General features: G+C 42.7%; 2 protein-coding genes and 1 pseudogene across 3 annotated transcripts in view; 1 reads left to right on the forward strand and 2 right to left on the reverse strand.

Moving 5' to 3' along the window:
• Positions 1-9,832: 9,832 nt before the first annotated feature.
• On the forward strand, positions 9,833-21,703 carry LOC306797414 (solute carrier family 41 member 3-like; annotated as a pseudogene). Its single transcript, XR_013773153.1, has 6 exons — positions 9,833-10,060; positions 10,563-10,631; positions 12,613-12,700; positions 18,362-18,496; positions 20,287-20,434; positions 20,513-21,703. The product of XR_013773153.1 is annotated as a solute carrier family 41 member 3-like (transcript).
• A 989-nt stretch (positions 21,704-22,692) lies between these two features.
• On the reverse strand, positions 22,693-57,116 carry LOC306775885 (carbohydrate sulfotransferase 11-like). Its single transcript, XM_079266438.1, has 3 exons — positions 56,746-57,116; positions 46,838-46,917; positions 22,693-25,517 (listed from the first exon to the last, which is right to left on the reverse strand). The coding sequence occupies exons 1-3, from the start codon at positions 56,837-56,839 to the stop codon at positions 24,672-24,674; spliced, it is 1,020 nt and encodes a 339-aa protein (XP_079122564.1). The 5' UTR covers positions 56,840-57,116; the 3' UTR covers positions 22,693-24,671.
• Positions 57,117-62,526: 5,410 nt separating this feature from the next.
• LOC306775889 (thioredoxin reductase 1, cytoplasmic-like) overlaps positions 62,527-72,089 on the reverse strand; it is a 16,093-nt gene continuing 6,530 nt past the window's right edge. Inside the window, 5 exon segments of the mRNA XM_079266442.1 lie at positions 62,527-63,520; positions 69,646-69,780; positions 69,887-69,982; positions 70,311-70,418; positions 70,988-71,144. Of these exon segments, the coding sequence (XP_079122568.1) occupies positions 63,458-63,520; positions 69,646-69,780; positions 69,887-69,982; positions 70,311-70,418; positions 70,988-71,144 (559 nt within the window). The 3' untranslated portion in view covers positions 62,527-63,457.

Genomic DNA, 72,089 nt, shown 5'->3' on the forward strand with positions numbered 1-72,089 from the left:
CAACATGGCCGACAGCTAAACTGTGACGTCACACGAGACCACTCTATAGTTTGCACATAATCTCTGAGTTAGCCCTCCTGCTTCTAAAGTCCAGCTGCTGCGTGGCCAGCCTAACACTGTAAACTATCAATGGATAAATCCCAAGAAGTCACGGAGGAAAAAGTTAAATTCCGCGTGGACGTATTCCTTTGCTTTCACTGCCAACGATGATGGCTTACCTTTATGCTTGATATGTGGCGAGAAATTAGCAAACAACAAAAAATGTGATGAACAAACACACAGCATTTGCTGAAAAGTATCACGCTGGAGATGAGCGAAAAAGAGCGATTTCTCAACTGCTGCAGCAGGGGCGGACTGGCCATCGGGGATACCGGGGGAATCCCCGGTAGGCCGACGGGGTTTGGGCCGGTCTCTGACATCGCCGGCCCCGACTATATTATAAGCTTCACAGAACACGTTCAATTTACTCTAATACCGAAAGTCAATAATCAGTGAAAACTGTATCAACAGTATAAACTGACATTATACTACTCCTCGCGATCCGAGGACGCCATAGCACGGCTGGACACTACGGTGCTTTTCAAAACTTTTCTCCATAACCGCGGTCTGCGCCGTGCGGTCCTGCCGGGCGACGGTCGGGGCGGGGCCGGCGGAGGTGCGAATGGCCGCCGTAGACCAGCGAAATACATGCCGTGTATTGAGTGGGCAGCGCGCCGTGTATTGAGTGGGCCGGTCTGACAGTAACTCCCGGGCCACATTTTTCCCCAGTCCGCCCCTGTGCTGCAGCAAACTGAGCAAAGTAAATATACTTTCACGAAGTGGATCAAGTCTCCAAACTCAACTGCTGCTGCTAGTTGTGTGGCAGCTCCTGAGACAGTAAGGCGTGGAAAGACGTTCACAGATGGAGAATACATGAAAGAATCGTTCATTCAAGTATCTGAGCATCTGTTCTCGGACTTCAAAAACAAAGGTGAAATTGTTCAGAAATTCAGCTGCAGCATTCTCAATCGCCTGTGATGAGTCAAGAGATGTAAACGACATTGAGCAGACAGCACTGTTGTGCAGATATATGAACTCTGATGGGCCGCAGGAAGAAATCATTGAATTAAAAGGGCAAACGGGGGGAAAAATTCAGCGAGTTCTGGGAGGAAAAAAGCACATTATCCTTCCCCGTCACACCCCTGGACATCGACCCATCCCAGCTGAACATGTCCGCATTCCCGGGAGTAAGTCAACCTGATCTGGAAATGGAACTGGCTGATAAAGATGTAATGGTGTCCAAGTTCAAAAGCCTGACAGCTGATCTTGAAGATGTCGTCCGTCAGAAGGCCGTCCTCGCTAGAGAGCACAAATGGAGCGATATTGAAAACCTTCTCATACCCGACAAACTTGTGTTCGAAACATGGAATGCCATTCCTGACACCTACATGAACATGAAGAAGTATGCATTTGGAGTCCTGTCCATCTTTGGATCAAGCATGAACTACATGAAATGAAACAGATGACAGCCTGCAGTCCTGTGTGAAGCTCAAAGTCACATCTTACAGCCCTGATATAGAGAAACTCTGCAGCGATGTTCAGAAACAAAAATCACATCAAACAGGTGAGAACACTATCATTTAATAGGCTATTATTTTGGAGAAAAATATTTATTTTAGATCCTTAACTGATGAAGTTGTGTTTTTTTGTTCAGGCGCGACGGTTGATGGCTGTAAGTGGCTGAGGGAAAAAAAGAAAAGGATGACAGGGCACTGAAATGGACTTTAGTCTTACTTAAATACAAACTGGCCTACTTTTTATGTTTACTCTTTTTAAGATATTAGGCTGCAGCTATGTGTTATATTTATTTCAAAGTAGGCTACTTTTTATTTCATATTTTTTCCACAAACATGGGGAGGACCCAAATAGACCTGCATTGTTCTGTGTTTAATTCACTTCTGCAGCGATATGTTATATTTATTTCAAAGTTATTTTATTTATTTTCCACAAATATGGGGAGGACTCAAGGCCTGCCTAGTTATTTAATTGACCTCAATGTAGACCTACACATGCCAGTTTTGAAGAGTTTGATATTGTCACTGACATGACTTTCCATTTAAAGGAGAATTCTTCCTACAAATTAAAGGCACAGCCATGGGGAAGAAATTGGCTCCTTCATATGCTAATATCTTTATGGCTGAATGAGAAATCTCAGCCCTAACATGTCCAAAGATCCCTTACCATTATTACAGGTTGATGTAGTGTAGCCACACTCGAGAGAGGATTTCGATATCTTCCTTTGCACACTGAACAATCACAATGCCTCAATTAAACTTAAATCCACCAGCAGTTTGACCTCTGTGGGCTTTCTGGATACCACCACTTTCAAAGGCGATGGGTTCCATGAAAGTCACACACTGGACGTAAAAGTATTCTTCAAAGAGACAGACACGTACGCTCTGCTCTATAAGACAAGCTTTCAGCCGAAGCACACTTATGCCGGCTTCGTCAAGTCACAACTGTTGAGATTCCAGAGGATCCGTCCCAAACGGGATGATTTTAATTCTGCTGTCAAGGTGCTATTCCTAGCTTTGGCCAGCATAGGTTACTCTATGACCTTTCTTAGAAAATGTCACAGTGTAGGGGACTAAAGGACAGAATCCACGGGTTCCCTTTAAAGAATCATTTCCATAAACGGTTCTTTAAAGAACCCACAAAGGTGCCTCGAAGAACCTTCAAAAAATGGTTCTTTGAAGCACCATTTCTGGTTCTTTGAAGAACCTAAAGACAAAAAGGTTCTTTAAAGAACCATTTTCAAAAAAGTTCTTTATGGTCCCAAATGGTTCCATAAAGAACCCTTTTCAAATGGTTCTTCAGCTAGAAATGGTTCTTTAAAGAACTGATTTTACATTTAAACAGCATAACAATGGAATCAGGGTTCCTACTCTTTTGTAGACATATTCCAGGATCCTTTCTGTGATGATCTATAAAATCATCATTTACATGCACGGAAATGATGGCAAATAGATTTTTGGATAAAACAAACACCTGTAGATGTACTGCACTTCACTTTATTGTCAGAAATCAACTCTATACAATGTAATCCATGTGCTACATGCAGTGTCCTATCTAAGAAATGTTCGGAGTATTTGCCACTCTCTGCACAGCTACAGGTACCGTGTGTCCAGCTTCAGGATAAATGCCTCCAAAAATGAAAATGTTTTTTTCAGATGATAGAGGGCCAACACAACACCCCGTCAATGAACCGTCTGCGTCTTCATTGTCCACCATCATCTTTTGTCCATCCACTGCTACAAAAACATCTGTGCCGTCACTCAGGGGCTTGCCATCGCTGCTGCTCAGGACAATGGTGGGTGTTGGGCTTAGTAGTTCCTGAAACAAAACATTTGAAATTTAAAGCTGTATTCTGTAATGTTTAAAGATCAAAGCTTTCTGATATGCTTAGTTGCACATAAAATGCTAGTTTGTTGAGATTAGTTGTCATATTTATGAAATTGCACTTCATCCTAATTTTCTGAAAATATGTTTCCCTTTTTTGTTGCCCCCCACAAACACAAATGACGAACCTTATCTATTGCAAAGAGCTGTGATGCATTTTCTTTGAAGACCGATGGGAGGAGGAGTATGGCTGCATTCACCAACTGGCCTGCAAATGACAAATCATTTTTCAATAAATGTCACAATTCTGATTCTGCAAAGTTTTGAGACTGTCATACCAATTTCCTCAGGAGTGTTGATTTGGATAACAGTATCTAGGTAAACGTCAAGTCAACTTTTTAGAGCACTTCTACACAAAACACAGTGTATGGGATATTCTAAAAGGCTTAAAGGGAAAATGGATTAATGAGGCAATTTATTGGTTTGAAATTATTTGTAAACTGGCTACTTATAAAGCCATCTTGTTGTACACAGTCTCACATCTTAAGTTGCTCATCAGACTGTAAACAAACAAACAGCGCACTGAAAAGGAAGTCTGGGCCTGGATATCTGCCGGCTACACTGGAACCACAGAAATACAGCCCCTTTCCCCCGGGGGCATATGCTTTGTCAAACCAATAGCTAATTGTTCCCAAATTGCCCTCTGTCTTAAGTTCTGGTTCAGCTGGTTCACCTGTCCATTTCAGGGTCTGAGGTCCACCCACCACAGTCTCACAAAATCCTGTGGGAAACACTGGACCACGTGTTATATATTAGATAAAACACTCACCAAGATTGGAATAGAGACGCAGGGGAATTCTTTTAAGACCTCTGCAGTAGCGTGTTGTTGAATACAGTGTCTTCTGTACTCTCTGGAGGCATTGGCGAATGATGACCAAGTTGGGCCTCGTCTTTTGGTACTCCTGCTTCATTGTTGCACTATGGTGGCTCGCACTTCTTTCGTCGTCCCCAGCATCCATTGCATCTGTTTGCTAAGTAATAAATAATGACACAATTAGGACTGAGCTGGAGCATGAAGTATGAAGCATAAAATTCAGTTTGTCTCTGTTACTCTTTTAGTCAATGAGAAAATACTTACAAATCCAGATCCATAACTTTCCTTCAGAAAAGGGAAGTTGAGCCGGACAGACTTAAAGAGCTGCACGTACTGAATATGAGACGGATACCTGTACGTTTTCAAAAGGAACAAAACACAAGGTATTATACAAGATTGACATTCCAGATCAGCACAATAAACAGATACTGAACTCAAATGATCAGAGAGAGCAGTTAAAGGTCTGCAAATGTGTAGTTTGTCATCATGATGCATAGTTTTCACTGTGGCATGCAGACCTAAAACTTGATTAATAAGGAAACTTGTTTTACAGGCAGATAACATGTCATTACTGTACATTACGGCTGTCAAAATTGGCCAACAATTATGTTTGAATATTCGTTCTTGAAAAACACACAAGTTCAAACTATTCAAATATCTTTTGTTGTGCATTATGTCCGTGACACCGTGTCCTAAATGGCAGCGAGTGGTACTGCGCTGTGCACCGTTTAGAGCTGAACTTTTGTCGGACACCGTTTTATATTACTGTCACATGCTTTGAAAATGCCAGATAGCAAGTACTACTTAGACATTTTGTTTTTTGAGGTTACGGCTCCATTCTGATCTGGAGCTCACAGTTGATAGGTATATGGTTTGCTTACATGATGTAACGCATCACACGTGTTGGTGTCTGTCGCTTACATTGTGTCTTGGCTCAAATGGTCAAACAGAGCTGCATCCTTGTTGGTCAGTGCCGTGAAGACTGTGGGAGGAAACCGGACTTGGCAGTTGATCATTGGTTGGGCTGCTAGGGCTCTCTGACTCACAGGGGCTTCACTTTCACCGCTAAAGGGGAGGAAAATCTGATTTTAATTTAAGCCAACAAGTAAAAAAACTACCAAAAACAAGACAAGTAAATCTTTCGAATTTTAACTGAAATGACATGGCTCCACTGTATAACGTAACTCACACTTTCAGCTGCGCTAAAGCAGACAGGAACTTCACTTGGTCTTTCATTTTTGGAATGATTCGCTCACTTTCTTTCAGTCATCTGGAGAAGTGTAGGCCCATCTGCTTCATTATCTACGGCAGAGAGAAACATTATTGGACCAAAATCATGTTCGAAGTCGGTATGTGTTGCCATGGCTCATGTCCATGTTTCGGAATTAACATTCTTGCCTTGCTTAATGCTGAACATCCTTTAATGAGGTCTTCACCATCACAATGACTACATATGTCCACATTATTCATGAGTGACTGTGTGATAAAAGTATACTATTATCAAAAATTGTCGACAGCTATCTCTTTGCACTTGTTTGTACTACAGCACATCAACATGTTTATTTGCCTTCAAACTGACAAATCATAGACGATACAAGCACCAACATTTTAAGGTCAACTCACATTAAATCCATTATTTTGACCTGCTGGAACACAAGTGTCTGCTGTATAAGTTACATGTCCTGTGCTCTCCTTGAGAAACAATCTTATTCAAACAGTGTCCTGCTTCATCCTCCACAGCTGGTTACAAATCATACATTTAAGATCGTTTGTGGCACTACAATCAATAATGTGTATTTACACAACATTCAGGAATTTCTTTAAGGTCCACATAATTTATATAATCACAAAATGTGGCTCATAGTACACAGCTTCCTTCCCAAGTGCCACATTCACTTACTGGGCCTAATACAGTTAAGAATGACTTCCCATCCAAATACATCCCTTCATTACGTACTCAACACTAAATGACCCACCCTGAATAACAGTTTGATCTAGATTGAAGTGAGATGGGACACACTGGTTTTCTGAGAGGAAAGTAAAGATCATGTCTTTCTCTCTCTCCACTTCTTCTGGCGTCCTCCTTCCTGTATCTAACTGCAGATCAGAGTTGGTGTCTCCGTGGTGACTTGACAGTAAGTTCACACATGTGAATCAACACTTTTACTTAAAACACTTAATACTGCAGGTTTTTAAACACACTGTAAAGTTGTAGTTAGTGGAAATGTGAGACTTCTAAACCAGCCTTAATCTGTGCAGTATTACCTGTTATACTGTCATGATGTGTTTACCGTATGGTCATGTGAGCAGACACCTTCACTGATCTTTTAGCTTAGGGTAGAAGTTACTTAGTTTGTTTTTCAGACCGCTGTCTAATGTGTGTCTTTATTCTGTCTCAGGTGTCCTGCTGTCTCCCCTCTCTATCACATTGGCTCTCTGTCTTTCCTATAACTTGTATCCACTCTGTCTAAACATTGGTGCCTCTAGCTTTCCTGTCAAATCTACCACTCTGTCTTTGAATTTGGGCATTCCACCTTTGTATCCCTCTTCTATCCCACTCTGATCTATAGTTGGAATTTTGGTGAACTTGGTGAAACATTGGTTGAACATCTTGGTTGAACATTTTGGTTGAAACAAACTTTGGTGAAATTAACTTTGGTTGACCGACTGTTGGTCTCAGGTGTATGGTTACCTGGTCTGTCTTTCTCAATGGAATCTCCTCTCTCATGCTCTCTCTCTCTCTCTCTCTCTCTCTCTCTCTCTCTCTCTCTCTCTCTCTCTCTCTCTCTCATGCTCTCGCTCTCGCTCGCTCTCTCTCTCTCTCTCTCTAAGTACACAAACATTTATAATTCACTATTTGTAAGAAAAGGACATCTCCAATTATTGAAACTGTTCCAAAACTGGTACAAAACCGCTACATACATTATATTCATTATTATTTAAATTATTTTCCATATAAACATCCATTGTTTGAATTATTCAGTGTATATAAGTGTTTTGTTGTTAAACCTGTTCCTACTGAAATAAAATACAGACATCTATCAGGAGGAACTGCATTTATTTGGAGCGGCTGCTTCCTGTCTGCAGACCCAACGTTCTTCGGAAGCATTCATCTACTCATCTACATTCATCTACTCATCAACATAGTGTTGTTAAGTTATTCTCTGCTGGTGTAAGTGCAAACAGTTTAGGATCAGAACAGATCATAGCTGATATTGGACAACTGGTTGTGTGTTAAATATTTAAATTATGTATTCTGTGTTCTATTTAAATCTTTACATATTACACAAAGCTTTGAAATTAACTGAATTTATTCTTTGTAGTGCGTCAGCCTTAAATTGTTCATACATTCTGGTTCTTACAATATTAATACTGTTACCTTAGTAAGTAGCTATACATTTAGGCATTTTGAAATCTGACTGAAGTCTTTACAGTTTAAATTAACCAGTTCAAGTGTACTGTGTTACTACAATAAAGATTTATTGAGATTTAGGTTGCTTGCAATCATAAATAGTATTGGAAGTAGCATTTCCACAGATTTCTTTGAGACGCATCTTTAACATATTAAATACAATCTGTTCCTTTAGTACACAGTCCCTTATTGACGTATACAGACCAAATATAGACCTGATCACACTATTGAAATCAGTGTGTAGAAAGGCTTTGTACACACTGGATCTAAATGGATTCTTTGATTTTGTTTTTAAACAACTTCCTGACAGAACAACGTCGTTGCAGCAGCCTGTCTATCACAAGATATCCACCCCTAAAGCATACCCTGCTTTATGGTTTATTTGAATATTTTTTAAATGGGACCATATTTTATTAAATGAAAATCATGCTGTTTGGAAGAACACTTGAAACTAGTGATTGAGACCATAAACTCATGTTTACAATATTTACTGAGGGAATAAATCAAGTTTTCCATCTATACAATCAGAATTATTTCTTCAACCAGAGGAGTCGCCCCCTGATTGCTATTGGAAAGAATGCAGCCTGAACGCACTTCCACATTGGCTTCACCATTGAGAGGTTCAAAGCTCGATGCCCCTCCCCCCACCATACAACTTATTCCGTGAAAAGTCTAACTAACATGTGCTAAATGGCTAAATCTGGTAGCAGTTATTTAGCTTGCTGGCTTAAGAGGTCTTAAAAAGTGACATCGTGAAATTAAAGCACAGTCATAGGGGAAAACTGATTTGGGGAGAAAAGGGGATTTCTTTTTAGCTTAAAAATAAAAGTGATGAAATAACATTTCGCAATGAGTAGAGTAATTATATTTTCTTAAATGATTTCACAATTATTATTATTTTTCGGATATATTTTGCACAATTTCTCCTTTAAGTTTATTCATAACTATTTTTGGGGCTCCATTATGTCCGATGAAAAAAGCAAGGAAGGCAGAATGGAAGGAACTTAAATCAAAAGGTAATTCCCACTTTCTTTCTTGTAATGCCTAATCCACTAAGGTTGAGCTGCAGTGAATCCTCATTAACATTGAGACGTGTTGACAGAATCTGTAGCTTCTACGGCGTTTGGATCTATTTTACACAGTCTCCTTTGGACGGAGGCCAATACAAGCATTATATGAAAAGTACTGAGGTTCAGGAATTAGTAGAGGCTTTTAGGGTTGCCTCACTAACTGTGTTGGCCTGAGTTCTAAGAGGTGGGGGGGGCTCTTGAAGAAGATTATTCACGTTAAGTGATTTGACTCCTTAATTTTGTATAGAAACCCCATAAACCTCCAGTTACTACTCAATATGTTGCTTCACAATTCAAACTACAGCCAGGAGTCAGAAGGGGGAGCTGCAGTGAGTGGAGCACCCGTTCCCAGTCATGTCTCAAGGACACTTTTCAGCTGAGTCACTGTCCTTGTGTGTGCGTGTGTGAGGACATGGTCGCAATAAGTATTCTGCGCAGGCTTATGTGACATCATATCGTGAGAACCAATGAGTACGGTGAAGCCAAAGACATGTTTGACCTTCTATCTATTCCTGTGCCGGTACTTGGCAAATAGGAAAGACAAAAACAGACACATGAGTGACGTATTGAACTCGGACAGACTGAAGAAGTCCATCGGCCGACAGTTAGTGGCAGAGGTGAGCGTTTCCTCCCATCAAGGGTCATAAACTTCCAGGCAGCAGCAGCACCACGTGCTGGTGACAGGTGCAGCACCTGCTGCTGCTCAGAGTGCGTCACCCACTTACAGTGAGGACATCGCGAGCAGGGGAAAGGAGGAGCTATCAAAGAGGCGGAGAGCACAACCGCATTCTCCTCTGAACTGATCCCAAAAAAAAGAAACGGGGAGAAAGAGGGGAAACTGTATCAGACTCTTCTTTCTTCAGTCTGACCACCTTGCTTGCACACAAAAACACACACGTCTCCAGCATCGTCCCACACACTGTCCTCCGTCTTGTCCCCCCCTCCACTACGGAGCACCGTCACGACTCATCTCTCCGTCTGGAATCAGAGGGCAACCTTGGCGACAGTTGCCCTATCGCTGCTGACAAGCCTTTGACATCACACTGTCCACTGGCGTTAACTCAGCACAGCTGGCCCCGGCCCGGACCAACGGTCAAAATGAGGAAGGGGTTCCAGAGTGGTGAAGCTTACACGGGGCATCAGCCCGGTGGCGAGGAGAGAGGGAGGGAGGTGTGCGGGGAGAAGGAGCAGCGGCACAGGAGGGCCGAGAAGAAGCTGCTGGCCTTCTGGATGTCCTTGTCCCACAGGACCTGGACACTCTTCAGGCCCCGCGAGAGACCGGGCTTCCAGCGCTCCGCCTCGGCCGCTCGGCTGCTGAAGAGTGAGGCATGAGGAGGGAAAGAGTGTGTGTGTGTATGTGTGTCTGTGTGTGTGGAGGTCTGTCAGTAGCAGAGTGTCAGAAGAGGCCTCACAGACCTGCTGTCAAGTGGACCCGTGTGTGTGTGTGTCTGTCTTAATATGTGTGTGTGATCCATTTAAGTGGAGGAGAGCAGCTTCCTCCACTAATTCTACCATTTATGTTGCTGCCCCGCCAGAGCTGGAGTCACAGATGAAGGGCAAAACAAGCTTGTCCTCACATTTATTGAGAACCACCAGCTGTGACGTTTTGAAGACAACTAGGGAAGAATCTTCCTCTCCGCCTCGATAGTGTTCCCTATGTCAAAATGGATTGACAATCTCAAATCAGCTTGACGGATTCACCAAAAACAAAGGCTTGGGGGCTGATTTTGGCGGCGGGGATCGGCCATGGTGGTGACCCATCTCGCTCTGGAGCTGCGTTTCCAAGGGAAGAAGCTGAGGGGCTTCACGTGCAGACTGACCCGCTCAGATCCTGCTGCCGTTCCTGGTGTCCGGCCTGGGCATGGTGGTGGCCGAGATAGTCATGGATGCAGTGCAAGTATGTGGGGAGAAAAGAAAAGTGTGTCTGTGCATGTGAGTTTACATGGTTGTACCAACATTAGTTTTCGGTTTTCTTTGTTCGATGCATGACCGGTATATTTGATTCTGAACAATGAATATGATAGGTGTTGGTTTATGATCACCCCTTCCCATAGGTACAGTCTTTCAGTTACCCTCCAGGCAGGGGCAGGCGAAGGGTGAATGTGATGCTGTCTAATGTGATGTTGTCTAATAGTAGGGGTGTAACGGTTCACAAAATCCACGGTTGGGTTCGGTACGATACAGTGGAGCCACGGTTCGGTACGTTTCGGTACAGTAGAAAACTATAAATGCCAGAGAAATGTACTTGATTTAAAAATATATTTATTCATTACAACTAACATCATAAAGTTATTCTTTGACTTTGAACAATGATGGAACTATACCTGAGTGACCCATCTTCTGGGGTGTCTTCTTAGCAACACAAGCATAAAAAACAAAAACTGCTCCTTAATGTTATGTAGTATTGTTACTTACATCTTGTATTATTACTTACATCTTGTATTATTACTTACATCTTGTATTGTTACTTACATCTTGTATTGTTACTTACATCTTGTATTGTTACTTACATCTTGTATTGTTACTTACATCTTGCAAAAGAGATTTTTAATCTCAATGGGACTACCTGGTTAAATAAAGGTTTTAAAATAATTATTTTCTTTTCTTTTTTTCTTTATTCAAAGGTATTGTTCGGTTCGTCATGCGTACCGAACTGTGAGCCTCGTACCGAACGGTTCAATACGAATACACGTATTGTTACACCCCTATCTAATAGTTATGGAAGATTCTTACCAAAAAAATACAAAACAGGCGCTTGAGAAATAAAAGAGAAGTCACAAAAGTACGGATATAAAGATGAGAGGATATGTATCTTTTGAGTTTCCTAGCCTTTGGCTAAAAACTATGAAATTGAAGTCTGATCATCTCTGGCCTTTTCATTCACAGAGAAGACATGACTGAAACAACAGAGCCTACAGGACGCAGCCGGGCACACAGCAGTATCAGAAAGAGTGTCAGATCAGATAGATCAGAGCCACCTCGTAGCTCTCTCCCTGTTTAACCTCTTGTAAATACCTCACCAGCATGACATGACTGACGGTGAATTATGCAGCGGGTCAGCCAGTCGCTAGTCAAAGCATAGAGAGCTGTCAGCTTGAGTTCCATGGGTGGAAGTACGGGCACTTATCAAATCAATCGGCACGCACATGGTCAAACAACTTACAAATACTCTGCTGCATGTGAGAGGCGGCGTGAAACGTGATTAGCCATTTGGAGCATGTTTCAATTCATAGGCACCTACTATATATAACATTAATACTGTCATTTCTCATAAATAAACAACAATCAAAGTCAAAGTTTTTTAAATATAACAACCGTAGCTGTTATTTTTTCATGTGTGACAGATGTGATTGGGTAAACTCAAGCAAACAACCGGGTAAAAGGTACTTTTAGATAGCAAATGACAATGTTACAATGCTTTTTTCATATTTTTGTGAAGTCAGGAGAAAAGTATAACTAAATGCGTATTGTTCATAAACTATAAAGAATATAAATAAACTATAAAAAATGAATAATTTCTTATTTTCTTTGGTATTGTTGTCATGTACAGATATGCAATGATGATTGCTGGATAACATGTATGTTGATGTTGGCCAATGTCAAGTCTCTATTTGATCACGTAAAGAGACGATATGACATGGTAGCTCGTCCTGATAGCTCTCTACCCAATACAATAGCCGAAGGAACTCATTCAACTGTAAAATCCTATATATATATATATACACAGTATATATACATATATATACAGTATATATACATTTTGTTTTTTCTTTGTCTTGGATTTTACATATATATATTTGCCCCAGTGTGTGTGTGTGTGTGTGTGTGTGTGTGTGGGAACAGAAGGTGCATTAAAAGACCGCTGTGGTGTCTTTCAGGTGTTCAAGGAGATCTCAGAGGTGTTTATTTTGGTGCCGGCCCTGGTGGAATCTGGAGATGACATTGGCATCCAGACTGTCAACAGCAGTGAGTGGAAACTCACGCACACATGCACAGAACACACACACACACATGTGCAGAACACACACTCTCACACATGTACAGAACACACAGTCACACACACACCATCAGGCAGAAAATATATTGAATATTGAACTGAGTCACTGAGTGAATATTTACTCAAGTGGCAGCCAGTCAGAATCCATTTTTTTATTTTTTGCTAAATTCCACTTCCCAGTTAATTATGAAAATATAATAATTTTGCTTACATTTAGTCTGCATTTCTTTTTTTATTTAAATTATTATTATTTTTAGCCCAGACCAAGGTGTCCCAGCCGTCCCCACTGTCCTAACCGTCCTAGGTAGGCCGACTTTTTTGCACACATAGCAAAATTGTGCCTTTTACGTTTGGGTTTTGCTTTTAAAACAATGGATAAATTGTTAACAGACACCTGTATCTGTTCAGTGATTAAATTATTTTCATTACTATTTAAGTATTCTGTAAGTAATAGAAGATCACTGTGTCCCAACCAACTCCACTCACAATTAGTGACTCGTCCTTGATAATGCGGTGCTACCATTCTGTCTCCCAGATTTTAACACCAGTTCCACACAAAACACGAAGAACCATAAGCTTAACGAAGCAAGAGAGAGATGTAACTTCAGCATCCGTCGATAATGATTCATTATCGGTAGCACAGCGAGCAACCTCCTGACTGCAGCCCGAGAGGTAATTGCTCATTAGCTGTGCACCCTGTCGACCAATCAGAGCATTTGTCAGGGTTACTCTGATGTGATGTTGACAAGCGGTGGGAAATACATTTGCACAGTGACACTTGAAAACAACTACCCGTTTCCGTCCACGGGCCAGATGCATGAGGCTCAGCAGCAGTGGAGGATGGTGCTCTGTAATCTGGCTCTGATTCAGGTGACTCTCCATCCTGTTGATAACTCACTCCATCACGGCTTCAAGACAATTCAATTCAATCCAAGAAGCTTTGCTGGCATGATAAGATCATCCTCTCACTTCATCAATGCATCTCAGCCAATTAAACACACTAGATGACAGTTGGAGATGGTGTCCAAATGGTAGCTATGATAAGTTAATGGAGCACAAAGAAAAAACATAATTAGGCCGATTCTTCCATTGCCAGCTAGAATTTCAAGCAAATTACTGTAGTTAGCTAAAACACATGCAAATATAATAGCCGACTGCGTAACATTCTGATATATAAACCACTATAACACATGTTGCATACTGTCAAAATGCTTTAGTTAAGCAATTAAGTTAGCTTGAAACGGACATTTGGACCAAATACTTGCTGTATCATTCGGCATATTAGGTGTCTGTATTCCCCCCCCCCCCCCATATTCCATATGTCACATTCCTCCTGTCTGTAGCCTCAGTTTTTATGGGTTCAGCAGCTTATAAAAACTTAGTTCTGGGTGCTTTACCCTGTTGGTTGTGCATCCCACCACACAACAGCTTTTAGGCACCTTTCTGTTGTCTGAAAAGTGACAAGGAGGCACCTTCACGCAATACAAAGTCACTGGAGAACAGTGGCGAGCCGTGCATTTTATACCTGGGCCTTCAGTGCTGTCCGACTACAGTTCCATCTCCTAATAACCTCATTATGGCGCCACAGCTACGGTTATTATTTGTACCGTTCGTACAAATCCTTTTCCATGCTGGTTCAGGGCTGCTAGCTGTGCGGTTGACCGACCCTGTCCAGCTTTTCCTGAAATTCCTTCGCCAGAAATCCGTTTCTCCTCCTTCAGCCATTGAGTGTTAAAAAAACAAAGCTGGGTAAAAACAAACAACACTAAAAATGTCATGCCAATGTCATAACTTCTTACATATCTTTCAACTTCAACTGTTACTACTAATACGAACTTCTGCAAGCTGCTTCAGCTTCAGCACAGTCACGCTAGCCCACTGACCAATCACGGCGCACGTTAATGCTGAGCCAGCTGCATGTTAATGCTGACGTACTTGTAGGCCAGCTAGCAGGCTCTGGCACGTCAAAGAATACGCCCAGCATGTCAAACTAAAGATCTGATTGGTTGAAGACAATGACAATCAACAATATCGTCCCCATTCACTTAATAAATATCCAATAAAATATAAGTGTAAGTTCATGAACTTAATTTTATATTAAGTAGGCCAGGGATTCCCAAAGTGGGGTGCGCGAGCTGCCTCTAGGGGGTGCGCGAGAGGAAAAGTGTAATGGCGGTCTGATGGTGTAATAATATTAAATATAAAACAAAAATGTAATTTTAATTTTAAAACTGTCAGGTGGGACATCTGAAGCTATCAGTCGTAAAAGAGGAGAGGGACAGAGAGAGAGAGAGGAATCGGAGGCGAGGGGAACGGAGAGGTGCATTGGGGAGAGACCGGGAGAAGAAATCGAGCCAGAGTCAGAGGAAGATGAGACGGCGCAGACTGGGAAAAAAAGAGGAAATATGATGAAAAGTATCTGTGTCTGGGCTTCACTTGGATTGGCAACGCAGATTGCCCAAAGCCACAGTGTGTGGTGTGCAGTGAGGTTCTGGCTAACAGTCTGAAGCTCTTATTTACGTCGCCACCTGAACACCAAGCATGCCAGTGCAAGTCAAAAGCCCCTTACATTGTTTATATCGAAATTGGAGGAGTTACAAAACAGCCAAAAACAACTGCAGTCTCATTCATGTGTTGGGTCTATAAATGACGCACTACGGGCTTCATATCTGGTTACAGAATAGCGAGAAAGGGGCTACCGCACACAATCGCCGAAGACGTGAGCTTGCCAGCTGCCAGAGAGATGGTAGAATGTATGATTGGGGAGAAAGAAGCAAAAAAGTTGGACATGATCCCGGTGTCCAACAACACTGTGTCGCGCCGCATCGATGCTTTGTCCGAAGACATCCTGGCTACATTAGTCGGTCATTAATTGTAAATTAAATGTGATAATCTGCCTCTGAGCCTGTGCGTGTGTGCTCGCATCCGTATTGCTCTTTAAAAGTGACGCCTTGTGTCACTGAAAGTTATTGAAACTTTGTTGCAGTGTTTCAGGGCGTTTTCACACCTTCAGTTTGTTTGCTTTGTTCTGATTCAGGGATTAATATGATACAATGTTGCAGTTGCTCCTTTGTTCGGTTTGTGTTCACACTGCAACATTTAACAGCGGACTAAATCTTGTAAACAAATGCCACGCGCGAGCAAACTGTTCTCTCATTGGTCCGATTTCAACAGAGGCTCTGTTGCTTCTTTTTTTTAAAATTATTATTAAGGGCCAGTGTTTACATTGTTTGACAGTGATTGGTACGCTAGCCGGTTAAAAGGAAGCAGGAAGAGATTGTGTGCCCTTGTTTTATGTAACATTTTAGGGTTATGGTGGCTGAGCCAAGTTTCCTCTTTCTTTCAGTCACTTCTAAAACAAATGCACACGCTAGCCAGATCAAGACTTTTACACTACAAGGCGTTGGTGCTCATGGGAAATGTGGTCTTCATTTGTGAAAAAAAGGACTACCACCTTTGTCCACAAGGGGTCGCCAAAATCAACACAAAAGGAGAATTCCTTGGAGTTGCTCTAAACTCTCTATTTATCATATATAAGCAGTGCATAAAAAGCAATGGAGGACTACTTAAATACAAGTTGCATACTGTCAAAGTGCTTCAGCCTATCTTTCAGAAATATAGTTTGTTACCATCCATCCATCCATTTTCCTCCGCTTATCTGGGGTCGGGTCGCGGTGGCAGCAGGCCAAGCAGGCTGACCCAGGCTTCCCTCTCCCCCGCACATTTTCCAGCTCATACTGGGGGATCCCGAGGCCTTCCCAGGCCAGCTGGGACCGTTAAATAACAATATAAAACTGACAGAGTCCACTCAGCACAATCAGTCATTTTAGTTTAAGTATTTTTTATTATTTATTTTTACTTGAATACTATTTTAAATGCAGGACTTTTACTTGTTATCGTATTTTGGAATAGTATTTTTCAATTGTGATATTACTATTTTTACCTGTACTCAGTTGAGAACTTACTCAGACATGATCCTTATTTTAGAGGCCTCGAGTGATGAAATTAGGACGATAGCTCTGATTAATTTTGCCTCAAGTAAATATTATTGTGGATATAATCCCCTTAATTAAAGGGGAAACAATTTGTGAAATTTTTCTGCATGCTTTGAGCAAAGAAATAAACGCGGACATGTTTTCCTGAAGGAGTAAGCAGAGCTGGGATTTGGGGTTGTGGTTTCAACCGCCTTAATCTTTTGAAGAATGACATTTAAGCTTCATAATTAGCTTAATTATCAGTAATGTCAACTGGAAATTGTCGGAGCATGCGGACGCCCGGCAGCTAATCCCATTAGTATTTAAAAGGGCCTCAATTTGAGCTATTAATCAATCATGAAGTATTAAAGTGCTGCTGAAGTTGAGCAGTCCCCCCCATCAGAGGAAGCTCAGAGAGGTGTATAGGGCCAGATCTTTACTGACAGAAGTTAGCTGCCCACAAAGCAGCATACTAAGTAGAGAGCAATAACAATGGTCTTTACATCAACCACAAGCCTGATCAGAATGCCAACTATGCATTCACTGGCTCCCGTTGCATCTCTGCCAGCCCCAGTTCTACCCAAACACTCCTGCATGGATTTGCCACCCCAGTACAGGAAGCGCATTTGCATTCCAATTCAGCGCTCTTCCCTCTTGGCCTGTTGACCAGAAACCACTAGTGGAAGAAGAATTCACATCCTTTGCCGAAGTAAAAGTAGAAGAAACATCGTCTGAAAATACTCCCTTACAAGTATAACAATACACGTTTGCTGTATTTACTCAGAATGTCTTCTTATATATGTTATATTGTTATAGTACGTTCTATTATACCGTTCTTATGACGAACAAATACATAGCATTTTAGTGTTGTAGTTCGTCAATCGGGAACCATTTTTACATACCTGATATACTACTGAGTAGATTGTAGTATGGCATCATATCATGTAAGTGTATCATATGTTTTTCTTCATATAAAATGTTAGCAAAGTGACTTAGTAGCTCCAGCTGCCGGATAAATGTAGTACAGTAAAAAGTACACTATTTCCCTCTGAAATGTAGTTGTGTAGATGTATGAAGTAGCAGAACGTGGGAATGCTAAAGTAAATTGCTTCAGTTCCTTTCTACTGTAGAACAATACTTAAGTACATGTACTTTCCTGCACTGCTAGAAGCACTGGTTTTGTCTAAATGATCCATGTGCTTCAAGTTTCTGCGAGCCAAGAGGTTTTGTTCTGCTCCTAATGAAACCAGCCTGAGGGGCGAGCACAACATCCAGACTGCTTTTTCCAAGCCTTCAGAGGACAAATAGAAAAGTCCCCTGGGACGCTGTGGTTAGGGATAGCTGCTGAATAGATATCAAGCTAAATTGCTGTTTGGACAGTGAATCATTTTTCCAAGACTGTTTACCCTGATATTCTACAGTGACGTCTCAGCCTCTCGTATGACACATCAGCAAATACAAAAAACAAAAAAAGCATGTTGTAAAAATAATAAACATATTATTAGCTGGAACATATTTCGATTTTTTTTTTTTGTCTTGGACAACAAGGCCACTTATTCCACCCTCCACACTGCCATGTTCAGTTCAATCTTCCCAGCTCTTATTAAATGTTCATTATGGAGCTGATCAGTGCTACACTTTTCCATGTCTGTGCAGGTGTAGGGGGAAATCTGGTGGCCATCCAGGCCAGCAGGATGTCCACCTACCTCCACTACTGGAGTGTTCCTGGAGCTCTTCCATTTATAATGAGTGAGAACTGTCCTGGACCCTGTGCTACCCTCTGCTCCTCAGGTAAGACAAAGAAAACAATACACGTAAAGGTGCAGTGTGCAGGTGTAGCCCTTCACCAGGAATTTGGAATCAAGAAATAATCACCAAGTCAAGTGTGTTGACAGTATTATTAATGCCACATGAATCAATATTTTTTATATTCATGAATGAAATGAAAGCTGCAACACTGTCTGCAGCTCTCCTGGACTTTTTTAGTCAGTTTTAGCTAATTGTTTTGTTTCCAGCAGCAAACTTTAGCAAACTAGCTCCACATAAAATATGCTACATGCAGAGCACTAGCTACATAAAGCTAACGGCTAGCTGGGTAATAATGTAGCGTAACATTTAGCAGCTAACAGTATTTCTCCCAAGGAGTTGGTGGAGACCAAAATAGAGCTAAACAGAGAATGAACGTTAATCAGGAGGCCCGAGTGGCCAAAATAAAAAATATATATATTTATATTTTTTCAAAGAGGGCCAGATTTGATAATGTGAAAATGCCCAAGGGCCAACAGTCCCTGCTGACATTATTTTAAACAATACAAGTAGCCTATACATACATTGTTATTTCATAATTTTATTTTCAATGACAGCAAATAGCAATGTGAACAAATCTCAACAACTAGTCTGCCTTTCTTTCACATCTTGAAAGTCAGATAACACAAAGAACAAGCCATCTAAAAGCTATTTACATAGAAACCGATCAATATTCTCACCTCAAGACAATCTTAAATATGACTTAGTGAGGGTGATGAAAAGTTCTCACATTTAAGTTCAACACACATGAAACAGGCTAACGAAAAAAATCAAGTTGTCTCTTAGTATCTGATGATCGCTCTTCAGTGTTACGAGCCAGGCAAACATTAGCAAACTGTCTTCTTCTCGGTGCAATTATGTTTTCTGCTATTTTCATAACACCGTCTTTGATAAACTCACCTTCCGTAAAAGGTTTCTCATGTTTAGCAATTACCACGGCCACTTGTAGCTTACTTTGATGATGTTTTCATGTGAAAAGCACCGCTCGTCGTGTCTCTTTACATTATATTCCTTAAACAAGGCAACAGTCTCATGACAAATTAGGCAGACACAGTTGTTTTGGTTTTCGGTGAAAAAATATTGCGATCTCCACCTCTCCTGGAATCGGTGGCCCTCATTATCCACTTTCCTTTTTTACTTGCCGTAGACATGACAGTTCAAGGGTCAGAGTAAATTTCAAACAGACAGACAGTTACAGAGTGGTGCTGCCACCATGAGGTAAAAAGAGGTATTGCATGTTGAATTTGTATGATTTATTCATTCCGTTTTGACTGTGCTGGCAGGCCATAAATAATGCATTTTAAGACAGACGGTGCGGGCTATATAAAATCTGACCTCGGGCCGTTATTGGCCCGCGGGCCGAACTTTGGATATGCCTGCTTTAAAGGAATAGTTTGACATTTTGGGAAATGCGCTTATTCGCTCGAGAGATAGATCGATACCACTCTCGTGTCTTTGCGGTAAATACTACGCTACAGCCAGTAGCCGCTTAGCTTAGCATAAAGACAGGAAACAGGGGGAAGCTAGCTAGCCTGGCTCTGTTCAAGTGCAGTTTGTGTGAACTTAATTAAAAGACGCTGGTAGACAGATTTTGTTAAAAACTAGCCGATCACAATTAATTTGAAAAAAGGCATTAGCAATGTTACTCATAGTACCCCTTAACTGACACCAGCATACAGCAAACAACCTTGAGTGCTTCTAAGAAACACAAGAACATATCTTCAGAACTGATAGGACATATACAGCTCGTTACTTCTCTTTCTATGTTTATCAAGATGTGAACTCCAAATCAGCCAGAGTCCTGATACTTCTCATGGTCCCGGGTCACCTCCTCTTCCTGTACATCATCCACTTCCTGCAGGGAGGCCATACTGCCATGACGCCACCTTCATCGCCTGCTACCTGTCTGCAGCTCTGCTTCAGGTCGGATGAACCGGTAAAGGTTTTGTTGCTCATTCTGCTCGAAAAAAGTTTTAGTTTCAAGTTTTACACCAATCTCAGATTACGCTCATTGAAAACACATCCATCCTTCGTCACTATCCAGGCGATGGCTGTGGCGAAGGGGCCTGGATCCAGACAACTTCTCCATCCCCTACCTCACAGCTCTGGGTGACCTGCTGGGGACAGGTTTCTTGGCTCTGAGTGAGATCCAGACTGATTATGGCGGTCAGTTCTACTGGGACTGGAGTTTGACAGACACACGGTGCTGCCCACCCTGACTGTACTGTTCCCTATATGCAAGTGGCTGAAACACACTTGCAAAGCTCACTGGATATAAGAAGGAAAGTGAGGGTTAATGAACACATGAGGCGTATGGCGTTATATTTGTGCCTCAACACTGAGCGTCCAAATGGGACAGAAACCTATTTTTTTATAAGCACATACATTTTATTTTGTTGACAGATTAATGCACAAAGAATAATGTAATTTGACCAAACAAAGACATATTCTGTGCTCAATAAATGCATTTGTCTGTTTGCTGTAACAGTATAAGGGCACAGTAGGCTATAGCCTCTCACTCATTCCCCGCTCTGTGTCCTCTCAAACCCCTTGGACACCTGCTGTGTCTCTCCCAACATCTCTGCTCAAGGTAGCCTCAACCGGACAGAGCGTTACTGTGTGTGTCCCAAGAGCAGGTAAAGGCAAATTCAGCTAGCTAGCTTACAGCTAAAGTACAGTTTGGACATATAGCGCTGCAGGGATGACGTATTTTTGTAGGCTAACCCGGAAGTTAGCATCGTGCCGGTTCCCTCCACAAAAAGCCAATGAGATTTGTCCATTAGATATGTGATTATTGCAGGAAATAGGCTCTGTGGCTAGCACAGTTTATGATACTAACACGTTTTGTTCAACAAGACCACTTTTATGGTTTCTGAAGCATGAATGCAAATGCTAGAAGTAAAAAACTAATGTTAGGCTACAAACAACCTACACGTATGCATGACTTCACCTCATAACCACTAGGCACTAGTTTGAATATTTATAAAATGCTGCTCGTATGCTAGTCTACCAGTGGCGGCTGGTCAATAGAGGGCCATGGGGCATGGCCCCACCATGAGCCACAAAAAAAAAGAAAAAAAAAAAAAATTATAATAATCATAAATGATACAAATTGTGAATATTTGTGTTTTTGAACAATGGAATGTACCCAGTAATGTGTGTAAAGTATGATATCTGCGCAAAATATATGCTTTTCCTGCTCTTCCTCTCTGCCTGTGTGCTCTCTGTCTGTGTGCACGACACTCTGAGAACGCGCAGCTTGGGGGGCCTGATCGTTTTGGCCCAAAAGAGGCGGGTCTATGAAGCAGTTTAGCCAATTGCTGATTCAATATATAAATGAGTGACATGCAATTTAGCCAATCAGCGCCCTCAAATAGATTCAGCTTGGGGCCAGAACGATCAGGCCCCCCTCGCTGCGCGTTCTCGTCAGGAGAAGACTCTACAGGCGCCCGCGCCAGCGCGAGCACTCCTCCTCCAAGACCCGTTTGAGAGGAGAACTTTGGCGGAGATTCTGCAGCCAAAGAGATATCAGATCAGCCTGACCTCACAATCAGACAGCAGACTCGCGGGAAAGGGAAGCAGTACATGCGAAGCTTCTGTACTAGCTGTACACCAGACAGGTTTGGCTAGCTGGATGACATCATGCTAATCATTTATTTAGCTTTTTAAAACAACGGGGACGGATCCAGCACGGACAGTTACGGGAGTGAGGGATGAGGAGGTAAGGAAACATGAGAACACCAGGACACACATGGAGAACTCTGTCAAGCTACATATTAGACAAAGTGAACATCTTTTATTCTACATAGTTGTCCTCAGTCTCATCTGCTTAACTTGGTCATGGAGGCATCAACATGTAATAGAGATGTTAAATTAACAGTGAAAACTCATCATAGCTTAATTTAACATCAGTATTCATAATTATACTTCATGTTTACTTCTCCTGATCTTTACCTCCTATAACAAGGTCCATAGGGGCATCTCAATAAATGAACATGTTATATTATATAAGTGTTATTTACTGATTGTTTTCGTGTTGGAATACATGTTAAATATTTAACTGCCAAGTAATAATAATAATGCATTAAATCATACTGGGATGTTTGCTGAAATTGATAGGATGGCCCTACCTCGGACATTTTCCACCAACCGCCACTGTAGTCTACCTAGCTATCTTGATAGGTTAATAAGCTAGCTGACAGATGGATGGCAGCTAAGCAGTCGCTAACTAAGTTAGCTGCCTAACCTCGTATTTGCCAGCTACTCAGCAAAGGCATTATAATCAATGTTTCTTTTATTTTTTGAAAAAGTGCTCTTAAATGTTTGGACTTACCAGCACAACGGCATGTACAAGATGTAAGGTTGAGAGTAATAGCTAGCTGACATGCTAATTACTATAAACCAGCTGATAGCATGCCATTCAAATAAGATAAGGCACACTGACCAACAGTCAAAAGTAATACATTACATTTTTTTAATTAAAAAAGGTACAGATGTTTCTTGCAGAGGAAATTAGTAAAACAGGTCAGATTTATTTTGTCTGAAAATAATTTCTCTGCAAAATAGAACTTATGTGTTTGAAAAAAAAACGTTTTTCTCTGCTAACAACGTACTGTAGATGTGGGAATGAACAAAGAGAAGTGGAAACAATGTGGCTCAAAATAGAAAGAGTTGGACTTATTTTGCACTCACACAGCTCCCGGTGGTCTGTAGTTGTACTGATCATTGGGGTCGCACTGGTCTCAATACCACGCAGCATGACTCTGTAGACACAACACCCACCTAAAATAGACACAAGTAGGAATACCATAGAACCACTGTATTGGTAGCTGTTGACACATCTGTACACCTATTGTCAGCTCTTAATGTTGGATCGCAAATGATTGTATTAGGCAATAACTACATATAACTGAGTGTAAATGTATATGAACACAAATTAAATGCTGGTAGATGTTATCTTGTTTATTTAAGTTTGTGCCTTCAGACCGTGATAAGCCTTCAGTTTGCCGTTGCCAAATTTCTACTGGTATTTATTGTTTGTGCAGCACAGTGCCACCGAATATAGCCTGTTGTACTTAACTGTCTCCATGTTAGTATGTGTTACAGGTATTGACAATATTTCTTTGTGCTCTTTTTGTGAACAAGTGATTTAGTATGCATCTCTCTGTATGGGGCATTTTCAATTGTTTGATATGCACTTTTAGAAAAACGATTGTCTTTTCTGATCATGAAATAGCATCCAAAGATGGTAACAAATCCAGTTTCGCAGCGACATCAAGCTTATGATGTCGCTGCGGAAATGGAATTGTTACCATCTTTGGATGCTATTTTATGATCAGATAAGACATTTGTAAGAACATTTGTAAGAACTTCTAGAAGGCAGCTTTGCAGCTATGATTTGTAAATGAAATAAAAGACTGACATGTACGTCGCAATTGCTGTATTCTGAAGGATATCTGCACAGAGTGTCAAGCATCAGGAATGCTGCCTTCAAAACGTATCACCGCTCCAATATTCAAACCAGTAAACAAACTCTCGCTGAAATGCATTTATTTGAAAATTGTGAGAGAAACTATGGATCTATTTTGGTTTGTCTGACTTTGTGGAGTCAGCAGCAACAGAATAAATAAAGACAATGTCATTGTTACACGAAAATCTCTTCCTACAGCACAAAAAAAAAGAAACAGTCACAGTTTACAAAAGTTGTCCTCGTCTGCTGAGGTCGAAAATAAGGCCCACGATCAGAGGCACGTACGTTGGGAGACATCCGCTGTCTGAACACGATGTTAATACTTTCATTCAGCTACTGCGGATTACATTTGTCGTGTGAAGTACACTTTTGAAACTGCAGATGGCGAAATTTAATTAAACGGTATTTCACACTTTCAAAGGCAGTGACCGACATCCGCTGTCTCACCATTTACAGGAAAATATAATTTGCCTTTTTCCGGCAACAAGTGTCGCTTTGTGATGAAATGTCCTCTCCTGTTTGTATCTTCTGCAGAGGTTTTTCAGTCTGTAAAAATCAATTTACTTTGGAGCTCTAAGCAGTATACATCTTCAACAGTATCAGCAGTGTCAGTAATAAGGCCCGCACTGAGAAACAGCTCCAAAACTGTACTTTTAGAAGTCCAGTCCGTGGATGAGCGATGTCCCAGCCTCATCTAAACGTGAGGTAGGCTGGTATTGAGTAGTTGAAGAGCAGGAAGTCCATGCGATAGAGGTTGTACAGCTTCTTCTGGTAGAAGGGGCTGATGTTGTGGAATAACTGGGCCGCCATGTCTCCGGTAGTCCTGGTGCTCTTGGATGAGGCGGGGAAGCTGACCTGGTCCTCCACCCCGGCCAGCTGTAGCACGTAGCGGGAGTCCTGCTCCAGCGTCTCGTATTTACCCACCACGTCGTAGTGGATGAGGCAGGGGTGGCACAGCGAGTGCACCCGCTCCCAGTGCTCGTTGAAGGGCTCCTCGCGCTGAGTCGCCGGGTCCACGAGGTAATACACAAACTCCTCGAAGGCGACGTCGTTCCCTCTCTCCAGAGCCTCCGGCTGTGGGTCCGGCCTGTGCCGCCGCACAATCTTTGTGCCGTATCGTTTATGAAAGGCGGTATTGTAGCTCCGCGTGAATTTGTTGCGGTACGCGGACACCAGCCGCTCGAAGGGCTCGCGCACAAAGACGAACTTCAGGTAGGAGCGCAGGCGCTGGTTGATCTGCGAGGTGGAGTACTCCGACAGGGTGCGCAGGTTTCCCGGGATGTGGGCCTCGTTGGCGGGGATCGCCAGTGGGTCTCGGAGGGACCCGGTGACCCCCGTCAGAACCATGAGCACCCGCTTCCAGTTGGTGCAGGCCACTTTGGGCACGTAGCAGTACAGCAAGCCGTGCTGGTCGTCCACGATGACGTGCTTCAGGTCCTCGGGGATGAGGACTCTGCGTTTGCGGGTGTAGGAGCGGCAGGCTTCTTCCAACACCTCCCGTCGGCCCTGATGGATCGCCTGTACTGCTGACTCCACCTACAGGAAAAAGGAAAATAAGAATTAAACAGGAAGTAGTAATTATCAGTAACAAAACCTGAATCTACTTTTAAAGGAAAATTCCTTTAAACTTGCATTCTCCCTAATGGCCAGCAGGGGGCGACTCCTCTGGTTGCAAAAATATGAGAAAATGACTCTACTTCTCTCTTGATTTATTACCTCAGTAAACATTGTAAACATGAGTTTATGGTCTTAATCTCTAGTTTCAAGTATTCTTCAATACAGCATGATGTTCATTTAGTAGGTTATGGTCCATTTAGAGTCAAATAGACCAGTGATTCTCAACTGGTGGGTCGCGACCCAAAAGTGGGTCGCGGACCCGTTTTCAGTGGGTCGCGGGCCTTTGCCTGACAAAAAAAAAAGAAAAAAAAGTGATTTTATTTTGAAGGTCATTTTTTAATTATTCCAGCATTTACAGCACTTGTTCAGCGGTGCAGGGAAAACACCGACCAATGCGTTGTGAATCACATCAAGCTCATCCAATCAAATATGGGTATTCTGACAAGTTTCCTGACTTGAGTGAGATGTACACACACCGTGACACACGGGGGAGAGATGAGGACATATGAGCAGAGCAGGACTGTTTATTGAGGTGTGAGATGTGAAAGTCAAATCATAGAATGATCTCCAAAAGAGAGAAATGGCCAGAGAGACCAGAGTCATTAGACTCTGAAGAATTCACCTATATGAGTCTGTCCAGTCAAACACTAATTTCTCTTATTAGAAGACGAGAAAAATATAATATGATGGCTTTTTCACTTCACCCTGAATGAACTGAATTTAAAGCTGCAGGGCAATTCAGTGAAACTTGTTTTGCTAAATTGAATTTCGTTAAGTAATTTATTCTTTAATCCAGCCGTTATTTTACTTGAAATGAGAAGAACATTTATTCATGTATTTCTATGTATTATTTATAATCCATCCAGATAAATTTGAAAAATGAGAATAATATTTGTTAAAATATAATTGATGTGTACTTTCTTTATTTGATTTGACAGTTTACTACACAGAGACGTTACTACGACTAGACTTCTTGAATATAGATATACCCAAATTATGTATAATTTGGGTCGTGGGTCCCGGCTTGTCATTAAGGGGTGATGGTGGGTCCTGCAGCCAGACTAGTTGAGAACCACTGAAATAGACCATAAAGCAGGGTATGCTTTAGGGAGGGGCTACCTTGTGATTGAGAGGTCGCTGCTGCTACCAGAGCCGTGTACGGCTTCTCTACATCACTCCTTTGCAGTCCAAATATGATAACTTGATATGATATATGATAATAATCACTGGTTGCAACAAACCAAGATGGCGAAGGGAAAAATCGAAGACAGTGACGGCCAAAATGCCCAACTCAAGGCTTCAAACAACAGTCCACAAACCAATGAGTGACGTCACGACGGCTTTGTCCACTTCTTATATACAGACTTTGAGTGCATCTCAGGCTTGGAACACAGGGAGCTGTTGTCTGGCCTCTCTTAAAAGTGCTACACCCACTTAGCATTGCACCATTGTCTTTTTTATTCCACATTTTATTCTTCCTGATAACAACATGCGGCCTACATTAACCGTAATGCAACTGAACCGCTGAGAGTTCAATCGGAGATCCTGGTGTGTTGTGCTGATAGCGGCTAATGTAGCCTGGAGCCGCTAGCTTCAGAGATGAGGAGCATGCTACAGAGGTCTGGTAATCTCACGTCTTTTTAACTCCACACCCCAAAATCTTTTGTAATCTCAAGCCCGAACCAACGCCGACATCACTTGAGGCAATTCATCTGACTTCACACAGCTCCCTATGGAGACACTAAGGGCTTTATACGACTTTTTAACATATGCAGCAGTACTCCCCAAGACGTGTTGTAAGAAATTTGAGCAAAAAACTGTAGTTAGTAGATATAATAAAAGTGTTTAATAATTCATAATTAATAATTCATAATTTGTCATAATCATAAGGGTTTTGGGAATGCATAAATAAGATAAACATAAAGTGATGTAGGAATAGTAGCTAAAAGACATGAAGCTTCTGCCAAGTTGCAGAAGTTTAACTTTCATACTGAAGGATTATTATAGACGGGATTAAACAATAACTGACAATCATTGAATGTGTTAGAAACTCAGGGCAAGAGAGTTATGGAGACAGGCGTTGCAGTGCGTAGAGAAGTTAGCCAATAGCAATTGAGATAGACGGAAGGGGAGGAGTCGCGAACGAATGTGTGGGAGGTTTGAATTAAAGTCTTTTTCTCTCTCACGTGAATGCTCGCAGAGGACAGACGTGTTTTATACCTGAGGAGCTGAGTAGAGTTTTTTGCAAATGGGGTTTTATTGTTTTAATATTTCATAGGAGTATGTACTCCAATGTTTAACTGTAATCGTACTTGCATCAGTGGAATTAAATTCCTTATAATTGTAAACCAGTTTTGGTAGCGTTATTATTGCAGCGTGTGTCGACGGCACAAAGCAGCCGGACACGTGTGCTCTGGCCTCCACAAATTTGGCACCCCAGATGGGACACTCTTACCGGCCTCGCTGCGTGGGCTGGAGGCTGCACTGGTCAAACACACTTTCTGGGCCCACATCAATGGTACTCAGCGCCGTTTAAGAAAGTCTGTGAGGTAGCTTTTTAGGAACTTTAGGGGAAGTGTCTTTGGCTAGCGTTGCTAACAGCTAGCTCTGTGTTGCCGGTGAGGACGTTCCACGGAGGAGGCCTCGTTCCACTGAGGTAAGCTATGATTTGCAGTCTGAAGTATACTAGCATGGTGAGCAGAGGGGACTAGTCCAGTGAATACTGAGATTCAGAGCGTTTGGTAAGCTGCGCGGACTGGGAGCGTTGAATCGATAAGCGTTGATGGGCGGCAGCCCTGATGGGCCGAACTGCGTATTTTTTGGGAGTGGTGGACCAACACTGCTCGGTATAGGTAGGACCGGCGGAGTTAGACCGTCGGGGGTCGGGGATTCCTGCACTAACAGAGCCCGATGTCCGCGGACTACCTCGCCGGCCTTGCCTAGAGTTTGAGTTTTGGATGGTGTGGTTCAAAATGGAATAAAGACACTGACAAGAAGGAGCTGGTGAGCCAGGACAGCTTCGGTAGCATTTGGGAGCAGCCAGGCACTGCTGCCGGGAATCGAGTCTGCAAAAGGTAAGATTGCCGCGGGGTGCTGGGAGGCTTTTGAATGCAAGATATTAAAGGACGTTCGGGTGGGTAAAAGATAAATAAGTCCGGTAACAATTGTGTCTTGTCATGTGCGTGGTTGCCGTGTTGGCGATAGCGTTGTGGGGAGATACGATTGTGAGAACACACTGGGTGAAAGGTTGTATACGACGATCGTAGGGTCTGGTTAAACCAGAGGATTTAAGGTTATTAAAAAAACGGACATTAAGTCCAATAATACGTGTGTCTAGTCTGTGTTTTAGCAGCGTGGAAATACGTTTAAAATGATGAATAACATTGCATGATCTGTAGTCGCCGTGAGGAGCTAACGCTAGCTACGTGTAGCTCCGGTTTTGCGGTACTCTGTATGTAAAATAAAAGTATTTATAAAAGAAAATAACCGGTGGGTTGTGAGAGGAGACAGAGGCGTATGTGTGGAATTAATGTGTGGGATTTTGGTGAAACTTGTGTGTGCGTATGCTTTATTAGAAGCTCCGTTTTTGCTGTTAGCACAGCCGTTAGCATTCCCGTTAGCATATCTTCTGGCAAGTTAGAACGTCAACAGGAAGCTAGAAAAATAGTAGAATAAATGCAAAACGCCAGAAAACCAACTAGCGGCCAGGAGGAGTAACTGCTAGATCATGATAAACCTAGTGTTTAGAATCTGTAATTACATTAGTACTAAAACAGGCTGACATCTGGTGGCTTAGAGAGACAATCACAGCATGGTTTTATAATATAAGTACGCCACCCAGTGGATTAATAGATAATTTACACAATACAGTTTTTAGAGATTCATTGTCTATGACCTGTGAGCTTATATCCTGACCTTAGTTTTAATTAAGCATTATAACTTTAGTTGTTGACTTGGTTCTAATACAGCATTTTAACAAAGATTATTGGTCTCAGTTGTGCTTATTAAATTCTTGAACTTAATTGTGATTCATTAGTAAATGAGATTCTGATTGAATATTTTTGAACACAGTGATGGAATTTGAATTTAGATTTGTGATTTTGATTCTGATTTAGATGTTGAGTTTGATTTAGGAATTCTAACTTCAATTTTGGATTTGAGGTTCCTTCACATATCCAGTATTGACTAATTTTGGTACATTTACTATTTTACATCGTTCCTAAGAATCAATTTTGACACGGACGGCGCAAACATATTTGAGAGATCGTTGACCTCTCTTACACTACAGACGTATGCTAACATTTACTGCTGAACTTTGGGCAGTTTTGTGTTTGTTTTAGTCAAGGTGCGTGGTTGAGTGGATCCAGATCTGGGAAGTGGAGCAGTGGATCCCAGTTTTGGAGTCAACGGCCGCACACAATACAGCACAGAGGGTGAGTTGACTTTGATTCATGTGATGACAAGTGTGCACATTCAATACACACATTTGAACACTCCTAGGCTGCATAATGTTTACATTAACGAGGCAGAGAAGGGAAGTAGGAGAGCTGGTAAAATCCAACGGACAAGCTGAGTTTGTGCCATGGGGACATCGAGACATGGACGCACTGGAAAAGGCGTTGCCACCGCTGGCAGGTGGAGCCAATCCGTGGATCCGTGTCTTTGAAAAACTCACAGCAGCTGATAAATTGGCATTGGGAGACATCCGTGCCATGATGATCCACACCGAAGGAACAGCCAAATTGAACATTTTGGAGGTAAGTACAGGAACGACCAACAGGGGGGATGAAACCCCATTTGACAACTTTCGAGGAGTTTTCTGGTCAGCAATGCGGAGAATCTGGGCCAAAAAAACAAAAATGAACTCTCTTTCGGGACTGAAGATAAAACCAGAAGAAGAAACCCATCAGTATCTGAGGAGAGCTGAAGAAGAGTGGCAGAGGGCCACAGGGGGGAGACATGATAGCAATGAAGCCACCACTGTGGTATGGCGACACAGTGTGCAAAAGGGCCTGCCTCCACCGGTACGGACAGCGCTGGGAGAAGTAGTAGGCTTGAGCAACATGAAAGATGCCATGTGGAGGAAACACCTAACTCACTACAACCAGCGACATCTAACTGAGAAGACGAAAGGACAGGAAGACATAGAGAGAATGACGCGGCTGCTGCTGAAACTTCAAGTAGCAGAGGTCGACAGAGAAATCAGTAGAAAATTTCAGGCCAAGAAACAGATGAGAGCAGCAGAAGCCCAGCAGCAACAAAATCCAGCAGTACCAGCCTCCACGGTGGTGTACAATCAGCCCCCACCACGATGCAGAAGTGGTGCATCCAACAGAGGGAGAGGTAACGATAAAGGGGGGCATGGGGGTCTTGTAAGTAAAGGAGAGTGCTACGTATGCGGGAGAGAAGGTCATTGGCAGAGAGATTGCCCACATAAAAGAAGAGGAAGACAGCCCAATGCACCACCACAACATGCTCCGTTCCCACCACAACATCAGCAGTACCTACGACCAGGTCCATCTGGACCTCCTCCCGTGAGACATCAACAGATGCCCATGCTGTCACCAGGACCATGGGGAGGTTCAGTGTATAGCCAAGATACATAGATGGTTGCCATGTGATCTCTTACAGCAGAGATATCGTGGTGAAGGGGAGATATGGTAAGGTGTCAAACATTTTTTGTAGATCCACATTTAGAATAGTTTTCAGTAAAGGTGCTACTCACAATTTTTGAGATTTAATGACGTCATGATAAACCACAACTTTGAATTTAAATACAGCACAATCCAAGTCCTCTAACTCAGTGATAGGTCTTAGCCTAGACTTGCTAACTCTAGAAATTGAGAAATATACTGGAGCTCTAACTAACATGAGCCGAGTGTTGTTTTCTCAGGTGACAAACGCAGAAGCAGCAGCTGACGAAAGAAAGCAGGCTGACGTGTCACCAGGCAGTCTGGTGTGGATAAGAGTCCACAAGCGCAGGTGGAGTGAACCAAGGTGGACAGTCCATGGGAGGTAGTATTGGCAACCTCACATGCAGAAAAGGTAAAATGGGAGCGACTTGGCACCACCTCACTCACTGTGCAGCAGCGAAGGTAACGAGTAAGACACTCGCAGAGACAGGATTGAACATCAAACAGGAAAAATTTGAAGCCAACGACACCTCAAAAGAGGGGTTTAGACAGTACTGAAGATGACGTTTCCCCCACAGTTTAAGCGATGGCGTCCATTAGGAGACTAGGTTCAGTGGGTTATGGAAGTCTGTAATTATTTTCTTCCTGATTTCAGTAGTTTCCCTCTTAGTATGGGGAATTAACCACAGACAGGAACCAGAACACATGCATGACTACATCAAGATTCGACATTTAGCCTCAGTAGCTAATCAAACCGATCTTAGACCACGTAGAGAGGCTTCTCTGACGACACTCACCTATGAAAATGTAACTCTCACTCTTATGTTCAAAGAAGGTACAACATCAACGGTCCAGTTCGACTTCTGTGAAGTAGTTCCCTGTCCCAGGTATGAACACACCTACGGGTGGATGACCAAAACCTTGTGCATCATAACTGACCAGTGTGGGCCCGCCACACATAAGTATGGGAAGCTGTTATCGTATTATGACTGTGATGTGTACAAAGGGGGTGGGTAGATGTAATCCTTTAAGACTTACCTTAACAGACCCAAAATTGACTGACGGAGGACTTTACGTAGTACAGGGAAAGGCAACTACTGATAGTCCTGCCCCACAAGGGCTCATTAGGATTATTGTTAAGCCTGTAAAAAAGACCAGGTTCGACATACGACTGACGCAGAGAATGAGGTAAGGGGTGGAAACTGGAATGGCAGATGGGAATTTATGGTGGGTACAATATACGGCTTCAAGTCGGAGAAGTACAGATTGTATTGTGTGTTCAGGACCTAGCAACCCCTAGCAACACCAGTTCCTTCAAGATTCAGACTCCTAAGTCCTGAATTTAGTTGTATTTTAACTCTGTTTACTGATGACACTTTGCCCCTCCATCACACTTGTCAGGGGCTACACTGGGATTACCCACCTGTAGAATATAATACCCCACCTCTGTCCAAGGTTACAGAGGGTCCATTTGATTGTATAGTCTCAGATACAGCTAAGGGGCCCAATGTAGGTAGTATTATTGCAAATTATAGCAAATTGTAGCCACAGTCACAATGCTAGCGACTATCTATATAACAGTGTGTTAAGACAGACAGCACCTAGAGCTGATTTATGGTGGTGGTGTGGAGGAAGAACCATATATCCAATCCTGCCTAAAGATTGGACAGGTAGATGTGCGTTGGTGCAACTTATATTGTCATTATATATCTTGCCTGTCACTGATGCAACTTATAGAGAACTCATCTCTCCACGCCCACATGCTAACAGAAGATCCAAAAGAGATGCCGGTGGCCCGAAGGGAGCCTTTGATGACCAAGTGTACATAAGATGTCATAAGAGTGCCAAGGGGGGTGTCTAATGACTTTCAAGCCAGAAATCAAATAGCAGCAGATTTAGAATCTGTTTTCTCTCAGAGGGTGATGATTAATAAAAATGTCGATTGGATCAACTACATTTACTATAACCAACAGCGTTTTGTAAACTTCACCAGGGACGCCATATCAGGGCTGCATGCACAGCTGGCGAAGACTAGTTTTATGACCTTGCAGAACAGAATGGCATTAGATATGATTTAGCAGAGAAAGGTGGCGTTGGCCAGATGTTTGGGACTGCGTGCTGTACTTTCATTCCAAATAACACAGCTCCTGATGGATCGGTGACCAGGGCTCTGGAGGGACTGACAGCACTCAGCCAAGAGCTAGCGGAGAACTCTGGTGTCACGAATCCATTCACCGACTGGTTGGGAAGTATGTTTGGCCAGTGGAAACATACATTTTTGTCAATCGTAATTACTCTGTGTGCTGTCGTCGTAGGCCTCCTAGTTGTCTGTGGATGGGGGTTCCCTTGCATCCGTGGACTTCTACAGGGGTTTATTGCTTCACCGATGAGCCAGACACCAGTCCAGGCAACCAGTTATGTGACGAGGATGAGGACGAATTGGAGCTTCTGATGGCCACAGTCTAGATGAGGCCACCAGAGGGACTTCACGAGCGGTTCCTGACCATCCTCTCGGAGATCCTGAAGGACCTGATAAAGGCCCAGATGGACTTCTAAAACATCCGGTGAGATGTTGGAAATTTGGGAAATAGACGGATTGTTTTAGATGAGTATCTTGAGATTTTATTTTTTGTTTAATTGGGTTATAAGGGGATTTTAGGGTGTAAAGATTAAGAAATGTAATTTTGTCAAGTGTAAATGAACAGTCAAGGCTTCTCAGTATGTGTTCTCTAGCCTACAGGCTGTATCCTGATCCTGCCAGCCCCAAGACATGGAAGGCAGTGATTTTCAACGCATTCGATTTTGAAACGGACTGAACAGAAATACTTGAAATGATATCTGTATGCATGACTTGTTTGCCTCTGTTTAGATAGATAGGGAGCCTCTCCCTGGATTGAGTAGGGGGGAGGTCTCCAGGGACATTTGAATAACTAACTACATTTGAGTAGCTAACTCACAGTGAACTGTGAGTTAGGGGGGAATTGTAAGAAATTTGAGCAAAAAACTGTAGTTAGTAGATATAATAAAAGTGTTTAATAATTCATAATTAATAATTCATAATTAGTCATAATCATAAGGGTTTTGGGAATGCATAAATAAGATAAACATAAAGTGATGTAGGAATAGTAGCTAAAAGACATGAAGCTTCTGCCAAGTTGCAGAAGTTTAACTTTCATACTGAAGGATTATTATAGACGGGATTAAACAATAACTGGCAATCATTGAATGTGTTAGAAACTCAGGGCAAGAGAGTTATGGAGACAGGCGTTGCAGTGCGTAGAGAAGTTAGCCAATAGCAATTGAGATAGACGGAAGGGGAGGAGTCGCGAACGAATGTGTGGGAGGTTTGAATTAAAGTCTTTTTCTCTCTCACGTGAATGCTCGCAGAGGACAGACGTGTTTTATACCTGAGGAGCTGAGTAGAGTTTTTTGCAAATGGGGTTTTATTGTTTTAATATTTCATAGGAGTATGTACTCCAATGTTTAACTGTAATCGTACTTGCATCAGTGGAATTAAATTCCTTATAATTGTAAACCAGTTTTGGTAGCGTTATTATTGCAGCGTGTGTCGACGGCACAAAGCAGCCGGACACGTGTGCTCTGGCCTCCACAGTGTAAACAGACTTTGATCAAACTCTGTGGATTTTAAGCATTTGCGACAAGAGAAAAGCTCATGTAAGCCTTTAAAAGTTGACAGTGGAGCAGACACCCTGCATATTGCCAAGAACCTACTAAGTTCCCAGAGTAATTATATTGACAGATACTTCTCCTCTAGGAGGTCTTAATCACGGCCCATCCCCTGACGTCCACATCCTGCCTCGATAAAATCACGGTTCAGCTTGGCCTCCTCGTGGCACAAACGCTTTATTTACTCCTTTCATTTACTCAGCCTGGCTCATCACTGCAGCGGTCGGAGCCCTGAGTCTCTCCGTTTGACTCGGTGCCCGACACTATGTGTGGCTCTGTGTTTAGTGGCAGACATTGGATCATCAAGGATACACCGGGACCGGGCCAAAGACCGGAGCGACAACACTGACCACTCTCGCAAGCAGCCGGCTGTGTACTATACGTTTACAACACTCTCCGAACTTGAATCCCTTCATGTGAGCAATAGGCAGGATTCTGTACGGTTTTTCCGAGGATATTAAAAAAGCCTCCAGGATGCACCACAAGACAAAACATGCCATTCAAAGAGAATGCCAAAGCCTTCTTGAGAATGTTGAGCACATCACTCAGTGTATCTGCTCTTAACCGTCTGCAGGTCATCCAAAATGCTGCCGCCAGATTACTCACCAGGACAAACCGATGGTCTCACATCACCCCCGTACTCCGATCTCTCCACTGGCTCCCTGTAGCATCTAGGATACACTTTAAAATTCTCACCATCACTTACAGAGCACTTCACGGTCAGGCTCCGACTTATTCAAATGTAGTGAAAAGCTGCACTTGAGCAATGATTCACAGGGAAATAAAATCCATATGTCCTGTTTGCCCTGGAGTATAGTCTGTGCAAGATCCTTTGAAAGCAGTGTAAAAAAAAAAAAATCAGGGCGAATGTTTTATCCTTCGATTTGAAAGATTCGATTAGAGAGCACTCGAATCATACAAGCTGCTTTGCTGCACAACATGTGGCAGTTTTATTTGTCTGTTTTGGTTTAACGGCCCAAACTTTTCCATTTTAAATTCACTTTCATTGTTCTCATCAACATAGTTTTCAGCTGCAGCAGCTTGCAGCTGTAATAAATCCACTGTACACGACCAGCCCAGCACCAAACGGCACACAGACGAGTGAACACAGCGGAGCATTCAACAGCTGAAGAGCCAAATATGATATTCTAAGGAGAAAAAGCTAAAAGAAGAGTGGATATTGGACTTCATTTCATCAGGTGGCCAGCAACATGACTCCAAATAATGAAAGCTACTTCCTGTTGTTTTGCTGACATAACCAATGAGATTGTACGGTGATAACATGGTCACTTTTCTATCTACAGCGTGTTCCGCTGTCCCAAAGTAGCCAAAGATAAATAAAAGCAGCTTAAAATTCAATATCAGTGAAGCAACTGAGATGCGAGATTGGAATCTGAAGGGATACCTATTGAGAGTTTTAAAAAGTATATATATTTTTTGAAAGAAACACAATATGTTATATTTAGGTGGGGATCCAGCCAATCCAAAAGCTTTCATTAATTAAAACCATTGACTGGTCAAAAGATTTAATCAATAATACTTGTGAAGTCAAACTAAAGAAATAATTAATGAACTCATGTTGCAAACCGGAAAGGAACCTTTCGGCAGTCCGAGTTGCCGCACGGACTATAAATGAGGTGGCACACAACATCAAGAAGGAAGGAAGGAAGTGAAGCGAAGCCGCAAACTGAAGCCGCAAACTGAAGCAATGCTTAGCGCAAAAACATCCAACCCCGTGCAAACAGATCTACAAACACCAGAGAGGCAGCCGGTAAGACACCAAGCCCATCAGGAGACCCAGCGGACAATTGAAAGTAAATGTTTGTGCAGGCGATAGCCGCTAGTGTTAGCCACGGGGCCGAACCGGCAGTGCGGTCGTTAACCCTATGAATGCCAGTGTGTGTCATGTTTGATTCTCATTCATAATTTAATGATGTCATGATTATTTAGTGAGCTTATATGTAGCAGAGAAATTAGTTAAAATGATTATGATATTATATTATTGTGGTGGCATTATTTAAATTAAGTAAATGTAAAATATTTAAAATCTGAAGTTAACTTAATGAAATCCCTAAATGCATTAATAATAACAGTTGGAGAATTTATGTCGCACTTTGTTTAATTTAAGAGGGAAAAGGAAATAATTGTTAAAAATGTATATTTTCCAGAACATTGTAAAAACAATCCTTTTCTTGTTTATTGGTTCAAAAGGTTTTTCACCTACCTGCTTGCTTGCAAACTACTTGCTTACTTGCAAAGTACCGACTTACCTGAAACCTTGAAATCACAAAATAAAAGAAGATAAGAGGAAAAGAAAAGTGTGGTTATTGAGTGAAGTCCAGCAACTCTGGGTAGATGTCCAACTCCTTCAAGTGGAGATTGCACAAAGAAGGGGAGAACTTGACAGTGAAAAACCGCCAGTACCATAAAGCTGGCCAGGAAAGTACAGGAGCTTAAAGCTGGAACAGCAGGAGCAAAAAACCTGGAATCCTGGAAAGGAAAAAGAGTGGAGGATAAAGCACCATAAGCAACAGTAAAGGCGCCATTGGAAACACCACTTGTCAAATTCACAATTAAAGGACCTTAAAAATAAAAGTAAACATGGCTAATCAAGAAGCTGGAAAATCAGTTGAACAATTGAAACTTGAAAGAACTACAGCCAAAAGAGTGTTTTCCCGTCTGGTCAACAGTATAACCCGGTCACATACGGACATGTCTGAAGAAGAGCTCAGAGACAGTTTCAACAAACTCAAGGCACTAGGAGAGAACGTCATGGAGGCAAATGATGAGCTGGAAGCTGGCTTTATTGCAGATCTCGAAGCAGAGCTGGAAACGGATGAAGTCATGTTAACGGAGCAGGCAAAAGCCGACCTGGAAAAAACTACAAATGAGTGCCAAGAGAAGCTGAAGGAGGTCAAGAGGTTGCTCCAGAAGACGCTTTGGGTCAATTTTGGAAGTAGGGAAATGTCTATAGCACTACAAGCAGCAGAGGCAGCATGCGAACGCGTCGCTGCTGTGCAACCAAACATTAACCAGGAAGCGTATCAATTCATGCTGGACCAACTGAAAGGGTTGGTAGGAACAGCAAAGGACACGCATGGCCGATGGAAGCAGTGGGCCCCACCAGAGGCTCAGGGGGAGCTTCAGAGGCATGTGAGAGAGCTCGAACTTCACGTCCCCTTGATGGTCTCCAGAAAGGCTGACTTCATACAAGCAACCATAAAGGAGGATACTGATAGACAAGCCCAGGTGAGAGCTACATCTAATTATCGGATACCAACCATCAAGCTAAAGCCAACAGCCCTCCCCAAGTTTGGTGGCATCAAACGTGATTTTCACAGGTGGAAGAAGGACTGGGAAGCGCTGCAGAGTCAGGGAGAGCCAACAGGCTCAAAAGAAGTGAAAAAGGTCCAGCTACTAGACAGCCTGGAGGATAAGATCACACGAGAACTTCGGCTCACGGCTTACAACACATCTGATGACATCTTCCGTGTGCTAGAGAACCGCTACGGCAACCAAACATCCATTGCCATAGAAATAGTGGAGGAGATACAGAAGATGCCAGCTGTCAAAAGTCACCAGCCACGGAAAATCGTCGACTTAATTAAAACTGTGGAAAAAGCACTTCAAGATTTGAGTGACCTTGGAGACACAGGTGCTATAAAAAATCCCCTTGTGACTAAGTCCATTGAAAGTAAACTCCCGGAGACACTCAAGAAGGAATGGCTTGTGTATGCAGCTGACAGGAGGAATGATGTGACTTCAAGAGGTCGGTTCGACGGTCTCTTGGCATTCCTCAAAGACCAGGAGAGCATATATGAACAGCTTGAGCAACTGATGGAGGAAGAGCCAAGCAAGAGAGAAACCAAGGTGGAGCCAAGATATGCCAGAACCAAGTCAACCAAATCAAGCAACGACCAGGAAGGGTGTGTGGTCTGCAGTGATGTAAAACACAAGTGGAAGATCTATTTTTGCAGACAGTTCCGAGCGCTGAAACTAGCAGAGAAGAGAGCTGCAGTAAAAAGGTTGGGAGCATGTAAAAGATGTTTGGAGGTTCATGGCGATGGCTCACAGTGCAAACCTGGATTCCTGTGCAGAAACCAGGACTGCAAGGATGCAGATACTCCTGAGCATCACTTCTATCTGTGCCCCAACGCTGAGGCAAAGAAAAGCAGCGATGGTCAGAAGAAAAGCAGCGATGGTCAGAAGAGAAGCAGCGATGGTCAGAAGAGGAGCAGGTTCGGTCCGGAAGGGGATAAAGGCAGGAGGAAGTACACAGAGGAGCAGGAGGACTTCTTCGGGAAACTCTCACCTGAATTGGCAAACCAATGCCGAAATGTGTTTTCCAATACTGCATCCAGGGCTTTCAATACTGTCAAAAACCAACCAAGCCTTTTAGGGGAAAGCGGACTTCAAGAGCTGCCAGTACTGATGATGCTTGTCGAGGTCACAGCAAATGCTGGGCAGAAAATTGGAACATTAATCGATTTGGCTTCTGACACCAATTACATAACCCACAAGACTGCAAGCAGGCTAAACCTCAGAAATGAAGAAGTCGAACTTGTCGTCCATGGAGTTGGGGGCATGGAGGTTCGTGTAGAGACGAAACGATACCTCCTCAGGATCAGAGTGAAGACACCAAAAGGCACTCTCAGAGCCCACCAATTGGTGTGTTATGGACTGGACAGCATTGCAGAGATACACAAACATGTGGAACCAAAGGAGCTCCAGAGATTCTTCCCAGATACACCGCTGGATGAACTCCGGAGACCTAAAGAAATAAGTCTGCTCATTAGCCACAAAGAAGGTCAACTAGCGCCACAGAGGATCAGAGCTGTTGGAGACCTTGTGCTGTGGGACGGTCCACTGGGGAAAACAGTGGGAGGAACGCATCCTGAACTCTTTGAAGAACTCACCGTGTCAGCTCACATGTCGAAGACACACTTTGCGAGGTCGATGAGAGCAGCGGCTGCAAGATATGAGGAACAACTCACCAGCATGGTCCCAGAGGGTCCGCTGGCAAATAATCAAGGCACCATCCAGCTCTGTGAATCAAGCACTTCAGCCATCAACCAGGACTTTTTAAAGTGGTGGAGATGGGACAGCATCGGCGCAGGATGTGAGCCAAAGTGTGGAGGCTGCCGCTGTGGGAACTGTCAGCCGGGTGGCAAGGAAATGACTCTTGCCGAGGAGCGAGAACTCCAAGTGGTGAAAGAGGGTCTCACCTACGTCACAGGAGACGCCCACATCAAAGAACCACACTGGCATACCAGATATCCATGGGTAGGGAACCCAGACTCCCTGCCGAACAATAAAAGGACTGTGGAGGCCACATTCCTCAGGACGGAAAAGCAACTGGCCAAAGAACCTGAATGGAAAGTTGCCTATACTGCTCAAGTCCATGACATGATAGATCGGAAAGCTGCAACCAAGTTATCCAGAGACACAGTGATCAACTGGCATGGGCCAGTATGGTATGTGAGTCACCTCATTGCTCCAAACCCCCACTCTGTCACAACCCCTGTGAGACTTGTTTGGAACAGTAGTCAAAAGTTCAGAGGTGTGAGCCTGAACGACCTACTGATGAAAGGCCCGGATGTCCTCAACCAGATTCGTGCAGTGCTCCTGAGATTCAGGGGTGGAGTGCATGCTGCTCTGGGGGACATAAAGAAGATGTATAACTCAGTCTGGCTGGAAGAAAAGGAGATGCACCTGCATAGATTCCTTTGGCGTGATTCAGAGGACGAAGAGCTGGGGGAATATGCAATCACCAGGGTAAACATCGGTGACAAGCCAGCAGGATGCATCGCACAGCTTGCAATGCGTGAAACTGCCAACCTCCCACCTTTCACTCACCTCAAAGAGGAACGGCAGGTTATTCAAGAAGACAGCTACGTTGATGACATTCTCACGTCCCACAATGACTTAGACCAGCTGAAAACCATCACGGCGAATGTGCAACAGATTCTGAAAGCTGGCGGGTTCGAGCTCAAACCTTGGGTTTATTCTGAGCAAAGTGGGAGGAAAGAGTGCAGTGACAAGCTGGAAAAGGCTGCGGAAAAGACCATGGTCTTACCAAACCAGATGCGAGAGGAGGATAATAAAGCACTCGGCCTTGGCTACATGGTAGAAGAGGACAAACTCCATGTCATGGTGGGAATAAACTTCTCAAAGAGAAAGAAAAAGATGAGACTCAGCCAAAACCTTCTGCAGGAGCAGATAAGAGCCCAAACACCCAACCCCCTGACTCGGCGAGCACTGCTGAGCCAAGTGTCAGGGCTGTATGATCCAGTCGGCCTGGTAACTCCCATCAAGCAGAAGGGAGCTATCCTGGTACGTAGGGCATTCCAGGAAGCAAAGGGTGGAAGTGCACCTGTAAAGGACTCATGGGATACTGCGCTCTCAGATGCACTCAGGGAGGACGCAATAAAGCTCTTTGAGGAGTACGGCCAACTTGCCAAAGTCAAGTTCACCAGAGCACTGACTCCCCCAAGCTTTACTGATGGTCCCCTGGCGATCACATTCTCTGACGGTAGCGAGCATACTTATGGAGCAGTGATGTACCTCCGATGGAGTTCAGACCAGGGCCCGGTCATCCGGCTGGTGGAGTCCAAAGCAAAACTTACTCCTTTGGATCAAGGAGGGGATGCTGTCAAAGCAGAAATGTGTGGAGCAGTGTTTGCCTCACGGCTGAAAAAGTACTTTGAACTGCACAGCCGAATCCAGATTCAGAGGTGGTACCATTTTGTTGATAGCCAGACCATCCTTGGTGCAATACAACGGGAAAGCTATGGCTATCAAACATTCTTCGCAAATAGGATCGGGGAGATTCAAAGCAACACAAGGGTCCAGGATTGGTGGTGGATTCCTGGCCCACAAAACATTGCCGACATTATAACAAGGGGAGCCAGCCATCAAGATCTCGATGAGGACTCAGAGTGGCAAAAAGGTCCAAAGTTTCTAAGCTTGCCAGTGGAGGAGTGGCCAATCACATCAGCCAAAGAACTCGCAGCCACTGCCAGGGAGAACGTCACAAAACTTCAAAAAAAGGCATATGCTGCTGCACTGACCAGAGCTCAGGCTAAGAAGCAGCAAGTGGAACACAAACTGAAACAGGAGGCACAAACAGAGCAACGGAGGCTACCTGCAGGGTCTGCAATCCAAACGCTGGTGGATGTCAGGAGATACAGCACTCTGAGCCGTCTGGTAAAGACAGTTGCATGGATCTGGAGAGCAGCTAAACAGTTTGGCAAAGGAAGCCAAGCTGTGGAGAGTCCAAAGTGGGAGGCAATCTCCTCCACAGGAGTCATCTCTGTAAGGGAACGAGAGGATGCCCTGAGAGACATTTTTCTTGCAGCGCAAGAAAACACAACCTTCCCTGGCACTACGTTAGACAGGCTTGTGGTCCACAAAGACAAAGACACTGGGCTACTGGTCTGTGGAGGCCGAATACAAAGCTTCAAGGAAGCTCAAGTTAGCATCCCCCTCTTACCCTATGACGCCTGGGTGTCCAAGCTGATAGCTCGAGAGGCCCACAATGAAGGTCATGAGGGAGTAGCTGGAACCCTCCTAAAAATGAGGAGGAAGGCATGGGTCATTAAAGGGAGGAGGATCGCACAAAAAGTTGTTGATGGTTGCATGGTCTGCAGGAGAGGAAAAGCAAAGACGTGTCAACAAGTAATGGCTGACTTGCCGCCAGAAAGGACTGAACCTGCTGCGCCATTTGAGTTCACATCAGTTGACCTCTTTGGCCCTTACCAAGTTAAAGATGACGTCAAGAAAAGAGTGACACTTAAGGTCTGGGGAGTTGTCTTTTGCTGCATGGCAAGCAGAGCCATTCACACCGAGCTGGCAAACACCCTGTCAACTGAAAGCTTCCTAATGGCTTATCAAAGGTTCACGGCAATCAGAGGTCATCCAAGAAAGATGTGGTCGGACCCAGGCACCAATTTTATTGGAGCAAAACCAGTCCTGGAGGAGCTCTACAGGGTTTTGGACCTAGACAAAGCAAACCTTGAAGAGACCGCAGCAAGGAATGGAACTGAGTGGCAGTGGAAAATCCATCCAGCCGATTCTCCACACAGGAATGGTGCTGCAGAAGCTGCTGTGCGAATTGTAAAGAGGGCATTCCAGAATCTTGGGAATGAGGCTTCACTAAGCTACAGTGAGTTCCAGACAACTCTTTACATCGCAGCCAACCTAGCAAATGAGCGTCCAATTGACGCAAGAGTACAGAGCAAAGAGGACTGCATTCAGTATGTCACACCCAACACTCTCCTACTGGGCCGGGCCTCTCAAAGTGGGGACTTGAAAACCTTTGACTTTCACAACTACCCGTACAAAAGACTGAGAGCTATGCAGTCGGAGGTGACCAAGTTCTGGAGGAGCTGGAGCCAACTCGCTGGTCCAAACTTATTTGTCCGAAGCAAATGGCATACTGAACAAAGAAATGTTGCCATTGGAGATGTTGTGTGGCTGTGTGACCAGAATGCGCTACGAGGGCAGTTCAAGCTTGGCAGAGTCATCGGCACGACCCCAGATGATAAAGGCGTTGTAAGGGACGTCAATGTAAGAGTTTTCCCGAGCTACTGTGTCCCTGTCACGAGAGCTCTGAAAGGCAAGTCAATTCCCAAAATCAGGAGGGAAAAGATCCAAGCCACCGTCCTTCACAGGGACGTCAGGCGGCTCGTTGTCCTATTACCTGCAGAGGAACAGGCAGAAAGTCAAACGCAGCAGGGAAAGGAGAACCAAGGTTGCCTTTGAAGCTGTCGATCTTCACACCGTTTCCAGGCGAAGATCGAGTGCGAGGTGTGAAGTCAAACTAAAGAAATAATTAATGAACTCATGTTGCAAACCGGAAAGGAACCTTTCGGCAGTCCGAGTTGCCGCACGGACTATAAATGAGGTGGCACACAACATCAAGAAGGAAGGAAGGAAGTGAAGCGAAGCCGCAAACTGAAGCCGCAAACTGAAGCAATGCTTAGCGCAAAAACATCCAACCCCGTGCAAACAGATCTACAAACACCAGAGAGGCAGCCGGTAAGACACCAAGCCCATCAGGAGACCCAGCGGACAATTGAAAGTAAATGTTTGTGCAGGCGATAGCCGCTAGTGTTAGCCACGGGGCCGAACCGGCAGTGCGGTCGTTAACCCTATGAATGCCAGTGTGTGTCATGTTTGATTCTCATTCATAATTTAATGATGTCATGATTGTTTAGTGAGCTTATATGTAGCAGAGAAATTAGTTAAAATGATTATGATATTATATTATTGTGGTGGCATTATTTAAATTAAGTAAATGTAAAATATTTAAAATCTGAAGTTAACTTAATGAAATCCCTAAATGCATTAATAATAACAGTTGGAGAATTTATGTCGCACTTTGTTTAATTTAAGAGGGAAAAGGAAATAATTGTTAAAAATGTATATTTTCCAGAACATTGTAAAAACAATCCTTTTCTTGTTTATTGGTTCAAAAGGTTTTTCACCTACCTGCTTGCTTGCAAACTACTTGCTTACTTGCAAAGTACCGACTTACCTGAAACCTTGAAATCACAAAATAAAAGAAGATAAGAGGAAAAGAAAAGTGTGGTTATTGAGTGAAGTCCAGCAACTCTGGGTAGATGTCCAACTCCTTCAAGTGGAGATTGCACAAAGAAGGGGAGAACTTGACAATACTGAATTCATTTTGTTCACTAAATCACCTGCTGCACATCAGGAAAACAATGCAACACGCATGAGCATAGGAAGACAAATGCTTTCACATACTGCGTTTAAATATCTAAATACACAAATTGATCTCGCATAAATCCAAATTCTGCTGCACGTTTCCCCGTCCTGACAGCTTGGCAGCGTCTTCCCTTGTGTGTGTGTGTTTGTGTGTGTGTGTTGGGGGGTTTAAGTGGAAAGTAACATTGAAAATATCACAAGCGATTAAAAAGTAATTTATGCCTGCTTGAGCTAGTTTGTTTGTTTGCTGGCGTGCACACCTTCCTCCTCCTCCTCCCCCTCCTCCTCCTCACAGGGAGATTTAACTGGGAGCAGCTGTGTGCTCTGCGGGTTCACAGATGGAGGGATAAAGTGACGATTTGGAGCCCCACCCAGGCGCGTTTTGTCAGGGAACATCTTTAAACCCTCTCATTTTCAAACGCTAACAGTCATTTTGCACAGACAAGAAAGGCGACTCAAAACATTCGGCATTGTTGAGGAGTAACAAATGTGCAATTCCACAGCATTTTCCCCTTTTCCCGTCTCTGCCAACTCGTGACAGACGTGGATGTACTGTATTAACATGATGCCGGCTGATCAGACTTCTAAAGGAGTCCAGAGGCTTGTATAAAGTCAGTAGTGGTATATAAAATCTATACTTTTCTCATAACTTTCACTCCCAGTGAAACTGTATCTTCCTGCCTCTGCCTCTCCAGTCAAATCTGTTTCTCTCTCCCTCCCCGATACCCTGACGCCCCAACATCCCATTTTATTACAAACAACCCTCTCAACTCCTTGCATATATTGGATGTACTGTAGGACAGTAGAAATCAGCAAAACAAGGCTAAAGGCACCAGTATACTCTCCAGAACTGTCTGTCAGTTAGTCAGATCATCCCTCTCGTAGCCTCCACAGACTTACACTGTATCCTGTACAATACCGAGGTCACTTGGTAATCCATTCTTTATGTGCCCACAGTAGACAACTGCTCATGTCATTGTTTTTTATGAGCCTGTATGTTATCTATCCATGAAATAAATCAAAGGCAGCTCTTAAATCAGCTCCTGATTGTCTAAAGTCAGGCGGTGCCTGTTCAAACCGTTAAATCTTCCTCCATAAATGTCAGCGGTGTAATTCAACAAAGATGGCTGACCTTTTTTTTCTCTTTCTGCCAGATGAATCAGAGCAACTGTACTTGACATGGAAAATATCACAAAAATATCACAAAATGAAAAAGGTGATTGAAATTCACTTGCTAAAAACTCCACAGGAGGTCCAAATGCTTGTCTGTAGGAGGAAATGAAAACCTCTTCAAACATACTGTACTTAACATTTAGCCAGGCTTGCTGGTGGTTAAGGCTGTCCTCCAGTTATTGTTTGGGCATTCCAGGCTCTGTCCTTACATACCAGGAACACACACAGAATCAGTATCACACATTGTCCATCCTTCATTACCTTTGTGAATCAATCAGAGCTTAAATTGAGTTTCTCATTCTGAAATATATAGCACTTTTTTATTTAAATGTTTTAAATATACATGAGCGAGCCATGAGAAGATAGTAGGGGTGTAACAGTTCACAAAATTCACGGTTGGGTTCGGTACGATACAGTGGAGCCACGGTTCGGTACGTTTCGGTTCAGTAGAAAACTATAAATGCAGAGAAATGTACTTGATTTTAAAATATATTCATTCATTAAAACTGTGCTACACTGTAGCGTGTCTCAGCGCAAAAGTGCCCGACTGGAGTAGAACGTTTTTCTTTGGTGGTGGGCGTGTCAGAGAGCACGCTGTCCGTTACGTCATGTGGGTTGCCAGTATGAGAACAGTGGCTCCACCGAAAACATAATATTTCCCACAATTAAAGCTTCTGCATTTTCCAAATGCACTAGTATTATTATACTATTACTGTTATTATATTGCTGCCTGTCTTGGCCAGGTCTCCCTTGCAAAATACATTTTTAATCTCAATGGGACTACCTGGTTAAATAAAGGTTTAAAAACAAAAATAATTTTTTGTTTATTTATTGAAACGTATTGTTCGGTTCGTCATGCGTACCGAACCGTGAGCCTCGTACCGAACGGTTCAATACGAATACGCGTATTGTTACACCCCTAGAAGATAGGTATGAGTAAAACTTTGGGGAAGGATTTCAGGGCTGGGCTTAGTAATGAGTTGTACTGCAGACTGTTTGTGGTTGGACAGGACTGACCTGGTCTCCATCATAAAGCGTCTGTAGAGGGCTCCTCCGAGACTTCTGCCCACTGCTTCTTTCGCCGGCCGGCTCCGAGGCTGAGGAACCAGAACACATCCGTCATGAAATCGGACTGAAAGAGCTTCCAAAGCAAATTCCTGTTACCTTAAAGCAACAATCAAACCAATCACACTTAACATAGCGTAAGGGCCCATAATATTAAGAAATGATAGCACTTGCAGTTTATTCAACTTAACAATGCGGTCCACAAAGAAGAAAAACAGCAGAGAAGTTGGAAGATAAGAAAATAAATAAAAATGCAAATATGCACAAACCATTTACTATCAGGCAAATATTGTTTTTTGAGTTAAAAAAGAAAAGACGTGATCTTAACAAGATATATAAATGCAGGTCATGGTTGGAATCCAGGTAACATGAATCCAAATTGACCACAACCTCACATCCACCTGTCAAGTCTACAGGCAACAAAGATAGATAATGCGTGGTGTACCACTTTAATACTAGAAAAGGGTTCATATTAAACAGTATGAGCATATAAAGAGCAAACTGCAGTAAAACATCTAGCATAGATTATTATTGGTTTGTTATTTCCAGTTTTATTCTGCTACAGTGCTTTTGGGCACTTCACTACCTGAACCTATGTATGTAGCTTGAAACTAAATGGGACGTGACCTCTCCGAAAGGTCGGCGTCTACCAACCGCTTCTTAAATTGTTTTTAAGGGCTGTTCTGTTTGCTGCCACACAATGGAACAGGGAAGAGAAGAACTTACTTCTGTGTATCAATTGATATTGACAGGACGAATTTGGGATTTGCACTTATTTACCTCCTCACCAAGAGTTAGATGTGAAGATCGATATGACTATTATATCTGCACATTAAATAATTACTAAATGCCTCCCAGCACCTCTAAAGCTCACTAGTTATCACAAACTAAACATTTCTTAGTTAAGCTAAGCTAAGCACAAACCAGCTAATGGCTGTACTGTTGCGTCATATATCGAGCGGTCAGACACAGGACTGGTATCAATCCTTTCATCTGGCTCGCGACAGAGAACTGAATACCCACATTTCCCAAAAATGCGGAAGTGGTCTTAAGACAAAAGCCTTGTTCAAAGTGCCAGCCCATGCCAGTGGTTTCACATCTTCATTCAAACAATACTTTCACAATGATGAAGTGATGAAACACTTATTCAGGAAATTGCCAAACGTATGTCCTTCAGGTGTATTGCAGCAAGTTACGAAACATTTCATATGACTCATTTCCCGATACACCGCAAGACAATCCTCCACCAAGATGACTCTTGAATGGACAACATATTTGGTTCTGGGCCTGAGGCACAATTCATAGACGGTAAACACACACAAGTCCCAGAGCATGCCTTGCCAATGCTTACACAATATAATTGAAGAGATATCTGCAAAACAAGGACCTGAAGCTGCAAGTTGGGAATCTGCAACGTTTCAACTGCTCAGTTCACAGATCTTTTGACGGTCGTTCTGCAGTGTCATCATTCAAACTAATGTAAAAGTCCCATTAACTTCAGAATGTTTTCAATGCTTTCAAGTGGCCTCATTAAAAAATCCATATCAACGCTGCACTTTATGCAGACATTAAGTTCCAGAATTGCCGAGGCAGCAATAACATTTGTCATCTCTATGCAACTGAATTTACAAGTACATGGGACTTAATGCTAATTAGAGACTAATTAGAGGGGCCAAATAATGACAAGAGAGGGGTGTCACAATATTGAGCCTACAGGAAGACTCAGCTGAGTGACCCATGTCTGTGTGTGTGTGTGTGTGCTTCTTTTCACACTAAGGTGGGATCGGGCCAGTCATGTGTGCCAAGCAGCTTATGAGCTGTAAACCCACTGACACACTCACGGTGGAGACAGCCAATGAAACATGTACAGTATTGAACAGTGCAGTTTATGACCAAATTACTGAGGAATAAATGAGTATATGAGGGAAACAAGGTAGATCTTATCAGTGAAATTTCACGCTGAGTTAGTGCCACTCAAAATTACTGCCAACTGCTTTCTATTCATCACAGTGGACAACTTAGTCACTATGGGGACGTAGTGTATATAATACCAGGCGGCAACCTCCGGTTGCAAAAATAAGTCAGGTTGTATAGAAGTCTATGAGAAGGTGACTACTTCTCACTTGATTTATTACCTCAGTAAACATTGTAAACATGAGTTTATGGTATCTCTAGTTTCAAGTCTTCTTCAATACAATATGATTCATTTAGTAACTTATGGTCCATTTAGAGTCAAATAGACCATAAAGAGGAGTATGCTTTAGGGCGGGCCTACTGTGATTGACAGGTCGCTGACACTATTAGAGCCGTATCTCTCTACGTCACTCCTCCACATTCCACATTTGGTAACTCTGTTCATCGGTTGCAAAAAAAAACAAGGTGGTGACGGCTGCGAAATTGCCGCACTCGAGGCTTCATAACGGCAGTCCACAAACCAATGGGTGACGGCACGATGACTATGTACACTTCTACAGTCTATGGTCTAAACTTACAATGTTGGTGGGTGCCGCTGTAGCTAGCAAGCTGCTAACATGCTAAATATAGCCGAGCTAATGCTAGTCATGTCAAATTCCTTGTATGTGCAACATACCGTGGCAATAAATGGTTCTGATTCTGATTCTCTCTGGGCCTCTTCTTGGAAAGTAACCATGTTATTCAATAAAAATATTTTGAAAATGGAAAATACTGTAAAGCTCTCCAAGCTAGCAAGCAGAAATACATAGGCTCAGCCTTGGTCATGGAGAAATCATCCAAAATATCCCTCAGTTTTTGGCCCTAAATCATTCATTGTGATCATCTCAGCTTTTGTTCTTTCTCATTCCATTTAAATCATGAAACATGACTCAAATGCATGACTCAAACATGCATTTCTGTGGAAGCATGCTGAGTAAGGCACAGATCACACTGACGCCTCTTATCCAACAGGAGACAAACAGTAAGAGCTTGACGTCTGCTTGAATCCCTTTTCTTCATTTCAGTTATATTTGTCATGTTGAGCACGCACCCCTCCCCCCTTCTACAGGCTCATCAGCTGTTTTGCCTGATGCAGTTTGCCATGGGGCGTTCTTGAAGCCGACGCGACTGTTGCACTGCTTCTTGGTGTGATCTGTGCCTGAGGTCATTCTCACCTCCGTGGCCAATTAAGCATTCCCGACGGAATAAAGTAAGGAAGGCTTTCGTCGAGTCACAGCTGATTCCTCCACAGAAATGCAGACAATTTTACCATTTGAAATTCTGTTGTTCTTGATGTTCACAGTGTGAATGAGGTCGCCAAATGATGCCTTAAGACCGGACTGAACAGAGTCAGAGATGCTGCTACCAAAGTGAGGGGAGCATTCTGCTACAGTACACTGCTTTATTGACCTGTTTTTCTGAATACATTACCACTTCCTATTGGAAACTACCAGCGATTCAGGAAAACATTTCCAACAAGACCACTCCCAAAGCCATCTCTTTTGCTCCTCTCAAATGAATCGCCAGTCAGCAGAGGTAACGTCTGACATTACTTTGAAACTGACAAATACCTGGCAACAAGCTGCAACAAGCTGAGATGACACATCGGCTGGCCTGAAAGAGTGCATTGTGTGTTGTCACTCCCCCTGCTCATGTGGCATTACTCGGCCAAGAGAGGAAATTTATAATCCCCAATTTTCTTATTGGGTATTTAACAATGAGCCAGATGGAAATACCAAGGAATTGAAAATTGTGAAAGCTGAACAGCTGGATATCGGGCGAAGCAGAGAACGGGACAGCGTGCCGACGTTGGAGGGGAAAGAGGTAGGCCTGTATTTTTGACACTTGCAGAAGAAATTAAGTGCCTCCACAAGTGAAGAAAAATGTCTTTGTTGAAAACTTCTGAAGCTATGGGCTCAAATCATGAGCTGTTCTAGCCAACACTGTCTCAGCTGTTAGCTCGAATTCCTCCACTGAGGAGATTTACCAATCCCACCTACGGCCTATTCAAAGGAAGGAGCAGTCCTGTTGGTTTAACCCAGTCTAGACCCAAAACCCTGCAGCATTCCTACTGGTTCGTACGGAACCGAGGCCTTCGGAAATGTAAAAGATAGAAAGGCCGATGTGTGTTCCTCCTGTCCGGGCCATAAACGGAGCTCTGTGTTTAGGTCCCACTTGGGAAAACTGACCCCTCCCACTTGGCCTCTCCTGCCAAAGAGCAGCTTTACTGAGAGACGCACTGTACAAGAGGAAAGCCTGATCCTTTTAGGCCACAAATGTGTGTGTAAAGGGTGTAAAGGCAGAGTCGTGTGGGTGGTGTAGTCTTATTGACTCTTTGATGAATGCATGCAGATGTGAGATATGAGCCTTCCTGATCCTGATCAGAGACAATGGGAATGTCAGTTGGCTTGTTTTAGTATCCAGTTGCATGTTCCGGCACACCTGCAATCAAAAAGTCGCAAGAGCAAAAATATCTCTGCAAACTAACATGGTGACGATAAAAAGAAAAACTGACATATGCAGCTGTAAGATACGCTGAAGCGGTGTCCTCTGCTCTTTCTGGATCCTTTCCAAAGTTTAAATAATTAACTGGAGAGTTGATTGCATGCCAAACTCTGCTCTACTCTCTGTCAAGTGCCTAACATGTGCCATGAATACCCGTCCCACTTTAAAAGCCCCTTTACCGCCTCACAAAAAAAACAGACAAACATCTGGCTTTTGTCTTCAGTGAGAACGCTTACAAACGTCATTCATCCCTCAGGATAAATGACGGGGCAGTAATCACGGGTAGTGATGGAAACATGACACCCGGGCGGTCACCCTTATTTTCGCCTCTATTCTGCTGCGATGCCATGTGACGTGCCTTGGGGATTTGGACAATTATTATGAAGTATTAACTGACAGAACATACCAACTCTGGTTTGAGAGTTTGAATGAAAGGCCGAATAAGTAACAGATATTAAAAAAATAAGTAAACACCAGCAGCACTAATCCTGTTTCCGTTCCCGCCCAACCGCGACGTCGACCGTGACACAACCGGAAAAAAGACCAAACAGTAAGGCCTCTGAAGTGTAAAGGGAAAGGAGTCTATCTCTTCTCTTAAGTGTGTTTTACCTGTGTTTAAAAAAAACGTGCATACTCGCACTCATTTTGGTGGGAAAAGGGTAAAAGGGTTTAGCAGCCCTGTGAGGAAGCACTTAGGCACAGCGGTACTTTTAGCTAAATGCTAACGTCAGCGTGCTAAAATGCTTGCAACGTTGTTAACACGCTGATGTTTGTTGACCACCTCAGTTTATGTTGCATTCACACTCTGCCAACACATAATTGGAGACAGAGTCAACGAGTTGGGAGCCATTATTACAAGAAGGTAACTCCCCCCACTGCTAACCTTGTCCTCACTCCATTTAAATTGCTTCCACGAGCTTTATTTGTTGCGTTACGTGTTGGTAGCGTCTCGTTGACAAGTGAAACCATATGAAAGAGTGTATTGCGCATTTTCAAATCTTATAATGTATTAGCAATACATTTTTCCGAATGTGGGAGATATTGGGGACTTCCAACTCTTCCGACTCGGAATTACAACAAGGAGGATGACGTAAACTGTGGTTGTTACCGAGAAGCCATAGCTACCTTTGTACTAAACTGTGTACACACACAAGTACAGCTGAGGCTGATGGGTATGTGTTTAGTTTTGCAGGTATTTGGTCATAAACCAAAGCATTGGACCAACTGAAATTCGAACTTGACGGTGATGTGTGCTAATGAATCAAGCCCATATTTGACTGGATAACTGAATACTCTGACCTAACGGTGGCGCTCGGAAGAGTCAGAGGATCTCCAAAGTCATTAGGGTTCCTCCTCTGGGGAACTTGACTGTCCGTATCTAATTTCATGGCAATGCATCTGATATTTTTCAAGATATATTTCAGTCTGGACCAAAGCGGTGGACAAACTGCCGTTGTGTGAACCCCAGATCATCCAGACTTAAGTAAACCAACGTAATTCTTGAGGATTTTGGCTCTAAAAGCAGATGGTGTCCGTGAAAACAAAACAAAAAACTCCAGGGGTACTTGCTGGAATCATCAACTCCCGCCGCTCTGTGTCATGAATATGCAGCTGGCCGGCTGGAGAACGGGTTGGAACAGCAGGGCCACCCGGACCCTTCGTAAGATAACCCCCACCCCCCTGAGTCAAGCCCAGACAAGGAAGGTATGAGGTGTGGGTACCTCTCCAGTACAGTAGCTCCAAGGAACAATAATAGGTTCCGCTTGTAATTATATAGCAGGAACTATCTGCCAGATAACCATCAACTCACATCTGTATCTGTAAATGTTACTGGCAACATGTACAGCAGTGCTCCTGGGTTATATTCCCAAGGTGGCGCACAGGAGAAGATCCTGACAATGCAATAAAACATACCACATTCCAGACTGTGTTGCCCCATGCTCCCTCCTCAGTCCTTGTGTCTGAGTAAACCTTAATAGAGGAAACACAGCTACCCTCGTAGTTAGGACGCCCCACATTGGAAGAAACGCTCATCTTGATGATCAGTCATGTCTTCTGGGACAGAAGAAGAGTCAGAAATACTTGGAATTCGCAAACAGTGACATAAATCTCGCAATACGGTGGTGCGTCACTCTGTAAACATCAAAGATGAGTCAAGATAATGACTCTGTATTAGAAACAAGGGAAATGACGTCAGACCAACGGGGAGATTTTGCACTTGAGAGGTAAAAAAAACCCAGATGTCACGACTGGTCAAAGAGGTCGTTTTTGGCATTGTAGGAGGCGCCTCATTTTCTGTAAATGTACTATTTGCATCCTCGGTGTCCATGACAGTGCAGCATACACGACATGTAAAGTAAACCCACTCTGCAACTATGCAATTATCCTGAATTTAGATTTGCAAGAGTACTATTTAAAAGACAAGACAAAAGAAAATGACTGCAAATCTACAACAGCCAATGGACATTTTTATACAAAGGTGGATCTCTGTAGCGTTGTATCAAGGGGTTTAAACAATTGAGATGGGTTGTTGTAACAAAACTGTGCTGTACTACCAGGACTAGCATTGCTATGCTCATCTGAAACTAATCCTGCAGTGATACAAATGCCACCCTTTTTCATTAATTGTATCTATTTAATTTTATTTACATTTATTTATTTAATTATATTTTACTTAATTTGTATCAATCTCTCTCTCTCTCTATATATATATATATATATATATACACAGAGTATATATATATATATATTTTATTTACATTTATTTATTTAATTATATTTTACTTAATTTGTATCAATCTCTCTCTCTCTCTCTCTATATATATATATATATATATATATATATATATATATACACAGAGTATACATATATATATATATATATATATATATATATATATATATATATATATATATTTATATATACACAGAGTATATATATATATATATATATATATATATATATATATATATATATATATATATGTGTGTGTGCATGTATAGTAATATTATCTCTGCTATTATTTTGTGACGTGCCTTATTTTTTGAGGTCGTATGTCAGGGACTGTTCTATTTTTTTAGAAATGTAAAAAAAAGAAAAGGAAAAAGACTTGACAAATTGACACTGTTACTCTGACCTGGCGGCGCATTCCTCTGTTATGTGGCTGATCACTTGCAGCTTAAATATAGTCTTTGAACAAACAATACGACCTTTAGCCCAGATGGAGCGAGAGAGGGGAGGTGTTCTAAATGCAAATAGGATAGAGCGGCTGCATATCTGAAACTAATTTAAACTGATTTATAGCTTTAATGGCTGAAACACGAGATACATTTGAGCCGCTCGACAGTCCCAGAGGCCACCTCTTAAATGCTAAATAATCACCTTCAGATGTTTCATCATTCTCTTGTTTAGCACCGATATACCTGCTTTTATTTACGCGTGAGTGCCCACGGTGGCTAACCCACGTGTCCTCACAGCACAGCCCCTTGTCTTGTCGCATGCATTGGTAAAAAGAGAGTAAAACACTTGTCTTAATCAGGGCCTGAACATCCAAGAATAGAATAGAATTTAAGTTAACTTCAACATGAGAATTCGCTGCATCGACCAACTGCTGATCACCTCCACAGTGCTGACCTTTGAGGGAAGTCCAAAATGGAAGAAGCTGTAATATTAGCTGTGTCGCAACATCTTATTTTCCAATAACCTGCATTTAGTTTAGTTGGACTATGTAGTAACACAAACAGTTCAGTTTGTCAGGTTCATGCAACATTTATGACATTGTTGGTCAGTCTGTCTGCTTGACAATCCTATTTTGCTGCAATAAAAATGATTGAAGTGAGATGAACAGAAAACTGTATCTCATTAGATAAAACATGTTGACACAGTTTTCCTTTGGGGACATAATTTGAAGTTGAAAAAAGTAATAAATCGCTAAATATGTTATCGCAATACTCAGAATATCGCAGTATCGTGATAATATCGTATCGTGGGACCTCTGGTGATTCCCACCCCTATCAACTACACCTGTGTTTTTCCTGCTATTACATGTAAATATGTCGATAAAAAGGCCTTTTCTTATTGACTACAATGAATGGGCAAAATAGAAACAGCTCAGATATAATAGAGTTCAAATAAAGGAACGTTAAATTGTGATCTAAAACTTTTAAATGGCTCTCTATCAGAGAGAAAGTGGTGTGTTCAAGGACCATTTAAAACAGAGGAGGACAATAAAAGGGGGGCACATGGAACCGGCAAAGCATCAGCACACAAAAACTCCTGGAATGCATCGAGCATGGCGGACTGATGAACAGTGCACAACCATCCCGAGGGATTTGGTATTTAACCGTGAATGCTATCCATAGCCCCTAAAAATGTACTTCTGTGGTTTAACAGCACACTTCAAGCGAATCCTTCTTCCGCGGTATGATGGTATGGAATCTGCCTCCACATGAGGCTGGTCTTTCATAGATTCCTAATATCCCTAAACAGTCTCACATCACACGTATATCAAGCACTGACTGACCTCTCTCTCAAAAAAAACAAAAAACGCTCCACACAGTATGGGCTATATGAGCTCTCTTTTTGGCCCATGGTATTGCTTGGCATGTCTGAATGAGGCCATTGTATGTGGCGGAGAGAGGGGGGACCCTGGAAGAGGTTGGAAACAGATCTCGGCGAGGGCCGACCGACTCCCGTTGCCAGCCAGCTGCAACCTCTCCGAGCCTTCCTCCACGGAGCAGAGGACACACTCCACTAATCAGTTTGGTGATGAAATTGTTCCCCCACCGAGATCTGTGGATCTCTGTAAAAATCCAGTACACCCGGGTGGGAGTGTGGAAAGGACAAACGTGATTAGAGGGGAAGGGGGGACGTACTGTACTGGGACTCAATAAAGACACACAGAGACAGGGATCCCTTGTTTATGATGTGAATTGGCTTAAAATGCAGCAGTTCTTCCTCCATTCAAGCACACACAAATCTGATTATTGTTGTAGTACATAACATTAATAAAAACATATATACAACAACACAATGACAACTTTTTATTATGGCCAAAGCAATGCAATTTTTAAAGATATTTGTATAAGTGTAGTTTGGCTGGGATATGTCTGGTATTCGTACATGCATGTGTTTCTACATCCTGAAATAGATCTCAGCAGTACCTCTTGCTGTATTCATTTGTAAATAGATGGGAACACTTGGACTTTAATTCTTGTTGGCAGAGGGCTGGTGATAAACTAATGGAATCAACTATTTAAACTTCTTGACTGTATTTTGGGTGGAGGTCTTTCCTTCTCTATTGCCTACTGCTGAGGCGTCTGTGTTGATTTATCTCAGAAGAAGGAAATCAGATTTGTTAAACAATAGTTGTTCTCGTGAATATAGAATAAAGTGTGCTCACCCGGCTTCAGGCTGCTGTTAAAGTAGAGGAGGACCATAATGAAACACCCCAGACTCAAGGCGAAACCCACCCGGGTGACTTTGGGTTTCCTCATCCTGACTCTTGGGGGACGACCGAGGAGCCGAGCCGGATCCTGCCAGCTGGGTTCATGCGAAAAACAAGCAGGTTTTTTGGGGGGGCTCAATCACTGATAAGAGCGTCGATCCGGCTCGCTGACCATTCCCGCTCCTTATCTCGCTGTACATCCTCGGTTGTCCAGCCTGGCGGAGGGAAGAGAACACGCGAGCCTCGCTGCAGGGCTTCACCGGTCTGCCGTGTTTTTATTATGTTGCATCTTTTAGTGACTGTGACGTGACTGTGCGCCGGCTCGGAGAAACTGGAACAAGCTGCATATTGCTGTCAGTGTAGTCTGAGCAGAGGCCGCCGCTCTGTTTGTGTAAGGGGGGGGGGGGGGGGGGGGCGTTTGGTTCACTCGTTAACCCCTTTCTCCCCAAACACTACTTGCAGCGCTGCAAAGAGTCACGATTTAGAAAGAGACAGTTCCGGTTTGACCTTTCAAGGTAAAACTCCCATAGGTTTTATATAGTAGGGGAACATGTCTACTAAGTTAAGTCAGTATTTTTATTTTGCAAGTGCTCACAAATTCCTCTCGATTTTTAGCCTTCGTTAATGTAGCAATAAAGACCGTGATGAAAAAAATTAGGAAACTGTCATTATCCTGTCTAAGTTATTATGATGAGAAACTTTCTCAAGTATCTCATGATTATAAAATAGTAAGTCATAATTAAGAGTTCCCACGTCATATTTATGAGATACTAAGTTATAATTATGAGATAGTTTCTCATTATGACTTACAGGATCTTTATTTTTTTCCATCACAGTGGTAGAAATGGGCTTCCATATAAAAAAATGAATGCAAAAAAAAGAAGGTCCTGAGAATGTGTAAGGCGATGTAACGCTTTTATTTTGAAAGTCAAAGGATATCCGTTGCTATGCCGTTCGTCTCTGGTTGTCTTTCCACAGTTTTAGTGTTGCAAGCAGCCACATGTGTTAGTCCAGCACGAGACACTCTCTGATGGATGGGTCTGTCGTGACGTCATCTGCTGTGTATTTCTCCCCTTATCTTCTCCACGTCACTTTTAAAGCTCCGTCTCAGACTCTGGATTGGATGGATTCTCCAGCAGACTGTGATAGCACAGGGGGCCATCCCACCACACTCCAACACAAACAAACGGTCAAAGACAAGGGTCAGGTCACTGTGCCCCCGTTATAAAGCACAGCAGGGCTACATGCTGACAGAAATACTAAGAATTGCAATATTCCTGCAGTATTTTTATGTTTAGGTTGTTATATTCAGACGTTTCGGTGGTTCCCCAGACAAATAAAGTCATAAATCTGTTTACACTCCTACACTACTTCTGGTGCATTTTAAAGCAACACTTTTTGCCAAGTTATCTGCGAAATATTTATCTTGTCTTGGGCTGAATATGAAGCCACGGTGACCTGAACAAGTCAAGAAATTCTAGTCTGATGGACCCACATTTCAACCCAAACCCCTAATCTCTTGATCCACTTTGGAACTTGCGTGGTGTCTCGAGGATCAATAAATAAGAGACTAGAATACAGAGTGACTTGTAGAATGACTCGTAGAATACAGGAATGTCTTTCCCCTCCACAGGGGAGAGAGCACATGACCGTGGCCTTCAGAGTTCATCTTTAATCCGACGTGTGATGCGACGGCTCCCATCCAGGGTGCTGAACCGGATGGCATCTTGCTGGGCCAAGCGTCGCAGGGGCAGTAAGTCATGTTTAATTTATTAGCGCAGGGAGGACGTCCTGCAGCGCTGCTTTTGACCTCTGACCTTCTTTTTTTTTCTTCCACATTTCTCATGTCCATCTTCCCAGGCATCGTGGATCAGATCCCTGAAGTGAAGTGAGTTGTTAAGGCCGGTCAGGAGTCAGCGCACGCATTCTCTCAGTGGCTGACCAATTGGACAAGAGGTGAAAAACTGCTGAGACGTGCTGTTTGGCATGGTGATTGATTATTAATATTATCTGTATATTTATCTGAAACATAGTCATGTGGTCTGGTCACTTCATTTCCTGTAAGAGTCAGGATAAAAGTGGATGGAAGCTGGAGGCTTTTAAATCACAATTACAGGACAAATTAAAGCTTTGTAAAGCAGCGTGGCCCACTGCTCAATTCTGGGATCCACTAAGCCTTCAAACAAATAATTATGGTATGTCTGAGATAAATGAATTTTTGAATAACTACTTTTATATTGTAATGTGTGTTATAGTTAAAACCGCCAGCAGGTGTCGCCATCTCACCACTAGGGGGGTTGTCCGTGCATGGTATTCACGCTTCCTTGTAAAGTTTCTCAGAAGAACAGCAAGAGAAGATTGTAACGTATAGAGAACAGTCAGGCACCCTCAATAAAACATTAGTTTGAACTGTATTCAAGGTGTCTGCTGCCGTTGTTTGGTGCGCCCGTCATCATACACTGACGGGAGGGCAACATAAGCATTATTGATTCAATGAATAATTAAAATGTTCGTGAGACAATCCCTTATGTCATATACATTTCAAGGTACAACTCCTTTAGGTTTTATATATATATATATATATATATATATATATATATATATATATATATATATATAAATATATATATAATATATATATATATATCTTAACACACTTTGTGCAGCAGGAGAGGAGGAGGGACCAAAAGGAGCAGACTGCAGCAATGTTCAATGTTCATCAATGCAAAAGAAAAAGAAGAGATTCTAAAATAAATGATGCCACGAGCATGTGAATGAACAGAATAAACTGTAGTTTTAAACTCATTTTGATGCAAAACAAAGTAGGTGTGGTAACTGAAAACAGCAGAAAGCATTCTTCTGTGGTCAGGAGCATTCAGATGAGGTAATGAACTGGGGGAAATGATGGTGTAACGTCTATCATGCTGCAGTAAAACGTACTTTTCAGTGTGGTGGCAATTCATCATGTTGTTCTTTAGATATAACTTGTATCGCTGAACCCTGAACACATGCAGACGAGGCCATCCAAACTCACCAAACCCAAAATGTGCACATGTACTCTGTTAAACCTTTTTCTCGTGGTTAGACCCCCGAACCGAAAGAGCTCCATCCATTCAGCTGAATTATTCTTAGTGTCTGTTCAATAAAATACTGAAAGTCATTTGAGAGTTTTCTCACAAGATTAATTTCCACCACATTCAGCCCAGAGAGAAGGAATGGTCCTCACACTGATCACAGGTCCAAGAACAAATCTCAGTGAGACTGTGCTGCCCTCTAGCGGCCAGAGACTGTAAGTACCCGAGTGTACAACACGCTGTAGAGAAGGTATTTTGGTCAGGACGCGACCAAAGCACCACGTAAATCTACCGGAAGCTGAAGATCACTGACATCTGTCACAAGAGGAATCTAAATATGGATATATGTTCTGGATTATTGCGGCCTAAATGAACCCAGTGGACCATCTTTGCTTGTTCAAGGGTTGAACATTTGTTTTTGCTATGTTCTCATTGTTCATTTAATCAATAATGTTCAAGGTAATTAAGGATCAATGGATGCCAGAATTTCAGATTTAAAAAAAGAGATCACAGTTGTATTAATCAATCGCCATGTTAAACAGCAGGTCATCCAATGAGAACTGATATATCTGATCCTCACAGACTGACCTGAAGCCATTAATTATTTCATAGGTTAATCATTTCCAGTGAACACGACACAAAGGAATTGTCCGGTCAATGCGTTACGTCCACGGCTGTAACACATGGAGGCTTTCACCAGCAGCTCAATGATAAGAGCGTTGTGAAATATAGCAAGTCATTGTGAGACAGGGATGACGTTAGACTCCTCGGTAATTGTACTCTGTAGCGTCAGCGAAGGCTTCAGTTTCCTTCTGGCAACTTCCATCTTCTCCATAAACACTCCATCCTGCACTCCATGCTGCTGTCTGCTTTCAAATGAGGGCTACACTGATGTAGATGCAAAACATGAACACAAAGATCTTAACATTGTCCATAATACAGGTGATTGAAGTAACACGAGAGAGGATGAGGCCAGACTGAAGTCCACTCAGGTTTGTTCTTGTTCCAACAGTGCAGCTCTTTCAAATAAGTTTCAAAAAAGTTAAGTAAAATGATTTCGTTTTTGCAACAGCTGTAGCACATTGCAAAATCATCTCAATACAGTGAAAACTTTCTGGCAAAGAAACTTAGAAATGTGTGTACTCTGTTAAGATTTTGATCATCTATTCTCAAATGTATACATCTTCAAAAAACCTATTGTGCATATTCGGTGGACATTTGGCAACAGAAAATGTTCAAAATCACTAAAAATAGACAGAAAACGGCCACAAAGAGACACAATACGACTACAAACACACAAAACAACCACAAACAGACAAAACTCAAACAAAAAGAGACAACTTACAATGAAAAGGGGCATAGAAACGACTACAAAGACACAAAAATATCTTACTCTGATGCAGCTTCTCCTCTTCTGTAAATATCACCTGTGAAGTTATTTGACTACACACTAAAAACCTGTTGAAGAACAACACATTAAAAGGGACACTGATTTATTTTATCCCAATATATATTATAAAAGCACTATGAATGCCACCAGGGGACAGTGAGATCTCATGTTGTTCTTCTTGGTTACACAAGAGTTGCAACGGGAGCAGATGACAAGAGAACTGTGGTGTATGAGTGACGTGGACTCACAATCAGCTGTTTATGGACAATCAACTTCTCAACGCATGTGAGAGACACAATCTGTTTTTCAAAGACCGGACCATCCTGATCAGTCCTGATACTGGGTCTGCAGCAGGCTCGGCCCCTCCTTCCTCATTCCTCTGGTTGTGTGTAAATAAACTAAACAGAGGGAGTTGGCTGAGCATCAGGCAGCAGCAGCTCGGCTTTGAACCAAGCCATTTAATAAAAACAAAATCCAACACCAGTGAATCAATTAGCTCGATTGTCCTCAATCAAAACGGGTAGCATCCTAAATGAAACCTCATCAAAGCCCGAGTCGTCATGGCAGCGCGTGCAGGTGACAGTGTTCTCAGATGTGAGCCCGACAAAGGCTTCACACCAGCCCGGACGCTGTTGATGAGGACTGGAGGCTGAATAGTCCCAGAGAGGAAGTGATGCCATTGTGTTCTCCACAGCTCTGTGATGTGGATGAATGGACCACTGGGCCAGTTTGATGAGCAGCGGTTAGTTAAGCGGTGCCATTGTGCTATTTTAAGACGCGAGGCTTCCCGGGGCTGTGAACCCAAATATATAATGAAAATGACATCATGTTAGCATAGCCTAGCACCGATCCATCAGCGCTCCATTGAGAAGACAAGTAGCCTACAAATCGGTATCATTACATAGTTATTTCGGAGTCCCTTTTTGTCGGTTTATTTTCCGTTGAATCACAGCCAAATCAGTTCATGTTGTGTTCCTACAGCTGTAGTAAACAGCGACCGGTGGCTTGCTAGTGTTGAGGATGTAACTCGAGTGAACAGACTGAGATCGAGGCGTTTAGCTCAATTCAAGCAATAACATTTGCCTATTTCCTGCTATTATTAAATTCATTTTAATTCTTTTTTTTTTTTTTAATTAGTTGTTTAATATAGCGAATGGTTAACTCTTTTTTTTCCAGTTTGACTGCCGTTGAAACAAATAAGAAAATAGCACTCGTCTTCAGGAAGACAAATGCTCTGCAGGTAAAATAAGTGAAACAGCACTGAAGGTGAATTCATCCTTTATTAAATCTTGACAGCAGTAATCTACAGTGGTTTCACACCAACAAGTCATTTGTACTGAAGCCCCAAGTCGCTGCCAGAATGAGCCCCTTTAGAGGATTGAATATATCTTTCACATACACCTAGAGCAGAAGGCGAACAGGCGACAAACGAGCATTAAATTAATTTAGTAAAAACCTTCTAAACAACATTCAGCACAATTCAGGTTGCATTTTCCATTCAACTTTATCTGGAAGAGGTTTGAAAGGATCAGCTCGGCTCGTGATCTCTCAGCAGAACTGTTTAAATACTTCAGAGGGAGATGAAGGGAGTTCCCCTCAAGGCAGAAGAACCCCGCAGAGACGTGTGGAAGAGCAATGATGGAGGATTGAAAGAAGAAACAACATTTAAGATACGCAAAGACCCGGTTAAACATCATCAGCTGCACCAGAGTTCAGAGCCGTGCGTCCCTTCAAACCCTGGCTGTGTGCCAGTTTTAATCTGTCCTAATAAAGCAAATGTCAGTGTGTAAACTCGGGCTGAATGTTTGAAGTTGGGGGATTGGACGAAGGGGTTTCGGGTCCGCCATCAGGCGCTCCTGCAGAGGTACATCGATCCTCGCCCACCTCAGTAATTTGAGGTTACGGGCCAGGACGTCACAAACAGCCCAAACACACACAAATACGTGTTTGGTGCTCCTCAACAAGGACACACTGGTGGAGCCCAGTGGGGGACATCAGCAGAGTAACCCCGCTGTTCAGCAGTGCTGCACTCACATCAAAACTACCTCAGCCTCCGTCAGCCACCTCTAAAGCTCCCGCGGTGTCGGGGTTTGTCCTGAGAACGGAGCAGCCGGAGGTGAGGCTGAACTAAAAGGTGGACCGCCGGCTGAGACCGGAGAGTCCTAATGTGAGCGCAGCCCCGCTAAACGAGCAGGGTTTAACCTCAGCAGCCGCTCTGGATGAGCTCTCCGCCGGAGCTCTTGGTCACCTCCATCGTGGTGAAGACCTAAAACGACGAGGAGAAACACACTTTTATTATGCAGCTTGTTTTCAGGAGCACACATCGGGCATTTTTTATAAAAGGCTGGAATTAAATAATTCACAACTCAATCGAACGGAGACGCTTATCTTTTGTTTGTAAAAGCACGAGATGTTCCATTAACGGCGTCCCACTCGACTGAGCTGTAGCGTTAGCTAGCTCGCTCGCTGGCGCTAGGTGAGCTAGCTGTAGGCTTCTGCGCGGTGATACGGTTGGCAGGTGTAGTTCGGTAGAGAGAAAATAGTTCCGACGTGAAACTGCTCACAACAAGGTCTGTGGATTATCTTAAGCAACCGAGTCATAATTTGTGGAAAGTGACGTGCGAGTGACGTGAGCTGATGCGTGTCTGAGTGTAGCTCTCACGAGACGGTGCGAGACCCAAGATGGCGGCCCCCAGCTGCTAGACTACTGTCGAAACAAACTTTCTCATCGGACTTAAACCTCTTTCTTTTCCCCTTCACCCAGTATCTATTCCACTCAAAACTGGACTACAATATCAATCAAACTGGATCATCTGGAAGAATACATTGACGAGTGCTTCAACCGAATCTACATCATGGAAGAGGACGAGACCGGCGATACCGAAGAAACACCCACTTCATACAGCAAAAGACCCCGTACTGTTTCAACTCCATCTACTTCACCAAAACCTCCATGTTGCGCCGAGGTAAGCAACATACTCATGTCCATTGAAAATAAACTTTCCGGCTTTGACTCCAGACTCTCGCTTATCGAAGTCCTACACCGGGAATTCCAGGCTCTGCGCCACAGCCTGGAATTCATCAGAACCAAATCGACTCACTCACTCAGGACAACAAGTCACTTCATCATTCTGTCAAAACGATAACCACCCAGCTCACCTCTGTTACTGCCGACAACAAAGCTATGAAAGAAACCATCACCGGCATTAGCGAACAAACTACAGAAGACCCCGAAAAATCAATCAAAGAATTCATGTCCAAACAACTCAAACTATCCGCAGAGACCGTCAACAACATCACATTCCACCGCGTACACCGTCTGGGACCAAGGAACAACAATAACCGACCACGGCCAATCATCGCTAAGTTTGAACACTACAAACAAAAAGATCAGGTCAGGCAACAAGGCAGGCAGCTCAAAGGAACGGACTACGGACTCAACGATCAATATCCAAAAGAAATCATGCAACGACGCAAAGTTGTGTTTCCAATCCGTAAAAACATGATGAAAGAAGGAAAGAAAGCAATAATATCACTGGACAAATTATATATAGATGGACAATTGTACCGCGATAAGGATGTCACCCCCTGGCTTTTCTAGACTCCCCCGAGCGCTCTCTCTCTCTCTCCCGCTCTCTCCTGCCTCTATGGCTCCGCATACACACATGATAAACCCCCCTCCGTAGTTTAGGTATGCCCCTTCTCTTTTCTCCGCATTTGCACTGTTTCGATTATTATACTGTATAGTATTGCACCTACGTCTCAATGTACCAGACAGTATGAAACCCTATCTGGACCACACACACCGTTGTATTTTGGTATTGTTTTACTTACTTTGTTGTGTTCATGTTCCTATATGCGTTTGTTTTCCCCTGATTCAGTGTCTGCAGGTCCTGCTGTGACACACACACACACACACACACACACACACACACACACACACACACACACACACACACACACACACACACACACACACACACACACACACACACACACACACACACACACACACACACACACACACACACACACACACACACACACACACACACACACACACACACACACCCTCCCGTGGAATTGGTTCTCAGGCAAAAAAAATAAAAGTTTTGAATCATCTGGCTAAACTGCAAGCAGATATATGCTTATTACAAGAAACACACCTCTCAGAATCAGAATCACAACAAATTTAAATCACCACAATTCACTCACTCATTCTCAGCTCACTACAACTCAAAACAAAGAGGGGTATGTATTTTAATTAACAAAAAAGTTTCTTTTGTCCATAATTCCACCATCACCGATCCTGAAGGCCGTTTTATCATCATAAACATATCCATCAACAATAGTCCAGTCACAATCTGTAATGTTTATGGCCCAAACACTGATGACCCATCCTTTTGTTGTAATTTTTTTTTATCCTTCTCAAACATTTGTAACTGCCCAGTCATAATAGGAGGTGATTTCAACACAGTTATCGAGCCATCAGTGGACAGATCTAAAAATCCAAATAATAAGCGTACCTGGCAATCCACAGACATGATAAAACAGTTCATGAGTGATTTTGGTCTTGGCGATATTTGGCGATTACAGCACACAAACTCAAGAGAATACTCATTCTTCTCACCAGTTCACCACTCATACTCACGCATTGACTTCTTCCTCAATAGCAATTCAATCATATCTAATATTTCAGACTCGAAGATCCATCCTATCATTATTAGCGACCATGCTCCCGTAACATTTATTTGGAACAGAGTTACCCTACATAAACCTATCACTAGATGGCGCTTCAATACATCTCTTCTCAAAGACCCTCAGTTTGATAGTCTTATTAAAAAAGAGTGGGCGTCCTTCTTAGAAATAAACGATTCCCCAGAGTCATCACCAACCCTTCTGTGGGAAACATGGAAAGCAATTTTTAGAGGAATAATCATCTCATTCTCTGTTTACTAAAAAAAGAAAGAAAAACAACAAGAAGCTGAACTGGAACAACAAATCAACCGACTCAAAACCATTAATGCAAGTAACTCAACAACAGAAACCCAGAACGAATTAAGAAAGTACAAATTCCAAATAAATGAAATTATAAATAATAAAACTCAATTCCTCATACACAGACTTAGACAAGAAAATGTTCACCATAGCAATAAATCCGGTAAATATCTGGCAAATCAAATTAAACGAAATAAAGGAAAAACAACAATCTCAATCATCAAGGACTCTGCAGGGAAGCCCACAAATTCACCCGATGAAATAAATAAAATCTTCAGAAGTTTTTATGCCAATCTATATTCATCTAAAAATAACCCAAATCAAGAAGACATCAATTCATTTCTCAACAGCATTGATTTACCACAGCTTAACAAAGAACAAATCAACATACTTGACTCACCATTAACACAGGACGAACTTTTTACTGCTCTCAATCTTATGCCCAATAACAAAGCACCAGGTCCCGATGGCTTCCCAGCTGAGTTCTATAAACACTTCTGGTTCATTCTAGCTCCACTCTTTAACAAAATGATAACTGAAATAAAACAAAATTTGCAATTTCCAGCCAACATGAACACAGCCAGTATATCACTCCTCCTCAAACCAAACAAAGATCCAACTCTTCCTTCTAGTTACCGTCCCATTTCTCTTCTCAATGTAGATATTAAATCAGAATAGCTACAGTTAAAATGACAATACTTCCTAAAATAAATTACCTATTCACAATGATACCATCTCAACCCAGCCACTCCTGGTTCAAGTCGCTTGACTCAATCGTTACTCAATTCTACTGGAAAAACAAAACACCAAGAATTAAACTGGCCACTCTACAAAAACCAAAAACACGAGGACTTGAAGCTCCACATTTTTTTCACCGCTCTCTAGCAAATAAACTTCAGTACATTCTTAAATGGATCCACCCCAGCCAATCAGACAACACATGGTTAGATATAGAACAGTTTGACAGTTTGTAAGGACATTCAGATTTCTGACTTACCATTTTTAAGCCAATCTATCAAACGCCATCATCCTTGTTTCAATATACTAACAATAGCAGAAACTCTGACAGCCTGGTGGAAATTCCACAAAATCACGAACATCACTTTTGCACCTTCAAACTTTACTCCCATATGGAACAATCCTGATTTTCTAAGTCACAAGACACCTCTAAATCTCCACACATGGTCCGCTAAAGGCATCACTCATCTGAAACACATCTTCAATAATAACACCATGGTTTCATTCCCTCCCTTGGTTCAGAAGTACGGCATCAGGAGCAATCCATTTTTGGAATATCTGCAACTCAAATCATCCGTTCAATCCAAACTTAACATTAAGGCCACTAACCTATAATTACCCCCCTCAACCTCAGAATTAATTAATATCCCCTCTTCAAAAAAGTTAATCTCAAAAATATGTAGAGTAATATCACAGTCTGACAAAACATCATCCATACCATCAAGAAAATGGGAATCAGACCTATCCATCACTCCTGATGCTGATTTCTGGAACCAAATCTGCAATAACATCTACTTCATGACTAAAAATGCCAATTTACAACTAATACAGTATAAAATACTTCACAGAATTCATTACACCGGGCAAAAAATGCTTCAAATGGGATTCACGTCAGATATGTCCACATTGCACTCAAAACAGCCCGGATAGCTTTGTTCACGCCATCTGGCACTGCACACCAGTTCATCACTTTTGGGAAGAAATAAGTGAGTCACTGTCTGTCTTCCTGGGCTGCCTCGTCCCTTTATCCCCTTCACTGTGCTTACTAGGAGACATCTCAACAATACAGCTGAGTAAAACAAACCGCAAATTACTCCTTGTGGCCCTAACTATCGCCAAGAAAACTATCCTCATGAACTGGAAATCAAGGAATAACACGCACATCGCACACTGGAGAAACTTAATGATAGAGTATATTTCAATGGAAAATCTAACCTCATCCATCATATACAATACAACAGAACACCATTCCACCTGGTCATCCCTTACTACGTTTCTGCAAACGTGACACCACCCATTCTATAAATATTGAAATATGTGTATATATGTATATATATATATATATATGTATATATATATATATATATATATATATATATATATATATATATATATATATATATATATATATATATATATATATATATATTTCTTTTTTTTTTTTTTTTTTTTTTGGGGGTGTATTTTTTTACTATTGTTGATTTCTGTTTTATTTTTCTTGCCGGACAACCAATTGAAACCCACGTACATGCATACATGAACAGCCATATGCACACATACTTACCTGTTTTTCATTTTTTCTTGGTTTGGTTTTTAAAATTATTATTATTTTATATATATATATTTTTTTTTTTCCTCCATCTCAAAAGGCTCAAGGACATTCTCACACATACACACACACTGACTATGTGATATTTGCTGGCTTTTATCCCACTGTTCTTGTCATCCTCTTGTTGTTATGTATATGTATTGTCTTAATATTGTCTCGTGTCTTTCAATAAAAAATATTTAAAAAAAAAAAGAAAATAATAATAATAATAATAATAATAATAAAATAATTTCTGGAAAGTGATTTTAATAAACCGCAGGCCGAGTGGCATCTAGTTCCATATTATTGGAGAGAAGGCAGACATCTCTACAGCTGATACCTCCAACACTCACACCAAAACCATCCACACTGATGAAGAGCACCACAGGTCAGAGGACAAGTCTTTTGGATTTCCGGGGTGAACCGTCCCTTTTAAACGATAGTACCATGAAAGAATAATAAACTTGGACATGGGCACAACATGAGGAAGTTCACAGTGTCCTCCATTCAATCCAACTTCGCTACAAAATGGAAATAAGAGTAATGTAAAACATCAAACGGCTGAGCAGCTAAACGTTCCGCTGTTATCACCGTCCTCCATTGACATGAACGTGTTATGCTGAGATCTGCAATTAAGTTAATTGATGCATATTATGCATCACCGCAGACAGACAACTGAAATATTCATCCGTTTTCCAAAAAATTAAGAGTAGATTAGATTAATAAACGCTCTTCAAGTGGGAACTCTACAAACAGACACGGTTCTACGTGTTCTGACTGAATGACACATTCAGTCTGGCACAATGCCATCACTCGCACAGATATAGAGGGAAAACTAGCCGAGTGAGGGAGCACGACGTCTTCAGGTTTGTTTTGCACTGCAGTGCAAAAGCTCAGCTTAAAAATGAATAAAATGAAACTCATGACATTTTGAATCTGTAAGCAGCAATGCGACCAAAGCCAACACAGTGAAGTGTACCGGCCCGGAGACCACTGAGAGATGGAAGGTTTTAAAAATAATAACAAATAAAACGCTGATATCTATAATGACCAGAGTCGACTTCTACCTCGGCACAGGTCGGGTGGATGCCGATGGTGCCGTCCAGCTGCTCCTTGGTGGCGCCGCATTTCATGGCTATGCCGAAGCCCTGCGTCACTTCCCCGGCATTCGGCCCCAGGTAGTGGAACCCGATGACTCGGTCCTACGGTGTGACAGCAACAACAAAATACGGTCAGTGGCGTGGCGAGAGAAGGGGGTGCTAAAGGCCCACATCTAATTGGACTGTGCAGACGCAGCGGTAACCTTACGTTGTCCAGTTTGTTGCAGATGATCTTGCCGTAGCACCGGTTGTTGTCTCTGCCGGCCACAGTGAACTCCAGGGGCCAGAACTGACTGTGGTACACCTGAAGACCACAAACACAGCAGTGGTTTGTTACAGTGTGAGCAGCATCATATGAGCAATGAAGAACAGCAATCCCATTAAATGTACTTTGAATGCTTGTCCAATAATATATATGCACCATGTCTGCAGTTAAACCTGAGAGACACGAGACAAGATTCAAATTAAAGAGACGTACTGCAAGTGTGTGTGGAGACAAATCTACTCATGGATTTTGGGAACACAAACTACAAAGTCTTAGAGATGGACTTTACTCCAGCAGGACACAAGGTTCACTCTCAGGTGAACCAGACAGATAATTATTCAGGTGACGGAGTGTGTGTGTGTGTTACCTCGAGGTTGCCCTGCCCGTAGAGCTCTGTGGCCCTGTCCTCTGACAGACCACAGGAGCCGTACTCCAGTGGGGTGAAGACCGTGGTGGGAACGTTGACGTAGTCACACTGCACCGACACGGAGAAAACGTTTGTTAGGGAAATAAAGCCTCTTGTTGGCACGCGCCACGCCATGTTCCGGTGATCATTGAAGAGAGTTTGTGTGTCGAGGTCCCGAACGGGGATGAAAGACGTCAGCCTCCACATCAAAAGAAAAGACCGGCAAACTAACCGACACTTTGTTTTGGCGGTACGTGCATATACTAGGTACGGTAGGAGCTTTAAATAAAAGAGACCTTCTAATGGACGCAATTTCACATTCAATCAATAAGTCAGTCAGTCAAAAAAAAAGAGACTAAATAAATAAAATGAATAAATAATACTGCCTCAAAACTGTATTTCAGAATAAGCATTTAATTTGTGTGAATAATAAGTTCAATAACAGCGCCCCCTCAGAGCGCCATTGAGACACTTCCTGTTTCCACATTGCAACTTAATTTCAAAATAACAGCGGACCAACATCAGGACATTCGGATGTGGAATTTCAATCTATCCTACATTATTTACAGACTGGGTGTTTTGCTGTTAATACAGGTCATCATTGTGGTTGTGTGTGTGTGTGTGTGTGTGAGACGTACCTTCAGCGTGGAGCCCTTGTAGAGGCGTCGTGCCAGCAGCTTGCCGGCCTGGATGGCTACAGGCGTCAGCTCCCACTTGCCCTCCAGGATGTCTCCGATGGCGTAGACGTGGGACACATTGGTCTGCTCCTCATCGTTCACCGGGATCTTCCCATTCCTGCACGGTGGGAAACCAAGCAGTCACATTTGAAATTGAGCCCGATTCTGAAGAACGATCTGTGCTCATGGACTCGTAAAACTACTCCTGATACAAACGCCTCTGATGAGACAACGGCTCATCTTTTTACATGCTTAATACTTCTTTTTACGGTTTAACTCAAAGCACTGATAAACAGTTCATCAACGTCCATTCTGTTTGTGTCTAGTAAGATGGGTCACAGTGACAACACGTTGGCTCCCGTTTCTCCATTGTTCAACTTGTGACACGCTCAGAAGGATTTTTGAGGACTTTGTCAATCTTAGATCAAGAAAACGATTAAAAACAGGTTTCGACCTTCCTTTTTCTTTTACATTTTAGTAGAGCAGTCAAAACACCTTTTATCTTCAAAATCTGATTGCCAAAAACAGAAACACTTTTTCAGACATATGAACCCTACATCACAGTTCACAGCTGCACACTGTGTCACATGTTCCGCTGCTCTAATCGGTTGCTGATATTTTCTCCTACGCTTCTCAGAAATCGAAAATGAACCGAGAGCTTCTGGACTGATTCACATTCGGTCCGGTGATGTCAGGCAACAACACGCCAGCCAATTTAAAAATCAGCAGAGGAACATCTATCCACCACAAGGCAGAAGTGGAATGAAGCGAGCCTGAGAAACAGAACTGGAGTTGTACTCTGATAAGCCCTCTGGCTCCATCAGAGTACTACTGAGGTCATAAGACTGGGTCCATGTGACCCACCGAGCGCTCCACCGAGCTGGCCTCATGCCGACTGGTTCTGACGCTGAACCAGTCGTTCATTCACAAAAGGTGGAGAGACTACACCTCAAAGAAAAGGCTTCATTCCCCGTGTTTCATACATCGGAAATAATTATAGAGTGCAAGAGTTACGACTTCAAAAGACTGTTTTAACTTTAACTCTAGTTCTCTAATTCCTAAA

This window comes from Melanostigma gelatinosum, assembly GCF_949748355.1.
Source record: "Melanostigma gelatinosum genome assembly, chromosome: 3".
NCBI lineage: Eukaryota > Metazoa > Chordata > Actinopteri > Perciformes > Zoarcidae > Melanostigma > Melanostigma gelatinosum.

Excerpts from the sequence above, each read along its gene's own strand:
- LOC306775885 (XM_079266438.1), bottom strand. The coding sequence starts at position 56,839 with ATGAGGAAACCCAAAGTCACCCGGGTGGGTTTCGCCTTGAGTCTGGGG. Across the intron at positions 46,918-56,745 it reads TAACAGCAGCCTGAAGCCGG|CCTCGGAGCCGGCCGGCGAA; the intron begins GTGAGCACACTT and ends CTGGTTCCTCAG. Across the intron at positions 25,518-46,837 it reads CGCTTTATGATGGAGACCAG|GTGGAGTCAGCAGTACAGGC; the intron begins GTCAGTCCTGTC and ends TTTTTCCTGTAG.